The sequence below is a fragment of the Lactuca saligna genome, chromosome 2, assembly GCF_052625555.1.
Source record: "Lactuca saligna cultivar CGN05327 chromosome 2, ASM5262555v1, whole genome shotgun sequence".
Lineage (NCBI taxonomy): Eukaryota > Viridiplantae > Streptophyta > Magnoliopsida > Asterales > Asteraceae > Lactuca > Lactuca saligna.
Window position 1 is genome coordinate 12,411,012 of NC_136418.1, and position 72,089 is coordinate 12,483,100.

The window sequence follows — 72,089 nt, forward strand, 5'->3', positions numbered from 1 at the left end:
TGATATGACGGCTTCGCTAGAAAGGCGATTTCGGAGAAAGAGATGTACGTAAGGAGCTGGTATTATGAGGATCAAATTGAATCTAGTTGTATGATAATGTAAGAATCATATGGGAACTAAGATGTTAGATTTGAACATAAGGCGTTACAGGAAAAACACAACCGTGCAACCATCAACAGAGTTACAGTACCTTAGACTTACTACGAGACTATTGTTGCGAACAAGGTATACTACAAAAGACAAGTATATGCAGCATGGGGGTCCCTTAACTGACGGGATCCCGTAAAAGGTAAGGCTCGAGTCGCACTAATATAAAACGGTTTATAAGTCTGTTACAATGAAACACCTTAATTACTTTTACGTGGGTTCGGAGTAGTTTCCCCTGCGGCAGTGATCCTTAGAATTCTGCCATCTGCGCCAGAGTTCTTTGTTATAGGACAATCCTTCTTGAAGTGCCCTATCTCACCGCATTGGTAGCATGACCGGCTAGTACTAGCATTGGTGGTGGAAGTGAGATGTTTAGTTTGAGTTACGTGGACACGAGTGCCTTCCTCGTTACTATACTTCGAAAATTTCCTTTTAAAGAGTATGGATTTATCACTACTTTGTGTGTGGGGTTGGTCCCGATGACAGGGACTTGAGTGATGGGTTGTGTTGGTTCTCCATAATTATGAGTGTGGTGCCCTATTTCAAGGCAATTGCAACATTGCGTTTTATTGCAAGCCCCATTATGATGAGGGTTGCACTTTGCAAGTTTTCTTTCGTATGGTCGGGTTGGTTCTAGGAATACAGGGGCTGCTACTTGTTGTTGTTCCTCGGTAAGTCTTTGGGATCTCTTGCGCTCCTTTTGGGCTTGGCACTTTCGTTTATTCCTCTAAGTTTTTTGACTTTGTAGTTCCGTGACTGTTGTCATCTGTTGGTTTCCCGGTTTAATACTACAATCGGAATTGTCAACTCCTTTCCCAGGCTTGTTTGCGTTACCGGAGTTAATGTGTGTAAGGAAAGTTGTCGCAGCAGCTGCTACTGCAGCTTGTAACATAGCGGGGTTGATAGGGAGGATAGGGGTTTCGTTGTTCGGCTGATTGTTTCCAGATGACGACATGATTCTGTAACACGAAAGATAAGTATTTTGTGAGCGATTTTGGTTGAGCCTAGATATACTTCGATTGATCAAGTAAAGAGTAAGAGTATGTTCTCGAAAGTTTGACCTACATCCCTATGATGCAGTCCTAGAAAGAGTAGAAGTAAGTTCGTAGAATGGTTTCTAGACGTTTGTCATTCAAGCCGAGGTACTAATCGTTGGTGGATAATATTATCTAACCTTTGAAAGAGGATTGAAGATGATCCTGGAGTTAAATTACTATAGTCCAAAGACTTGACTAAAGCAAGTTTCAGATAGAATCCAAATGAAGGTATGACAAAAGTATTTGAACAAAGAGTGACACAGGAGTTAGTCGACTGTCAATATCATCGATGTTTAAGATGTAATAATTTTGTGAAAAATTGACCTGGTAGGTCTTACATCACATCTAAAGTAGAAAAGTATTTGACAGCATAAAGACCTAACTAAAGTACTTACAGTACAAGGTAGTCACATAGATAAGTGCTACATAGAACATGGATAGGAACATGGTTCTTAAAAACAAAGAAGGGAAATAAAGTATCTCCTACTAGTGATGGTCACCCCTATGGTGAACCCTTAGTTCAGCTAATTGACGTTCCATATCAAGCAGGTATCTTTCGTATACCCTCTCACGTACTCGGAGCTCTATGACTTCGGCTCGGGTTTCTGCTAGTTCTTGCAGCAGGGTTCCGTGGTCTCTCTCAGATCTCTCACGAGCATATTCAAGGTGGTTGGTGCGAAGGATATGCATCTCTCCATTGGTGTAAACTTCCGCGATACGACGTAGAGTTGTCCTGCCTTGAATTTTGTTTCGGAAAACTCTACGGATCAGGATTGGTAGAACTCTGTCTGTTGTGCTCCCTTCATTTACGTTGTAGAAGCTTCAGTCTCCATTAAACGGCATAGGTTGATCTTGACCTTCACTCCATGTTTCGAAACATTCGACCCAAGGAGGCGTCGGGCCTTGAAAAGCCACACGAGGGTCAGGATTTGGAAATGGAGCTGTCTGGGGTAGGTTCTCAACTTCGGGTTCGGAGTTAGCACCATCCGAAAGGTCTTCACCATGGTGATCATTCAAAGGGATCGGATGATCATTCTCTGGTTCTTCCCCAAACCATCCAGCAATGACCTCATTCGGAAGGTACGAGTTGTCATGGGGATGGAGTCCAACCATGTTATCTACATGAGAATTTGGGTAAGAAAATAATTATTAGACGAATTATCTAGACAATTATTTAGAAAATCTTGATTAGATACATCACTATTTGTGAAGTGCATACCAGTTATATTTAATCGAGACAGGACAGGCCTTCGAATAAGTGACCTTAACTCCAAATTCACAAAGAATAGGGGTAAAGCAAAATTTTCACAGATTCTAAGTCTATAATGTCCTAGTTACATATAACTTTAGTGTATCCACTTAGCAACTATCAACTTAGTAATGAAGATCCTTTTTAGTTATCAAGTTTAAAGTACTTATAGTAACACCAAATACCCCTATAGTATTTTAGGTTTATGTTCTATTGTTTTCTTTGTGGTATTGTTGGTAAGATTTTAGACTTGTTGCAACCTCACAACTACACTTAGGCACATGCTAGTCAACCCTTGGATAATATAGTTGATCAGGCTATATCTTCCTAGTTTTGACTATATGTCTCTAGGTCCACTTTTGTTGTCCAACAATCATAATTCTTTTGTATTGTCCTAGTGACACTGATTTTAGTATAAATGCAGGCATGTATACTTAATTAAATATTTTATTATTTAAAGTATAAATTCTTGGTTCAGAGTATTTTAATCCAATGTATTTATAGTTTGTATATCTTTTATGGGTTGATATACTCAATTCACTATAAACAATGCTCTGATACCAATCTGTCACACCCCAAAACCAGGAACGGCGGAAACGTTCTGGGGCGGAGGACATCATGTACAGTATCACAACAATGAATAGTAGTAAACAAACAACAACATCATCCATTACATTAATAATATAATTTCAATACAAGTGTTCTGGCATGTTTAATAGACACTAAAGTATGAATCAAAATGAAAGATGAGTCTTGAACGAGCTCCATCTTCTCTAAACCTTGCATCGGTACCTGTCTACTGTTGACCTGAGGATACAAGTTATTTTGAAAGAGAGTGTTAGCTTTAAAGCTGGTGTGATCATAAGTATTTTAGTTTCTGTATTTGTAATAATGTATTTGTAAGACTGTATTTGTAAGAATGTAAAACTTTTGAATAACCTAGAAAACCCTATGCTTCCTACTGAAAGTAGCCTTCTACCAAGGCATCTAGTATTTAACTGTGTCTATTGTAAGAGTGTGTATTTTCCCAAATCTAACTATCATTAAGCAAAAATATAGTATTTACATTACCGTGCATCGTGTGAATGTTCACGAAGTGAATGTAATGGTGAAATTATAAAGTACTGTAGTTTTATAATAAGTGACTATTGTTGTACTAACTACCTTAAACCAAATGAAATTTAAAGTAACATGTGATCGGCCTGTATCCTGCTACCGAATCAATAGTAAAAACGACGATGTAAGATGTCGTAAGAAATGACATTTGGCACCCGTAGACTTGCAAGTCCCACTGTAGCGAGCAGCAAGGTGTAGGATAGTCAATCAAGTATAGATCTATACGCAAACTCATACGCTCCCCAATTAAGGAGATTCTAGATACAAAAACGGTCATAGAAGGTAGTGTCATGACCCGTTTAATAGCTCACATAACTGAATGTAATGTATGCTAGCTGTATTGTATGTTCTCCCTCTATCTAGCTTGTATGTTCTCTCTGTATAGTATTGTAATGTATTGTGTGTACTAGTTGTATTGTGTGTTCTCCCTCTGTCTAGCCTGTATGTTCTCTCTGTATAGTATTGTAATGTATTGTGTGTACTAGCTGTATTGTGTGTTCTCTCTATCTAGCAAGTATTGACTCATGTATGAACCGACTCTTTGAATGATTCATTGTTCTAGTAAACTACGCCTATTGTAGCTTACTAGTAATATAACTTGTACGTATGAACATGGTGTTGGGTTTTGAGCAATCTAACACTTCCTAAGTGTGCATGCAACCCTAATAAACCTTGGATCTATGTTTGTCTAAATACATGCAAAATAATAATTTTCCAAGGTTTATAACCTATCTAACATGGCATGGGGAACATTTCAACATAAAAGAGTTAGAAGAGATTACATACCTTTTGGTGAGTTTGGTTCTAAGGAGTTTGAGGGCCAAGCACCAATAGTGTGAATGCCTCAAATGGAATCACAAACACCACAAACTCTTGGAAAACTTTGAGAGAGTATACACCTTGTATAAAATCGGCCACACACATGCACACACACACTAGTTCACTAGTTTTCTCTTAGGCTCCATTTCATGCTCCATAAGCATGCTTATATAGTGTGCATGGTTAGGGTGAAACCCTAATAACCCATGTCTTTTCCTTTTCCAAGGATCCATGGGTTAAAAGCTCCATGGATCATCCATGGACTTCCACATAAGCCTAGCCCATTAACAAATGAGTATTAGCCCACACTATATAAAACAAATAGCCCATAATTTAATTAGTATTCCTTTTAATCTCTAAATTAATTCATAATTAATTTAAGACTAAAACTAATTAAATAACGTAACTTCATATTAATATATTATAACTCATAATATATTAATAAACATATGTGTATAACTCTCATAAAATTATCCATAATAGTTTGGATGAGATGCAACCCAAATGGACCATGCGGGTCGGGTCAAGTATATACCAAATAAGTTATGGACTTAGACACCTTATCCAACAGACTCCCACTTGGATAAGTCTAATAACTATATTTGCCTATAACATCAGGAACCAACCAACAATCGTAGCTCTCGAAAACTCCCTCGAACAATGAAGACTCTGTCGAACTATGAAGCGCCATTTTAGATAAGTGATCACATAATCCTCTGTTCTCATGATATCAGCCGGACAAACACATGGAACTATGTCTTGCTTATTGTCTAGCAGTTGTTTCTCGATTTTCCGATTTGTTTGACGAAGAACTTCACTGAACACATCGGTTTAGTTCTGACCAGGCCTGGTACATGGGTCAACACAAAATCATCGAGGGGCCTAGATATCGCTTCTATTTCTAGAAGGAACAGATAAACTTCGACTGATATGCTTGTTCTACTACTTATTGAATTGTACACAAAGGCACGTTTTATAACATCAAGTTACTGATGTGTTTACGTGCAATCAATGCACAACCAACTCATAGGTAACAACTCATATCTCTAGGTTTAAAGATTTATATGATGTTATCGTCTCACGATCACTCGAGATAAATTCCATGAAGTGATACAAGTGAGCGTGGGTTTATACCAATACTCATAACTTATGAGTACTCATGAATGTTGCAGCAACCATTGCCATGTCTAAACACCTTTAAGGCATCTACAAACCCAATTCATGACAATCTTGATTCATACCTACTTCCGACGTATGATCGATTGTGGAGGTTTGAATAAATTAATTATTCTGGAAGTCAAAACATGCAAAACTGAAACAATAGTAAATAATTGACAATGATAGTAACACTTTACTCATAAATAAATCACAAATTTTATTCATCATCAAACGTCGATTACATTTTACAAGTTTCAGGAAAACTATCTAATCTGTAAAACTAATATCGTCCCTCAGCCCGATGCGTCTCGCATGCTGAAAATGCTTAACCCTCGTCAGTCCCTTCGTAAGGGGATCTGCAGGATTCTCATCCGACGATATACTCCTTGTCACAAGGAGTCCTTCTTCAATCTTGTGTCTTATGAAGTGATATTTTCTGTCAATGTGTCGGGATCTGCCATGATCTCTTGGTTCCTTGGCTAAGGTAACCGCACTATTGTTGTCACAGAAAATCTCTATAGGTTCCTTAATAGCTGGTACAACTCCAAGGTCTCCGATGAAGTTCCTTAGCCATATCGCCTCCTTCGCTGCTTCACTCGCTGCTATATACTCTGATTCACAAGTCGAATCAGCCACCGTCTCCTGCTTGGAACTCTTTCAAGAAATTGCCCCTCAATTTAAGGTAAAGATCCAGCCCGACTGAGAGCGGAAATTATCCCTATCAGTCTGAAAACCAGCATCACTATACCCTAATATTCTCAAGTCATCACTGCCACCAAGGGTAAGGATCCAATCCTTAGTCCTCCGCAGGTACTTGAGAATGTTCTTTACCGTGGTCCAATGAGCCTTGCCAGGGTTCCCCTGATACCTGTTGACCATGCTCAAAGCAAATGCCACATCAGGACGGGTACAAGTCATAGCATACATGATCAAGCAAACTGCAGAAGCATATGGTAATTGGCTCATCTCAGCTATCTCTGCCTCTGTACTCGGACTCTGAGTCTTACTCGGTTTGGTATTGCTTTGGATCGGTAAATCTCCTTTCTTGGAATTCTCCATGTTGAACCTTTTCAACACCTTATCCAAGTAGATACTCTGACTAAGTCCAATTAGTCTTCTACTCCTTTCTCTTAATATCCTTATCCCTAGGATATAGGTAGCCTCCCCTAGGTCCTTCATAGCAAAGCACTTCCCAAGCCAGGACTTAACCTCCTGCAAGGTTGGGATGTCATTTCCTATGAGTAGTATGTCATCCACATACAGTACCAAGAAGCTAACTATACTCTCACTATCTTTGACATACACGCAAGACTCATCTTCGCTTCTCAAGAAGCCAAACTCTTTTACCTTCTCATCAAAACAAAGATTCCAGCTACGAGATGCTTGTTTTAATCCATAAATGGATTTCTCAAGCTTGCATACTCTAATTAGGGTACTCTGCATTGACAAAACCCTCTGGCTGATTCATGTACACATCCTCAGCCAACTTTCCATTAAGGAAAGTGGTTTTGACATCCATTTGCCATATTTCATAATCATGAAATGCTGCAATGGCTAACATAACCCTAATAGACTTAATCTTTGCTACCGGCGAAAAGGTTTCATCATAATCAACACCTTGAGTTTGAGTAAAACCCTTCGCAACCAGTCGAGCCTTATAAGTATGCACTTTTCCTTCCATGTTTGTCTTCTTTTTGAAGATCCATTTGCACCCGACTGTTTTACGGCCTGGTACATTGTCAACCAAGTTCCAAACTTGATTGTCATACATGGACTGTATCTCGCTGTCCATAGCCTCCTTCCATTTAGCAGACTCCGGGCCTACCATGGCTTCCTTAACACTGCTAGGTTCATCCAAATTTACTAGTGTACTATCACTAATAAACGTATCACCTTCCGTAGTAATATGAAAGCCATAATAAAACGAAGGTGTGTTCCTAACCCGTGTGGAACACCTCGGAGGTACAGACTCGTCAGCTGGATCAACAGGAGTTTCCTCCTCAGGTTGATTGCTAGTGTCTGAGGTTCCTTCACCAATTGATTCTTGAATTTCTTCAAGATCAATCTGCCTCCCACTGTCTCCTTGGCTTATAAATTCTTTCTCGCGAAAGATCCCTCTTCGTGCTACAAAGACCACATTCTCACTGGGTCTGTAGAAGAGGTAACCGAAGGATTTCTGTGGGTAGCCGATGAAAATACACCTTTCACTTCGGGGTTCAAGCTTATCATGAGTTTCGCGCCTCACGAAGACTTCGCAACCCCAAATTTTGATGTGGTCCAAATTGGGAACCTTCCCAGTCCACATCTCATGAGGTGTTTTGGTAACCTTCTTTGTAGGGACTAGATTAAGGATATGGGCGGCAGTCTCTAAGGCATACCCCCAAAAAGAGATTAGTAACGAAACTCGACTCATCATAGAGCGAACCATGTCCAACAAGGTTCGATTACGCCTCTCAGCTACACTATTCAGCTGTGGTGTCCTGGGAGGAGTCAATTGTGAGACAATCCCACACTCCTTAAGGTAGTCAAGGAACTCGGTACTAAGATACTCACCACCTCGATCGGATCGAAGCATCTTAATGTTCCTGCCCAATTGATTTTCTACTTCCTGCTTGAATTCCTTAAACCTTTCAAAGGTTTCGGACTTATGTTTGATTAAGTAGACATACCCATATCTACTAAAATCATGAATAAAAGTCACATAATACCGATTAGCATCCCTTGTGGCGGTTTTGAATGGCCCACATACATCAGTATATATTAGGTCCAACAAACCTTCACCCCTCTCACAAGTTCCAGTGAAGGGTGATTTTGTCATTTTTCCAAGTAGACAAGATTCACAACTATCATCTGATTTGAGGTCAAATGATTCCAAGACTCCACTCTTTTGGAGTTGGCCTATGCGTTTCTTGTTTACATGTCCAAGACGACAATGCCACAATGATGCTTTATCTAGGCTAGTAGAAGAATCAATATACAACACATTATTTCCTAAGTTGTCTACAATCGACACAGTTTCATACACACCATCACAAGGTAATGCTTTAAAATAAAACACATTATTAAAGAAAGCATTAATACCACCACATTCATTATCAAATGAAAAGGTAAAACCTTGTTTGTACAAAGCATGAAAAGAAATAATATTCCTCGCCATTTCAGACGAGTACACACATTTATTCAAATCTAATTTTAACCCATTATTAAGAAACAAAGTATAAACTCCAATCTTGGAAACAGGTGAAGCCTTCCTATTCCCCATGATTAAGTTTATCTTCCCATGCTCCACATCCTCACTTCTTCTTAGGCCCTGCAAATCAGAACATATGTGAATACCACATCCTGTATCAAGCACCCAAGAGTTAGAATATGTTGAGTAATTAGACAATATAGTGTAAATACCTGCATAGGTGGGTTTCACTTTCCCATCCTTTAGATCCTGCAAGTACTTAGGGCAGTTTCGCTTCCAGTGTGACTTTTCATGGCAATAAAAGCATTCAGCATCCTTGGGAATGACAGAAGGAGTGACAGAACCATTCTTAGTCTTTGATGAGGAGCCTTCAAGAGACTTTCCCTTGGTACCCTTCGAAGGGTGCTTCCTCTTTTTCCCTTTGCCTTGCCCAATAGCTAAAACAGGGGTAGAAGTTGGAGTAGGAGTAGTAGAGGTAACTACCGCTTTACCCTTAAGACCGAATTCCGCGGTCTTCAAGAGTCCTTGAAGCTTGCTGAGGGTAACTTCCTCCTTGTTCATATGATATGTCATTCGAAAATGATCATAACAAGAAGGCAAGGAGTGCAAAATGATGTCAATTGCCAACTCCTCAGGGATGTTAACATTCAGCTTCAGCAAACGGTCCACATACCTTTGCATCTTTTGCATGTGGCCCGTGACGGATTCACCGTCCTTCATGCGGGTAGTTATTATGGAGGATATTATTTCATACCGCTCCTGACGAGCACTCTGATGGTACCTTTCCATCAGGTCTTGGTGCATCTCAAAAGGGTAGAAATCTTCATACGACTTTTGGAGCTCGGCTGTCATCGTGGCCATCATGATACATGCCACCTTAGTAGCATCTCTCTCATGAGTCCTGAATTCAGCAATCTCCTCAGGAGTAGCAGTAGACTCATCAAGTTCTTTTAACTCCTTATCGAGGACATATTCCTTGTCCTCGTAACGAGTAACCATCCTGATGTTCCTAATCCAATCCATGAAGTTGGAACCATCAAAGATGACCCTCCCACAAAGATTCATGAGAGAAAAAGAACCAGTTGGGTTAGAGCCTGAAGCATTAGTGTTGGAAGACATCTGAAAGAAGAAATTAAGTTTAGATTAGATATTTAGGATCCTTAATAAGACACCCAAAAGTAATATTAAGGCTAGGATCCAATCACAATATATTACATTTAGAAGAGGGATGCCATAATCTAAGTAATAATATATTTGAAAGGTAGGTGAATGACGATTCACCAATTTCCACCATGAAAATGAAATGATTTATTAGGTTTAATTGGATTTGAAATTCCTAGATTCTTTTGAGATTCATTGAACTTTTCAATGGCATGTTTCAATCTCGATTGTGCCCTTCAAGTTTTGTGACTGGGATGTCGAGGATCACAAAACAAGGTGTGAATAACCATGCTAATTCACTTGGTACTCTTAATATTATCACCTAATCAATGTGCCGGTTAACCACACACTCTCCATTGATCTATGACAAACATTAAGTCACCCTTCGTGATCCTTACTAGTCCTAGTTAGTGTGCCGGTTAACCACACACGCTCCACCAACGACTTGGTAAGGTACAAAGTGTGAATTCCATGGACTAGCACCATGTTCACATTTTTCCTAAAATAACTAAGATTGGGAATTAAAAGAGTTTAGTTATTTTATAATATTCATTATACTTTTAATGAGGATTTAAAGCCATTGTTCTACCCGTTCGGCTAACGACCCTCCACCGATCAAGCAAGCGGTGGGTGAGAGTATACACCCATTAAGTCGCCATTTTATAGGCAACAACCTTATACCCACCTTATAGACCGGCTTCGTGAATGAGGCCTACTAACAGTAAAACGACTTATTCTTATACATATACATAATAATTAACCATTAATGTTATAAATAGTATAAGGGTTGAATTTTAACTATTAAAACTCTAAGGTTTGGAATTAAAGTTTATTAAAGTGTGTGAAACTTTACAAATTCCAAAACTTGAGGGCAAGTTTTGTAACTTTGCAAAACTCTTCATTTCATAACTTATGAATTAAAGGTTCATAAAAATGAAGACTCTTCATTTTCATGTAACTTATGTGTTTTAAGTGTGTGTTAAATGAAAGTGACCTTTGGTAATCCATAACTTGAGGACAAATTATGGACTCCATTAAAACACATAAATGATAAAGAATTAATCCTAAACAATTCAGCAAATAATTCCTATCATTTTCTAAATTCATAAGAACATGAACATGATCATCAAAAATTCAAGAATTATATGAACACATAAAATCATGGAATTTTGATATATGCTATTGCAAATGTATTAGAACAACCATTACACCAACTAAAATAAGTTTTATAACACCAAAACAGTTTAGGATAATGTTTCTAGTCCATTTCCAGCAGCAAAAGTCGAGAATCTGCACTCTTTCGATTCTACTCGTCGAGTGCATGAACTTACTCGCCGAGTAGGTTGAAGTTTGCCTTGGACTTGTCGAGTCCCCCCAATGGACTCGGCGAGTCCACCATGCTGACAGCAACGATTTCGACTTTTTTTTCACTATTTTGCATCAAGTATCAAACAAGCAAGCCTAGGCTCTGATACCACTGTTGGGTTTTGAGCAATCTAACACTTCCTAAGTGTGCATGCAACCCTAATAAACCTTGGATCTATGTTTGTCTAAATACATGCAAAATAATAATTTTCCAAGGTTTATAACCTATCTAACATGGCATGGGGAACATTTCAACATAAAAGAGTTAGAAGAGATTACATACCTTTTGGTGAGTTTGGTTCTAAGGAGTTTGAGGGCCAAGCACCAATAGTGTGAATGCCTCAAATGGAATCACAAACACCACAAACTCTTGGAAAACTTTGAGAGAGTATACACCTTGTATAAAATCGGCCACACACATGCACACACACACTAGTTCACTAGTTTTCTCTTAGGCTCCATTTCATGCTCCATAAGCATGCTTATATAGTGTGCATGGTTAGGGTGAAACCCTAATAACCCATGTCTTTTCCTTTTCCAAGGATCCATGGGTTAAAAGCTCCATGGATCATCCATGGACTTCCACATAAGCCTAGCCCATTAACAAATGAGTATTAGCCCACACTATATAAAACAAATAGCCCATAATTTAATTAGTATTCCTTTTAATCTCTAAATTAATTCATAATTAATTTAAGACTAAAACTAATTAAATAACGTAACTTCATATTAATATATTATAACTCATAATATATTAATAAACATATGTGTATAACTCTCATAAAATTATCCATAATAGTTTGGATGAGATGCAGCCCAAATGGACCATGCCGGTCGGGTCAAGTATATACCAAATAAGTTATGGACTTAGACACCTTATCCAACACATGGAAGTATACCCTTGCTACCCAAGGTTATTGAATTGACTGGTTGAACCTTTATGACTATATATGTATACATGATATATAACTAATAGTTAAACGACCTTCGGACGGATACCCGATATCCTACCAGACCACATCCCAACGGGGAAAAGGAAATAAGGCGGGTTAGTCTTCCTAAGTCCTTCAAACATCACTTATATAACTATACATATCTAGGCATGAAATTGACAATATAAAAGTATAAAATAAGTTTTGTAAAAACATTTGAAGAGTTTAAGAACTAAGAAAAGGTGACTTGATGTCAATTTGTAAAACAGTTTGAAAATAGTTTATTTGATAAGAACAGTTTAAAGTATAATGAATACTTTGTTTTGGAAACACAATCGTAACAGAGTTTTGAAAAGAAACATTTAGTATGTAAGATATTTTGATAAAGAGTTGTAAACTAGTAAAAATGTTTTGGAAAGTCATTTGAAGAAATCTGTTTGGTAAAACCGCTAAAAGTGTAGTAAATCTATTTGCATGCTAGTTATCAATCACATGTGATTGATATAATAACTAACATGATTAAACTAATATCCCCCCCCCCCCCCCATAAAATAATTTAAAAACATTTAAAAGATAAATTAAGTGGTACGAACTCACCTGTAGTGAGTGGCTGGGATTGAACGGACTGTATAGGATGCTAGGTGGCAAGTGAAGACTTGCACACACTCTATGATCCTAGTTAACATATAATACCACATATATGTAACCAATTAGCCTTTAAACAACTAACTAACAAGGTTAAGACATCCTAAAACATGTTAAACACTTTATATAAGTGTTATAAGTTCTAAGGATTGCACCTAAGTGTTGTAGGACAAGGCTATTGAGTTTTAAGGTTCAAGGGAACCCTTTTTGTGAGTTTACTCTCTAAAGACCATAACTCATGGAGTTTACGGTCGTAAACTCATGGGTTTATGGCGGTAAACTCAATTCTTCTTGACCATGAGTTGTTTTGAAGTCTTGTAAGTCCCTTAAAGCATTTCTACATTGAAGTATAAGCCTATGGAAGTGTTTGTGGTATCAAAACACCTCTAAATGGAGTTTGCGGCCCATGGACCATTTCTCCATGAGTTTGATGCCGTAAACTCCTATGGAACATGGTGTTATGATGTTTTCAAGTCCCATACATATCAAGGAATAAATCAAGAATAGTTTCCTAAGCAAATGAAGGGACTAGGGCCATTTTTGACCCCTTAAGAAGGGTTTACGGCCCAAGATGTTCTTGGACCGTAAACACCTTTAATCTTGGTGTTTTCTTGTGATTTTCTTGATCTAAGGACGTATACTAAGTAGTATGATACTCTAGGATAGAAACACTTACGATATAGAAGCTTGAAATGAGCCAAAAGTCCAAGAACACTAGTGTGTGTTCTTGGTGTTTTGGAAATCTAATCAAAACACGAAATTTGATGGATTAAATGATGTATAATCACTATTTGTTATGATATAACAACAAATCAAGCTAAGAAGTACTTACGTTTTCGGGAAATCGGGTGAAAATCGATATGGTACTTGAGAGAGAATGGCTTTGTTTCTTGAATTTGGAAATGAGGAAATGAAAGAATGGAGAGTAAAGTAATGCCTAAGGCATGAGTTTTTGTCCCTAAGAGAGTTCACGGCCCAAAACTCACAGTTTGGCCGTGAACACCAAATCAAAGTATTGCTCGTTCCATTACATTCCCGATTAACTAGAAATCACTTCCTTTTATCTGTCCGATTCGTGGATAATTAATTAAAATACTCAAACGGACTTTAAAGTGGCTAAAAATTAGCAGAAATCATTTAACTTTTAATTGAAGTGTTTGACTGCACTGGATAGAAAATTTCGGGTTGTCACACGATAGGTTATAAACCTCAAGTCGTGTGCTAGTGAAGAACTTCAGGTTTTATTCATGATTTGTTCTTCACACCTTCAAGACCTTTAAGAATCCTACTGTCCTCTTGACATATAAGACTTTCTTGTAAGATATTCAAGAGATAGTGCGGATTCTAATCAAGACAAACACTTCACACAATTGGCCTTAGTTGGTCTTTGTTTTGTCGAAAACATCACAACTTACCAATTTCAAATGTACAAGAGTAGAAAACTTTTATTCTTACATTTGACAAGTGTTTTAAACCTTCTTTAAGACATGTCACACAATTTGCAATCTCGGAGTATGACTCTAAGAATTGTTTTGAATGAAATATGACTCATCTTCTTGATTTAACCACTTCAACAATTCATATCTCCTCTTCTTAGCTATCAGAATGCACTTAGAGGATGAATGGCTATAAGGTCTCTTAATCATTAAGATGATCATATGAAAAGATACTAAAGTACTCTCCCATCTTTTCAGATTTGAGAAACTTTTATCCTTCTGCCTAATTTGATTCTTCTTATTCGCTCTGCCATATATAGGAACCTTTTCCAATGTCTCAGAATTACACTTAGGCTTGTAAGTATAACCATATTTACTGAGCTATAGTAAATTATGATGAATAATCTTATCAATCTTTTGTGGTGGACTTTGGCTAGTGCACAAGAATATGTACTCGATCCCTTAGTCCTTCACTTGACTCACATATACATGTGAACAAGGAACTAGTCTTAATTTTCCAAAGATGTAAAATTCTCATTCATCATGCTATACAACTTGCATGATTCCAAGTTTCGGTCCAATTGAAACTTGGGTGATGAGGATCTTTCCTTATTTGGTAAATTTAGACATTACCACAAATGAAATAATCGATTTCATATTTCCACTCTTGCTATTAATGGAATCATATAAGTTACAATTTTTTCCTCAAATATCATTGTAAGGATATTTTAAAATAATAAAATCATCATTTTTCCTTTTATTTTAAAACTTTGTGGAAAAACTATCGTTACAATGCAAAAGAGCATGAAATCTTTGTTGTTATCTATTCCTCAACAATATATCATAACTCCTAAGAAGTATCTCAAGAATCCAATCTTCAAACTATGCGATAGAAATCCATCTACGCGATCAGATTCAGCATATTCTTTCTTTAAGTTTCTTCACTTTTCTTTGATTCTTACAAACATCAATATGTGACCCAGTCACATCATGTATCAAGAATCTTAGTATAGAAACTTAGCAGAGTTAGATAGTGGATTTTACCTGAAGTATGGTCAAACTTCTTGACTTTAACATCCTTAGGTAAAATTGGCAGCTTCGCAACTAATGCCCTTCCTTTGGAAATATAAACATATGGACCCTTTGGTAATGGTATCGGTACTATCACAGAGTTAACTTTTCTCTTTACCTTTTGGTCAACCAAGTTGACTATGGCCGATCCCTTTCCATTGGGAAGAGAAATCTTTTTCCAGTGTCTTCATAGTCAATGTCCATCAAGTTTTAGGAAGTTGATCTTAGCAAATAGATAAGATCATTAAGGGTCTTGTCATAGTCTGTTTCATAGGAGTCCCAAAGGAACTCACTATGTGACTTAGAAAGTGATTGAACCACCAACTTTCTCAAGACTTTGACACCCAACTCTCCTGGATTTTCAGTATGTGACTTCATCTCCAAGATCTGTCACACCTAGACCTTGCCTTGCCAATAGGGCTTGAGTGACCTTGAACTTGTGGGTTAGGGAGAATAATTGGAGGAGGTGGAGGAAGTGAAGTTCTAAGAGATTTGGGATGATCATAGATGTCTGAACCAGACATCTTTTTGGGGGATATGCAAGATAGTTGATTTAAAGTCGTTAATATAACACTCAATAAGAAATATTAAGACTAGGACCCAACACAACAATTTATAACTTGGAAGAGGGATGCCGTAATCCAAGCTATAGAATATTTGAAGGTAGGTGAATGACGATTCACCAATTTCGAACATGAAAAACGAAATAAATTATTAGGTTTTTAATTAGATTTGAAACTCCTAGATCTTTTGAGATTCATTGAATTGTTCAATGGCATGTTTCAATGTCGAGTGTGCCCTTCAGGTTTTGTGACTGGGATGCCGAGGATCACAAAACAAGGTGTGAAGTAACCATGAAAATTACTTGGTACCCTTAAGTGTTTACCCCTCAATCAATGTGCCGGTTAACCACACACGCTCCATCGATACTATGATAAATATTAAGTTACCCTATACCTACCTTGTTAAATACGAGTTAGTGTGCCGGTTAACCACACACGCTCCACTAACGACTTAAACAAAGTGCAAAGCGTAATTTCATGGATTAGCACCTTATTCACATTTTCCTAAGTAACTAAGATTGGGTATTATTAAGAGTTTAGTTACATAGTATTTATCATTAATACTTTTAATGAAGGCAGAATTATAGTCATTGTCCTACCCGTTCGACTAATGAACGTCCACCGGTCAAGGAAGCGGTGGGTGAGAGTGGATACCCATTAAACTGCCATTTTATAGGCAGTAACCTTATACCCCCCCCCTTATAGACCAGCTTCGTGAATGAGGCCTACTAACGGTAAGACTTACTTGCTCTTATACATATATAAATATTGTTAACTTATAATATTATAAAGTATAAGGGTTGAATTTTAACTCTTTAAAATTCTAAGGGATTAACTTGGAATTAAAGTATTCATAAGAGAAAACTTTTTCAAATTCCAAAACTTGAGGGCAAGTTTTGAAACTATTCAAAACTAATTAATTTCATAACTTATGAGTTTAAAGTAATTTTAATTTAAAAAAAAAAACTCTTCGAGTTCCATAACATGAGGACAATTTATGGAAGACTTTAAACTAATTAATAATAAAAAAATAACTTTTTTTATTGTAACTTATGGAACTAATTAAGGTTACACTTTTTTTATTTATTATTTAATGAATAGACTCTTGAACCTCCATAACTTGAGGACAAGTTATGGAGGCATAGAACCATTTAATTAGAACTAGACTCTTCATTTTGTAACCTTTGCAAACTTTTATGAGTTTTATGATTCTTAAATGTGACTTTTCATATAACTTGAGTACAAGTTACAAAAACCCACTTTGGAATCAACTCTTAGATTAAAATGGATTGAAATCAACTATTTCACATAACTTTTCTATTAATCTAAGAACAAGATAATTCAAATCATCAATCTTCAAGAAATTAGCATGAACATACAAACTAATACAAATCTTGAAATTATGACAATTATCTTAGAAATTGGATTAGCATGAACATTACCACATCAAAAACAAGTTTATAAGTCCAAGAACATCTTAGGGTAATGTTCCTAGTCCAATTCCAGCCAAAACAATCGAATATATGCTGTCAGGAGGTCCAACTCGTCAAGTGCACGAACCAAATCGACAAGTTGGATGCATTTTGCCTTGGACTCGGCGAGTCTACTGTGCAGACAACATCAAAACTCGATTTTTTCTGCTACTTTTGCAAGTATAACAAGAAAACAAGCCTAGGCTCTGATACTACTGTTGGGTTTTGAGCATTCTAACACTCCTAAGTGTACATGCAACCCTAAATACCTTGGATCTATGTTTTCTCTATTATACATGCAATTATGAAAATCCAAGGTATTATCCTAATCTAGCATACAAAATAATGAATATAACAATATAGAATACATACCTCTTTGATGTAGAATGTCTTAATGACGCTTGAGTGCCTAGTGCCTCAAGTGTGACACCTCAAATGCTTCACACAACACCAAATACACTTGGAATAACTTGAGAGAAACTTGAACACTCCTAAAATCGGCTAGCCCTTTCTTATTATTCATAGTGGTCGATTTTTCCCAAAGAATATGATCTTATATAGTTGTTACAATTAGGGTAAACCCTAATTGTCATGGCCTTCCATTTCCTTGGATCCATGGGTTCAAATACTTCATGGAGCATCCATGGACCATCCTATGGGTTTTAGCCCAACTTGATTATCCATGGAGCATTAGCCCACTATACAAGTATGAATGATTTACACAATCAACCCATATATTTAATTAGTCTTCTTTTGATCACTTAATTAATTCTAGATTAATTCTTGATCAATACTAATTAAATAATCCTATTAATATATTAGAACTTATAATATATTAATCAACCTTAAGTGTTATTTCTCTCATTATAGTCTATCCAAGTGCATGATGCCATGCAACCCAAATGGACCATGTCGGGTCGGGTCAAGTCTTACCAATTATAGTTATGGACTTAGACATTAATCCAATAGGAAGTCATGATCCCGCGCCCTGACTGTTAGCTACAGTCCTATGGGTGACAGTTTTTTATAAACGTTTCGATGCCTGAAGACCGTCGCCACGGGCATATTATGTTTAGTATGGTTATAAAACTCACCGGATAGACAATTATTATGGTATTCTGATTTTATGAACGAGTAGCTGTTAAAACTATTGTTCATCTAACAAGTGCGAACTTCTTATAGCTTTATTATATAAAACTATGCCTCAACCTTTAAGCATGTTAGTTGCTTGCCATTTTCGGTCTTAGAGACTGCCTGTTACTTTACGAAAATAAGGGATTTTCCTGTACCTAAAACAATCAACTAATAGGAAAATAAGGGATTTTCCTATTGCAACTATTTACAATTCACAACACGAACATTCATATGAATTTCATACTTTTATAAGAAAATATGGGATTTTCTTGGAAAACACACGAACTTTGGAATGGCATACATTTCACAAAACCGCTTATGAACTCACCAACTTAATTGTTGACACTTATTCTTTGAAATAATTTGTATTCTCAGGGAACCGCTAAGCAGGTTTGGAAACCAACTTTTGGGGATGCAGCTAGCTATTGCTGCAGAGTCTCATTGGTTCTCCTAGTCCTTTCCATAGCCTCTTCGAGTTGGCGAATGCGGACTATGTTAGTGCCAGAGTTGGCATCAATTTCCATGACTCGGTCAATGCTGCTCGACCTTGCTCCACATTCCAAGCAATCCTACGGACCATAATGGGCAGGACTCGGTCAGCTAAGCTACCCTCGCTTAGGTTGTAAAAGCTTTTGTCCCCATTGTAGGGTAAGGTTTGACCCTGTTCATTATTCCAACGATTCAAGTTTGTCGCCCACAAGGGTGTGGGATATTGAAATGCTGGTCAGGGGTTGAGATTTGGGACTTGAACCTCTTAGGGTAAATTGTTGACTTCTTGCTCGAAGTCAGAACCATTAGAAAAGCCTTCAGCATGGTGATCATCCAAAGGGATTAGATGATCATCTTCTGGATCGTTTTCAAGCCATCAAGCATTGCCTTCATTCGGGAAGTACGTGTCGCCAGGAGGATGGAATCCAACCATGATATCAATGCAAGAAAAGGGGTATAAGAATCTAATATAAGTAGACGTACTACTTAAGATAATTATAAGACGATCCTTACCAGTTACTTCAATACTTGCATAATGCATACCAATTATATGAAATCAAAACAGGATAGGCCTACCAATAAGTAACTCTAACTCCAAATCCACAACCAAACAAGGAACAATAGGTAAAGCAAAGACCACAAATTCTAAGTCTATGCCACCTTAATCCCATATAACCTTAGTGTATCTACTTAGCAATTATTGACCTACTAATAAAGACCTTTTTAGTTTTCAGATAAGAAATTAAAGTAACACAAAATACTCCTATAGTATTTTAGGTTCATGCTTTGTTATAATGTTATCATTGTAGTAGTGTTGGTAAGCTTTTAGACTTGTTGCCATATCACAACCATTCTCAGGCATATGCTAATCACTTCTCGGACCAACATAGTTGATATGGCTATGTCACTCCCAGAACTGACCATACATCCCCAAGCCTACTTGTGACATTCAACAATCGTAATACTTTTATTCTCTCCTAGTGACACTGATTTTAGTATGAATGCAGATATGTATACTTAGTTAAGTATTTTATTATTTAAAAGTATAAACTCTTGGTCAAAGTATTTTAATCCCGTTGTGTTTATAGTTTGTATATGTTTTATGGATTGATGTACTCAATTCACTATAAACAATGCTCTGATACCAATCTGTCACACCCCAAAACCGGAATGGTGGAAATCGTTCTGGGGCGGAGGACGTCATGTACAGTATCACAACATAAAATAATAGTAAACAAGTAAACAACATCATCCAGTGCATTAATAATATATTTTAATACACGTGTTTTGTATAGTTTATAGGGCACCAAAAATATGAATGAAAATAATAGATGAGTCTTGAATGTGCTCCATCTTCTCAAAAGATGGCATCGGTACCTGTCTACTGATGACATGAGAATACAACTTATTTTGAAAGACTTTATCATCTTTAAAGTTGGTGAGTTCATAAGCATTTTAGTGTCATTATTTGTACCCAAATGTTTGTAACAGTGTTTGTAGTAAGAGCTTGTAAGTGTTTGTAGTAAATGTTTGTGAATGTTTGTAAATATTTGTGATTGTTTGTATCTCTTAGAAAATCCTATATTTTCTACTAAAAGTAGCCTTCTACCAAGGCATGACTGTTTTGTATGTTCGTTTCTTTTAAAAGTGTGTAATTTTCTCAAGTGTGACTATCATTAGCAAAATATAGTTTATACATTACTATTTATGTGATAAGATCACAATGTGAATGCAATAGGAAAATAATATAGTACTATAGTGTTGTATTATATTAACTAATGATGGGATTGAGTGGATGTTGCGGTGTAATGTAGGTTTTACAGAGAACATATGTATAAGGGTAGTTAGACACTACATATATGGGAAGGACATGGGATACGAGAGATAAGTGCCGAAATTTGGGAAGCTTTTGGAATTCAAATCATAAGTCGTTACTAAATTGGCGAAATACCGGTTTCTATCAAAATTTGTTTTTGGATTCCATATAAAGTGTCTTCAAAGTGTATTTAGTGTTGACCGGTTGAATATAACAAGGGTGACCGATTCCAAATTTGACCGATTCATTTAGTTTATCACTGACTTTTTTTACCGGATAAGATTTATATTTTCTACATGCATAAAATGATTGTAAACACTACATTAGGGCATGTACGACTTAATTTTCAGCGTTTGACCAAAAATGCTTTATAAGGTTATATATATATATATATATATATATATATATATATATATATATATATATATATATATATATATATATATATATATATGCATTTACAAACTTGTTTATACATTAGGAAGTGTCTTTATATATTTTTAACGTATAAAGTTTTCAAATAAAAATATTTTTTTATACATCTAAAATGTATGTATAAATTTATATAATAATAATAATAATAATAATAATAATAATAATAATAATAATAACGATAATCATAATGAATCTAATGGAGGCTGAGACGCGGTTGTGTATATATATTTGATGATTTAAGAAATCAGTTTTATATGTATAAAAAACATTTTTATACCTAAAAATAACAGTTTTATACATTTTCAAATGTATGAAAAAATTTATGTGATTTTAAAATGAATAAATACATATACTCACGTTTTTATACCTCTACAAACCTATTTATACATTAGAAAGCACCTTTATACAATTTTAAAGATATTAATAAGTAATTAAAATTATAAAGATGTATCTTATACATATAAAATTATATGTCTAAATGCATATAATAATAATAATAACAACTAGATACGTTGCCCATGCTCCGTATGCGTCGTGAGCGGCCAATTTGAGTATCGTTTTTGTTAAAAGATGCACGTGGAATAATTCGACCCCTAATTTTCACAGATGGAGACAGATAGATAGAGGCTGGAAAAACATAAATAAATAAATATGTGAACCAATATATAAAAAATATACCAAAAGAAGAAAAATGACAGACAACAGAAAGTGCAAGGAACAAGAAAAAATAATATATATATATATATATATATATATATATATATATATATATATATATATATATATATATATATATATGAGCATCAACCTGGACTTTGCCCCAAGCGGTATTTTTTGTTTTTTATGAAAAATATAAAAGTTTAGATTGTAAAGACAAAAAGTGTCAAAATGACTAAAGAATTAAAGGGTTTGAAATTAACAAGTTTTTAGAAAAGTAACCAAAGTTGTCAATTCTTTAAAGTTTTGTGTCCAAACTTTGAATATTAAAAGGTTCATAAAAAATGTAAAAGTTTTGATTACAATGACCAAATGTGTCAAAATGACTAAATAATAGAGGTAAAATTGACATAAAGCATGCATGTTCACTATTCCTAACTTTAAACTTTTTTAATAATAACTAGGTGGGAAACCCCACTCCACGGGTTCGTTTTTTACCATAGTTTTTGTCTTTTAATAATTGAATCAGTCAAGCTATCTTCAAAATCAAAAGACGAAAACTATCCTTACAACCGATTTTGAGAGAACTTTTTTCACAATATTAGATTTCAACTCTACAAAACAAAGCACAAAATAAGAACCTAGTTTATTCAATCCATGAAATCTAGAAGTGAAAACTAAGTGTATTTATCAATCATGAGATTATAAAAAAGGGCAAAATATACAACACATATAACATAAAGTATAAATGTTTATAGCAAACCTACAAAACCTGGAGTAAGGTTCAATATTGGTATCACTCCTCATTTCATGATCTTTCTCTACCATCTTCCTTAATTATTAACCATACCCTTGTACCAAAATTACGAAATTGGCCCTTCCCATCAGCGACCTATTTTTGAATACACATTCCAAATGGGTGACATATATAACCATGAAAGTAATCAAATGTCAGACATATAAACCTTTATATCTTACAAAACTATGTATATTGTCTGCCTATAGTGAGGTAATTCAACTTTTTAGCTAGAGAAAAAAAAAGTTACAGATCAACATGTGAAAGAGTTCTTGCCTCCTTGTTAAAGCACTGAAATGAAGCCAATATCAATATGAATCTGGTAGCCTCTTCGATCGATTTAACTAGTCTACTCTTAAACATTTATTGGTGCAATCATAGAATTATATGGTATTGATAGATTGGTTGATTTTTAGCTGTAATAACAATTAACAAACAAACAAATAAACAAACCAATCAATTCAACTTATAACGAATCTACTTCCATCTAAGAAATAAAGGCTCAAAGGCGTTACCTTTTTACCCTTTAACCCTTTATTGGTCAGGCGGAATGTAAGGACTTTCTTGTAATTAAACCTATTACTGGAAGATACAAAAAATTCTAAATTGTAGTTGTGAGCTGGCTATTGGCGGAACTTGTAACGAAGATATCTACGAAAAAAAAACAGAGAAAAAAATTAGGGCTAATGTAAGCCGAAAATTGAACTTTTAGCCACCCATTTTTTATCATCATTTTTTTACTTTCATCGCAACCCATACTTTTGATCATGCCTTATTCAACCTTTTAATATGGCAACATATTTTGGTCTTCGTTTAACATCTCTTATTCATAACCATAGTAAAATATTAACAAAATATACAATCATGAAAAAATTAGAATCATTTCCATAAAGTACAATAGCATAACATATAAAAAGTTGAAATTTAGATGCTATTATTGAGTAGATTGATTTAAGTACATATTATAATTTTAGACTATGAAAACAGATACATTATCTCTAGGTTTGCATAAAAGGTAAGAACATACATCACATATTCATGTGTTGGGACGGTCTGGATTGGAAATCATTTGTTAATGACAATAAAGCCAATAGAAGTTGTCAAAATTTGAAACAAAAAAGAAACTTAAAAACTCAGAGGATTCATGAATACCAGCATTCCTCAAAACAAATTTGCCATCAATTCTTGGTAAAACAGGTAGATTTCTAATTTCTTATGGGAGTTCGGGTTAACTATCAATTCCATGCCTTATTCGAGCTTTTGATAAATTTGGACGATTTTATCGTTTTCTTGATTTTTTATCCTAGCTTTACATATGATTTACAATTCAAAGTTCACAATAGAGCTGCATAAACATCCAGAGATAAAATATGAAAAAAAATCATACAGGGTGTAGTTTAGCAGTGGAGTCTACACAATTAAACAAAAGATGACTAAATAAAAGGAATAACTGTTGGAATAGTGTCTAAGGCTGCAACTATATTAGGCAAGTATTTGACCCGATTTTGCATGGTCCTTTTGGGTTGCCTTCACCATAGCAACTTGGTAGGATGATTTATTATGAGAGAATGGATATTATTAATATATTATGAGAATAATATAAGGAATAATAATATAGTTATTTGATTAATATAAGTCATAGATTAATTAGTATTAATTTGGTGACTTAAGGAGATTAATTAAATAAGAGGGTATAAACTGTCAATTGTTTGATAGTTAAACTTTAGACTGTAAATCCTTATTGGATAAAGGGTTGGACGAATTCTAGGCTAGGATAAGTCCTAAATTCGTCCAAGGCATTATCTTGGAAGGATTTGGATTGCTTTGAGTAATCGTTATCAAACTAGGGTTTAAGCTGTAACCCTTAAGGAGTCTACAAGTATAAATAGACCCTATGGCTGAAGGAATTCGACACATCTTCTAATGTAAGGATACTCTGGTTGAATTTCATCCCCTCTCCTCTCTCTCAAATCATCCTCTTTGCTAGTTGGTGTTTGTAAGCCATTAGAGGAGTGACAATTGTGACTCTAAAGCTCCAAGACAACAAGATCAAACAAGAGAATCAAAGGTATGTTTCTAGATCTGATTTTGTGTTGTTCTTACACCTAACAAGTCATTAGAAGCCTTGGATTGAAAGCATGTTTAATAGAGAAACCTAGATCCAAGCATTAGGGTTTGTATGCGCACTTAGGAATGTTCTTATGTACAAAACCCATCAGTGGTATTAGAGCCTTGATTGGTTTCTATTAAATTGATGCTTGAATGTTTGAATCTTAACTGAAAAATTCGATTTTTATGTTTCTGAGTCATGGACTCGGCGAGTCCAGTGTGGGTACTCGGCGAGTCCGAGCGTCAGGATTAGCCAAAAACGGGATTTTTTCATATTTATCTTATGGAAACTTACCTTAATCATATTAGATAAACCCTAATCCGATTTGTGATATATATGACTATATTTTTGATCTAATTGAAGATAATTATCAATTAATAAAATATTTGATTTCCTTATATGATAATTATTAATCAAATATGGATAATTATGTGATTTAGATTATTTGTTATTTGATCCTTTATGTTTTAAATGTTTAAAACTAGTCCTCAAGTGTTGAAATTTATGTTTTGTGATTAAAAGTTTAATTTAGACAATTTAAATTTCAAACCCTAGAATTTTACAAGTTTAAAATACAACCCTATACTAATATAATATTACAAGATTAATATATATATATATATATACACACACACACACATATATATATATACATATATATATATATACATATATATATATATATATATATATATATATATATATATATATATATATATATATGTATGTATAACTTAAATGCTAGTCTTACCGTTAGTAGGCCTCATTCACGAAGCCGGTCTATAAGGTGGGTATAAGGTTGCGGCCTATAAAATGGCGCTTAATGGGTGTACACTCAGACCCACCGCTCGCTTGATTGGTGGAGGGTCGTTAGCCGAACGGGTAGGATAGGGCAACCTCATCCTCTCATTAAAAGTATAATAAGAAATACAAAGTAACTACATGTTTTATTAAAATTTCACAATCTTAGTTACTTTAGGAAAAGTGAATTGATGCAATCCCATGAAATTACACTTTGCACCTTGCTAAGAAGTTAGTGGAGTGTGTGTGGTTTACCGGCACACTAATTGGTTCTAAGCGAAGGTGGCAAAGGGTGATTCATTGTTTATCATAGTTCGATGGAGCGTGTGTGGTTTACCGGCACATCGAATAGGTGATCATTACAATGAAGGCACCATGTGAATTTGCATGGTAATTCACACCCACTTTGTGATCCTCGGTATCCCAATCACAAAAAAGAGGGGCATATCGAGATTTAAACATGCCATTGAAAAGTTTCAATGAATCTCAACCGAACCTAGGAATTCTCAATACATTTAGGACTTAAAGTTATGTTTTTCATGGTGGAGAATTTGTGAATCGTCATTCACTTGCCTTCAAATTGTTTGCATGTTAGATTACGATATCCCTTTTCTAATGTGTAAATATTGTTGTTGGATCCTAGCCCTAATTTCTTATTGGGTGAATATTAGGGATTCATATTCTAATCTATATTTTTCCTTTATGTAGATGTCAAACGCTAACAATGCTGCTACGAGTTCTTTCACTTTGATGAGCCTTTGTCAAAAGGTCCACTTTGATGGAACGAACTTTAGCAAATGGATAAGATACATTCGCACGATTGCTCGCTATGAGGATAAGGAGTATGTCCTCGATGAGAAGCTCGCGAAAATCAACCCCAAAATCGCTACTCCCGCCGAAATCACCGCTTTCGAAACTCACGAGCGTGATGCAACGAAAGTGCATTGTATCATGATCGTGACTATGAACTCCGAATTCCAAAAGTCCTACGAGGACATGTATCCGTACGAAATGCACCAAGACTTATTGGAGAGATACCATCAAAACGCGAGACAAGAGCGTTATGAGATTTTCACGAACATGATTTCCGCTAAGATGGGTCATGGAGAATCTCTTACCGTGCACTTGCAAAAGATGCAAAGGTATGTCGACCGCCTTCGCAAGTTAAATGTTGACTTTGGGGAAGACTTGGCGATCGACATGGTGCTTCATTCTTTGCCTCCGAGCTACAATCAATTTAGGATGACCTATCACATGAACAAAGAAGAGGTCACCCTAAGCAAACTCCAAGGTCTCTTGAGGGTCGCTGAGAGCAACTTCAAGGACAAGTCTGTTGCACCAACTCCCAATCCGCCCGCTGCTCCTGTCTTGGAAATTGGACAAGGAAAGGGAAAGAAGAGGAAGGCTTCGTCAAAGAACCATCGCAAGGTGAAAGCCCGAGATGGTGCCTCTTCTAGTGGGACCAAAGTTGATCCCGCTAAGCCCTGCTCCAACCCGAAGGAGGCAGAGTGCCACCACTACCACAAGATAGGACATTGGAAGACAAGCTGCCCGGAATACCTGCAAGCCATCAAGGAAGGAAAGATCAAGCCATCTTTCGTAGGTATATATACAATTAAATCTAATGATTCCCACAATACTTCTTGGGTTCTTGATACCGGTTGTGGTTACCACATTTGTTCTAATGTGCAGGGACTAAGAAGAAGTAGAGATGTGGAGCATGGAAGAATAAATCTAATCATGGGAAACAGAAGATTGTCGCCTGTAACCAAGATTGGAGTGTATTCTTTAGTGCGTAGGAATAGTTTATCTTTAGATTTGAACAATTGTTGCTATTCGCCAGAAATGGCTAGAAACATCATTTCTTTTCATGGTTTGTTTAGACAAGGTTTTAGATTTTCTTTTAATAATGAGAATGGTTTTATTTAGCTTATCTAAATGGTGTCTTTTACTTTGAAGATATACCATGTAATGGAATTTATGAAATTGTTATGATTGTTGATAACTTAGGAAATGATGTTTTGTACTTGGATTCTTCCAATAGTATGGATAAGGCATCCTTATGGCATTGTCGTCTTGGACATGTCAACAAGAAACGCATAGCCCAACTCCAAAAGGATGGAGTGTTGGAGTCATTCGACATTAGGGAAGATGACACATGCGATTCTTGTTTACATGGAAAGATGACTAAGTCACCCTTCGCTGGTACGCGCGAAATGGGTGAGGGTCTATTGGACCTCATACATACCGATGTGTGTGGACCGTTTAGATCTACCACGAAGGATGGTAACCACTTCTACGTGACTTTTACCGATGACTATAGTAGATATGGGTATATCTACTTAATTAAGCAAAAGTCAAAAACTTTTGAAAAGTTCAAAGAGTTTAAGAACGAAGTGGAGAATCAATTGGGCAGGAAGATCATGATGCTTCAATCCGATCGAGGAGGAGAGTACCTATGTCTTGAATTCCACGATTATCTCAAGGAGTGTGGAATAATTTCACAATTGACGCCACCTAGGACACCACAATTGAATGGTGTGGCAGAAAGGCGTAATCGAACCTTGTTGGACATGGTTCGCTCTATGATGAGTCGTGCTTCGCTATCTATCTCTTTTTGGGGGTATGCCTTAGAGACTGCCGTCCATGTCCTTAACCGAGTCCCTACTAAGAAGGTTTCCAAAACACCTCATGAGATGTGGACGGGGAAAGCTCCTTCGTTAGCACATATCAAGGTTTGGGGTTGCGAGGCTTTCGTAAGACGAGATACTCACGACAAGCTCGAACCTCGTAGTGAGCGATGTATTTTCATCGGCTACCCGCAGAAATCCTTTGGATATCTCTTCTATAGACCGAAGGACAATGTTGTCTTTGTTGCGAGGAGAGGAGTTTTCAGAGAGCGAGAAATCATAAGCCATGGAGACAGTGGGAGGCAAATCGATCTTGAAGAGATTCAAGAGTCGATAGATGAAGGAACCTCAACCGTTGGCGCTCAACCCGAGGAGGAAACTCCGATTGAACCGATTGACATATCATTACCTCTTAGACGTTCCGAAAGAGTTAGGTTTCAACCCCAGTTATATGGTTTTCATATTACTAACAAAGGGTACACGTATATTAGTGATAGTACACTAATAAATCTTGATGAACCTAATAGCTATAAGGAAGCCATGGTACGCTCGGAGTCTGCAAAATGGAAAGAGGCAATGTATAGCGAGATCTAATCCATGTATGATAACCAAGTTTGGAATTTGGTTGATAATGTGCCCGGACGTAAGACCGTTGGGTGCAAATGGATCTTCAAGAAGAAGACCGACGTGGATGGAAAGGTACACATGTATAAAGCGCGATTAGTTGTGAAGGGCTTTACTCAAACTCCCGGAGTTGACTATGAAGAGACCTTCTCACCAGTTGCGAAGATAAAATCTATTAGAGTGACGCTAGTTATTACCGCATTTCATGATTATGAGATTTGGCAAATGGATGTCAAGACCGCTTTCCTTAACAGAAAGTTGGCTGAGGATGTTTACATGGCTCAGCCAGAGGGGTTTGTGATGGGTTTTATACAAACAATCCTATGTGTGCATGCAACCCTAGTATTGGATCTATGTTTTCACTATTAGTTATACAGCTTTATGAACACCAAAAGAAACCTGGCATGCTACTATAATTTTCGAAATTCATATATAAAGCTAGAATACATACCTTTTGTTGTTATATAGCAATAACAACTAGTTCCTTGAATTTCCTTAGCTCTTGAAAGCAAGTACCACAAGTGTAGTACCTCTAATGGAGTCACAAACACCATATGCAACTTGGATGAAGAGGAGAAGTAAGGAGGCTACCCAAAACGACTAGAAACCCTAGAGAATCCGTTTTTTTTCACGTTTTTGGGGCCTAAGGGGTCCTTTATATGCTTGTGTGGGCTGCTAGGGTTTCAGTCAAAACCCTAATGGACAGCTTAAACTCTAAGCAGCCCATGGAACCTTCTGGACAAGGCTATGGACGAAAATATGATGGGCTTCCATCATAATTTCGTTCACCCCTTATTCCTTTAGCATTCCTTAGCCCAATAACTCAATTATCCAATAATTGCAGTCCAGTTCCCTATATTTAATTAATCTCTTTTAGTCACAAAATTAATTCTTAATTAATTCTTGACCAATATTAATTAAACAATATGATTTCTCCTTTAATATATTATTCTCATAATATATTAATAAATCATATTTAAACCTTTCTCTTCTTAAATCATCCTACATATTGCTATAGTGAAGGCAACCCAAAAGGACCATGCTCATAATCGGGTCAAGTACATACCAAAACAGTTATGGACTTAGACACTAATCCAACAGTTTGTGAAGCATCCGAATAGAGTGTGTAAGCTTGAGAAGTCCATTTATGGACTAAAGTAAGCGTCTCGCAGATGGAATCTTTGCTTCGATGAGAAAGTCAAAGAGTTTGGATTTGTACGAAGCGAAGATGAATCGTGTGTATATGTCAAAGCCAGTGGGAGTGTAGTAAGCTTTCTCATTCTATATGTCGATGACATATTACTCATAGGAAACGACGTCCCGACTCTGCAGGAAGTTAAGTCCTGGCTCGGGAAGTGTTTCGCTATGAAGGACCTCGGAGAGGCTTCCTATATTTTGGGAATAAAGATAGTAAGAGAAAGAAGTAAGAGACTAATAGGACTTAGTCAGAACACTTACTTAAAGAAGGTACTAAAACGTTTTAGTATGGAAAACTCGAAGAATGGAGAATTACCGATACAAAGCAATGCCAAGTTGAGTAAGACTCAAAGTCCGAGTACCGAAGCCGAGATAGCTGAAATGAGCCGAGTTCCATACGCTTCCGCAATAGGATCAATCATGTACTCTATGACTTGTACTCGCCCTGATGTAGCCTTTGCTTTGAGCATGGTTAGTAGATATCAAGGGAATCCAGGCAGAGCCCATTGGGTTGCGGTGAAGAATATCCTTAACTACCTTCAGAGGATGAAGGAATGGTTCTTAGTCCTTGAAGGGAGTGATGACTTGAAGGTGCGAGGGTATAGTGATGCCAGTTTTTAAACTGACAGAGACAACTACCGTTCGCAGTCGGGCTGGATCTTTACCCTGAATGGAAGAGCAGTAACTTGGAAGAGTTCCAACCAGGAAACCGTAGCTGATTCAATGTGCGAATCAGAGTACATCGCAGCGAGCGAAGCGTCGAAGGAGGCAATATGGCTAAAGAACTTCATTGGTGATCTTGGAGTTGTACCTGCCATAAAGGAGCCCATGGAGATTTTCTGTGATAATGAGGGAGCGGTTGCCTTGACCAAGGAACCGAGAGATCATGGTAGATCACGACATATCGACAGAAAATATCACTTTATTAGACATCGTGTAGAAGAAGGACAACTCGTAGTGAAGAGAATATCATCGGAAGATAACCCAACAGATCCGCTTACGAAGGGACTGAGTAGGGTTAAGCATTTGCAGCATGCTAGGAGTATTGGGCTGAAGGATGATATTAGCATAGATTAGATAGTATTAGAAACGTGTAATAGATAAATGTAATTAACATTTGATGATTAAATAAAGGAGTCTTATTTATAAGTAATGTTACTATCTTATGTTAATTGTTTAACTATTGTTTCACTTTGCATGTTTTGACTTCCAGAATAATTGAGTTTATTAAGAATAATCGAATTGTTCAAATAGTCCACAATCGTTAATATGTCAGAAGTAGATATGAATGAAGATTGTCATGAATAGGTATGTAGAGTGTCTAAAATGGTGTTAGACATAGCAAAAGATTGCTGCAATGTTCATGAGTGCTTATGAACTAGATTTGAGCATTGGAACAAACCCGCGCTTGCTGGAATCACCTTATGGAATGTGATAGTAAAAGGTGATCGCAAGATGATAATATCATATAGTCTTAAAACCTAGATATATGGTTTGTTATTGGTTAATTGATTGTACAATGATAATGCGAAAACGCATTGGTAACTCGATGTTATAAAACACATTGTTGTGTGTAGTTGGTTAATGAATAAGTAAATGCATATAAGTCGAAGTTTATTTGTAACTGTTATCCTTTGAAGGAAAAAGTGATATCTCGGCCGCTCGATGATTTGATTTGACTTATGTGCTGGGCCCGGTCAGAACTGAATTGATGTGTTCGATTAAGTTCTATGTCAAATAAATCGGAAATCAAGAAACCAAATGCTATACTAACTATTCCATAGTATTGTTAGCATGATATCTAACAGAGGAGTGTACGATACCTTATCTAAAGGACAAGATTGATTAGATCAAAGTTTGACAGCGTCTTTGAGAGCTACGATTGCAAATCGGAGTGTACCTACGCATATAGTTACTAGACTTATCCAAGTGGGAGACTGTTGGAATAGTGTCTAAGGCTGCAACTATATTAGGCAAGTATTTGACCCGATTGTGCATGGTCCTTTTGGGTTGCCTTCACCATAGCAACTTGGTAGGATGATTTACTATGAGATAATAGATATTATTAATATATTATGAGAATAATATAAGGAATAATAATATAGTTATTTGATTAATATAAGTCATAGATTAATTAGTATTAATTTGGTGACTTAAGGAGATTAATTAAATAAGAGGGTATAAACTATCAATTGTTTGATAGTTAAACTTTAGATTGTAATCCTTATTGGATAAAGGGTTGGACGAATTCTAGGCTAGGATAAGTCCTAAATTCGTCCAAGGCATTATCTTGGAAGAATTTGGATTGCTTTGAGTAATCGTTATCCAACTAGGGTTTAAGCTGTAACCCTTAAGGAGTCTATAAGTATAAATAGACCCTATGGCTGAAGGAATTCGACACATCTTCTAAAGTAAGGATACTCTGGTCGAATTCCATCCCCTCTCCTCTCTCTCAAATCATCCTCTTTGCTAGTTGGTGTTTGTAAGCCATTAGAGGAGTGACAATTGTGACTCTAAAGCTCCAAGACAACAAGATCAAACAAGAGAATCAAAGGTATGTTTCTAGATCTGATTTTGTGTTGTTCTTACACCTAATAAGTCATTAGAAGCCTTGGATTGAAAACATGTTTAATAGAGAAACCTAGATCCAAGCATTAGGGTTTGTATGCGCACTTAGGAATGTACTTATGTACAAAACCCATCAATAACATCAAAATAAAAAAGAAAAATATCAAAAATAACATATATCTAACCCAAAGAATGAAACATTAATACTCAAGGAATCAGACATTAATACTCAAGGTTACTATAAAAATAAAAATTAAAGAAAAATATACAGAAACAAAAATAGACACATTCATCATCTTATCTTTAAAATAAAAAATTTCATAAAAACCTTAAGCTTCAAAACATAATCTACGTTTTATTCACAAAAAAAACTTCAAATCAAAAAAATGAAAACTTCATTATACCAGGCATGATGTATCATAAAAGCAGAAAAACACATAATTTGATCTCCATCCATTCATCTTTAGAAAAACACATACCTTTGAATCGAAATAGAAAAAAATGAACATCACAAACGAAGGTAATAGAAGAAAAAAAACATATAAAGGCAAAAATAAACATACACGCGGACCTGAACATCGGGAATCACTGAGCCTCAACATACATCGTCGGTCCCTAGTGCAACATGGAATGGAGCCAAAGTCAAGGCATTTTTCTGTAAATGAATCAAAGAAACGACTAATAAATTTGAACTTAAAAGTCAAAAAGCCCATTTTCCTTCAAATTTCTCAAGTATACAAAGGAATTTATTAAACTTACCTTAAATTTTGTCAATTTTGTCAAATAGCCTAAGCATTTCCATCATTTTAGTGACATCGACCATTGTAAAATGGTTTTTTGTTGACCCCTTTTTACCATTCATCTGCAGTGAAACATTTGTTAATTTAAACGTTTCTAAATTTCTCTAGTATGCACATGTCAGGATTTTGCTATTGATCTGCTGTGAAAAAGATTTTAATCTATTCTTAGACTTGCATGAATGTAACCTTGCAAAAATTATTCAAGTCAAAGAAGCAGGTTACATTCTATTGCATATCAGTCTAGCAATTGAGCCACAACGTTAATCTTTTCCACCTAATTAGTTCAAGCATAGCTTATATCAGTCTCTAGAAGGAGTAAATCAATTTTAGCATCAACACAATTAAAACTCATATTGCATAGGTAAAAAATGTTTTGAGCGAAAGTTTTGTTTGAGTTCATGGTTATAATCATATGTTTAAATGTTAGATGTAAAAGAATAAAAAACAATTACCACTTATATCATCAACATCCACCAAGGTTTATCTAGCAAGTAAGTCCACATATCATTCGGTGACGCTGAAAATTCTAAGAAATAAGTTAAGATTGAAAACCTGTGATTTCAATATTTGAAGAAGAAAAGAACATAAGTTAACAATAGTTTGTCATGTACATGCTAAATCTCATTTCAATATTCAAATATACACTTATATTATGTAAGACCTTGAATAGACACTTGGGCATGCTAGAACGGTAACATGATGTTTTGATGCGTTGAAACTTTAAGTTAATAAAATCAACATAATCACTTTGACCAGGCATGTGTTTAATCTCACAAAATTTAATTTGATCTTTACGATTTTTTATACTTAATTTGAAATTATATTCTAGTTTAATTTGGTTCTAGGGAAGGGTAAAAATAATACCGTAAATCCACTTAATTCCCCTTTGATCAATCAAGCTGAAAATGCTAAATGTGGGTAAATATGTCCTCATCTCATCATAACCATTAACAATGCCGAAAAGACTCAAATAATTTCGTAAAGTCTTCATTCTTTGAGAAGCCTTTTTTAAGTATAAGTATTTATAAATAGTTTAAAAGATTGTTGTTACAAAGGTAATCAAGATTAGATGGCTCACCCAAGCAAAGGATCAAACACTTGGTGTGCAGCTGAAGGTTCAATGAATTTTCAAGTCGACTTTCCTCTTCTCATTTTCACAATTAGAGGCGCTGCAGGCACACAAAGTGCATCAAAAACACCACATATATCAAGTAAAACATAATGTCAGCTAAGTAGAGCCTTAGAGAAATGAGTATCAGGATTAGAGTAATAGAAAAACGGCAAAGAAGAAACATACGAAATCTGAATTTTTTTGCTCCACATGACATGAAGCTCGAACTTAGAGTAGCTTCTCCTCATAAAGCGACTGATGAAAATCTAATTTGCGTTCTCTTTGTTGAAAATGCCTACAATATGTAACAGTTAACCCACGACGACTACGGCTGAAAAACGAACCATCACATTACCAACTTGATGGTGAGTCGTTTTGAGGTGTTATAAACCCAAATGAAATCCCTTCCTGTTGTAGGACGGGATGACTTTAACTGGAATCATTAAGGCTAAAAAATGTGTTTCTGGAGCAATAAAAACCGTAATCAACTTTGATGCTAAAAAATTTGGAAGTCGGGAACAATCATTAAGTCAGTTACATACCTAGATGGTTGCGGAGCAATAAGAAGCCAAAGTCGAAAGTTGATGTAGATGCAACGCAGGAGGCGACGACTTTTAACCGGAGGTGAGTCAGGTATGATCGAGGGTCAATAGGGTCAGTAAGCAGGAGGAAACCTGAGAGGAGAAGAAGAGACGAAAGGAAGAAAACAGAAATGAAGACGGAAGATAACCAACAAAGACGGATAAACATGAAATACAGTATCAAACCATGGACGATCGACGACACATGTACAAATAATATCAATCTTTACATAAAATACCCCCAAAAGAAAAGCACGCCTACATTGCAACATGCCCTAAAATCCGAGGACCAATTGTGGCAACCCCTTATGCAGTTTACTGTTCCTAAGGGTGCACAACTTTAATAATAATAATAATAATAATAAATGTTATCTAATTATCCCAACATAATACATATTATATTAATAAGTTAGGGTGAAATAATGAAGTATCAATTTAGGGGGTGTTTGGATAGGAAAAAAAAAGAATGTTTATTACTTATTACTTATTTCCATCACAATAAATTAAGTTTAAGTGTTTGGAAAAAAAAATCTTTAAAAATCAGCTTATTGTGTTAGAAATAAGCTAAATAAACTAATTTTAATAAGCATGTCCCTCTTTGTTTATTGATTATTGTTTATTCCCACCACAAATAAGCTAATAAGCAATAAGCTAATAAGCTAATCTAAACATCCCATTAATTTTAATAAGCAGTGGAAGGTTGTAGGTTCGAAACCTCCCTTCCTTCTTTTTCTTTGATTAAAATTTTCTGAAAAATTAACAAGGCTGATGTGGTAGCTCTAAGTAAGCATGTATGTCAACATCTTTCTCCGATTCAACGCACAGTTAGCCCCACATACGGGGGTTCCGGGTTGGAAAAGGTAAAATTCCAGTGGGGGCCAAAATGAACAAATATTCATAAGTATAAGGCATTAAAGCACCAAAAATCATTGCACGGACAAAAGTGACGTTAAAAAAAAAAAAAAAAAAAAAAAAACCTTAAGGAATTTTACGTTAAAAGGCCAAGAAATGATTATGTTTTATGTTTTTAAGACTTCCGCTAAACTTTCTATTAAGTTTCATGATGTTTAAAATGAATATAAGACCATGATCTTTTTTTTTTTGAGAAAGGTTTTTAAATTGTTCTATTTATGTTTAAAAAATAAAAAATTTGATTTGGAATTTGGAACGTTAGATAAACGCTATACAACAAAGGTTGTCTAGTCTATCAAGTCGAGTTCTATTTAATTTTATCCAATTCAGTTCATCTAAAAAACACTACCTCAGTGTCTCTCCTCACATGGGTCTATACTTATAAAGCTAGTATTTTTTCTTGAATCTCATGCATTCGAAACCCGTTTTTTTAACTTTCTTAAACCACATTCATTTGAAACCCCCTTTTTTAACTAATGCAACTCAAAAGTTTTCTTAATTATGATTTAACACTCAAAAGTTTTATAACTTATATTATGTTTAATTAGCATTTAGTGAAAAGTTTACTATCAAAAGGCCAATCTTTTGTGTCTTTTGTATTATATAAAATCTTACATGTAAGAAGGAATTGAAGATATTGTGATTCAAAATTTTCATATAGTTGAAGCATTCACGATCCAAATATGATGATTTGAAGAAATTAGTTATGTCGCATCGATGCTAATTGTAATATAATTTTTTCTTTCAACCAAAACAAATGAATCTTTTCTATTCTTTCTTTATATTCAGTTTCTTATTTAATCTTTATATGCGATTTGTGTGTATTGTTAAATCTTGAATGTGACTCTCCAAACATCAATGTTTTGCTTGGAATATCTTTATGCTTCTTCTTTTTCAAGAAAAATATTTTGATTGCAAGTTAGTGAAGAATTGTTATCAAGTTTCTATGGTTGAATGGTGTTAAATGAAGAAAGAAGATCTATAAAATGGATATAGGTTTTTTTGTTTGAGCAAAATTAACGAATGTTAATTTTTTCTTTTGATTTTTAAATGTATGTTTATGAAACATCTTTATTTATATATTCAAGCATCCAATGCTCTTATTTAATTGATTATAGCTTTTCTATTTTGATTATGTTTATTTTCTATTATTTTTTTGTTGGGTTATCCTACACAACATATTTAAAAGATAACATAATTTTAAACATTTGATATGTAATTATGATAGACTTTTCATGATATGTTCATCATATGAACGTAATTTATCTATATTACTACGACAAGAATTACATATAATATTTACACACACACACACACACACACACACACATATATATATATATATATATATATATATATTATATGTGATTTGTTTAACATGTATATGCCCCTATGTATGTTATAAATTTATAATTAAATATATTTATGTTTAATAATTGAAGGGATTAAAATGACGCATCAAAACTAATTATTTAGATGAATATAATAATAATAATAATAATAATAATAATAATAATAATAATAATAATAATAAATATACATTTCCAAGTACCGCATTCATTTGAAACTCACACTACAACTCAAGAGTTTTCTAATTTATTTATTTATTAGTTACAACTCAAGAGTTTTTAACTTATGATTATTATTTAGTAATAACTAATAAATTTTTTTTATAAGGTTGTAAAGTTTTGCTCATTAAAAACATTAATGTATTTGAAGAGATTTGTGATTTAAATATGAAGAGTTAATATAAATTTTATAATAGATGTTTTTGTGTTTTTATATTATTAAAAGTTATACTGTTATTTTTCATATTTTTTATTATCCGTTGTATATATATCTTTTTTAATATAAATGTTATAATAGATGTTTTTTCTATTTTTATGTTACTAAAAGTTGTAGTTCATATTTTTGTTCATATGTTTTGTTACCCGTTATATTATCATTCATTTGATATATAATTTACACAATTTTAAACGGTTTATAAAATTATCAAATAATTGTATATATTACAATGACTTAAAAATTAAACTATAATGTTTAATAAAACTAATATGTTAACTATATGTTTGCTTTACTACTAGTATTTTGTTTCAAAGTAGAAATATTAAATAATAATTTGATAAAAATTATTATTTTAATTATATAATTCTATTCTCACGCAACGCGTGGGGATTTGCCTAGTAGGTCTATAAACCTAACCGGTATATATATATATATATATATATATATATATATATATATATATATATATATATATATATAAATGTATTTATATATAAATATGTAAATGTACTTATATAAATGTACTTACGTATTACACACATTATGCAAAATATATTAAAACAACATTTAAAAGTTACACCCACGTCACCTTTCACACATAAAGAAGCATGTTTGTTGACCAACGTTTAATACATATATAGAGAAACTTTTATAGGATAAACATTTCTTAATCTCTATACGAACTCAAAAAAAATCGTTAATATATTTTGGTAGTAATTGATTTACGAGGATGTTGTATCCTTTGTCTGTAGGATGAAAACTGTCCCAGAAAAAGTATTTTGAATCGTCATGACATGTTGGGATCAAGTGGTTACATAAAATGGAAACCTCTATGTATCCTGTGCCACAACAACCTCTATCGACAACTTGTAGTCCTGATGCAAGAGAATATGAACTTATTAGACTACAAAAATAAATACAAATGTAACAAGTATGAGTACATGTATCAATGTTAAGAGAACCAAGTACCATATTGGAGTGGATTTTTAATAATAGAAAGAATGGAGTTATATATGTCGAAATAAACAATCCTGGATTGCACATTAGCCTGTTTGAGGTCCTCAAGTTCTTGTTGCAACTTGATGTTATATAATTTTGATGCATTGTTATACTCTTCTCTACACACTCGAATCCCATCATCATTAAAAGTTCTTTGTGATGGTAAACATCCTATTGGAGGTACACCGAAGACCCCTATTCTTCTTGCTCCGAGTTGGTAAATATCCTTCAATGTAATTAAAATGTTTTAATAAAGAATCTACATGTCAGTGTTACTTCTAACTGGAACGTTACCCGACTATAAAAATGATGTATGTTCTATGTGCAAAACACATATGCGTAATATCATTAAAAGAACTAAATAACTAACTATACCTGTATGAAGTCAGAAGCAGATGATACAATTAAGTTTGTGTAAGAGAGGATATCATATTGTAATCTCCTTATGCCGATAGTGTAGTAAGTATTAGCAATATCATCGGTGCCCGCAACCACCAAAAATAAACTATTTGCTAATATGCTTTGTGTTCTTCTTTCACCAACCAGTCGCTTCACTTTCTCTATATATTCTTTGAATTGTTGTAGCTGATCCGTTAATGACAAAACCGACTGATATACATAATATTCTAATTAGTCTATAAAAAGTTCAAATTATGAGCATTAACAAAAGAAGGTATTTTTTAGAATAAAAAATAGTTGAAGCAAGGATAATCTTAATTTAATAATTCAAATTCTATTATATATTGAATGGACTACGGGTGTGTCAACCAGATTCAGTCCCACAATTACCCCTCAATTTAGTCACATTCAGTAATTTTTGGTTGGGAAAATGACTTATGAGCCCAACGAAGTTTTCAAACCGTTTAAAAAACCCCAATCATGTTTTGTCTGTTCAAAAAAACCCAACAAACTTAACATTTTTTCTAAAAACCCCAACTAAGTTAAACTTTCCTGAAAGTCAAATAACAGAAACATATGACGTGGCATATTACCGTGTCGGAAAAATGACTTGTTAGACCAACGAAGTTTTCAAAACGTTTAAAAGACTCCAATCATGTTTTGACTGTTCCGAACTTAAACAAAACAAAATTAGGATTTTTTGAACGGTTTGGAACTTTGTTGGACTTTTTAGACAAAATGTTAAGTTCATTGGGTTTTTTTGAACAGATAAAACATGATTGAGTTTTTTTAAATGGTTTGGAAACTTCGTTGGGCTTTTAAGTCATTTTCCCTTTTTGGTTTGTGAAAATTTTGATAAAAGCTAGAAAAGATTATGTATGGATAAAATTTTCATATTACCACTATTTTGGAAGTTTGGGGATCATATCCGCACCCACCAGAAGCAAAGCTTACACCAGTTAGAAGTTCTTCATCATCTAGGGATGGATCAAGATATGCTGGCAAAAGTTCCTTTATTCCTAGTTGTTCGACTGAAAATCAATGAAAGTAGGCTTATTTTTATTTTCTACGAATAAAAAATTATACATAATATAATAATATGAACTAAAATTTTCTTGGAGACGTATAGATATAGAAAAATCTAAAAAAAATAAAGTACAGACAACGATTGAGTGTTATTTAATAAAATTAAAAACATATGTATTAATAAATAAATGATATTCGACTATCAGATAAGATTCTAAGAGGTCTAAGAAAAATTTGCATTTGTGAATGATTATAAATTTATTGTTAATGGCTTAGCTTATTTTGTTGTATGTGAAACCAAATTAATCTTCATTACATGTTTTTAGTTCGAACTATATGTGACGTAATTTCTTTTTATCTATGAGAAGTTTGGAGGCTTGGATACATCCTCGCAAAGCTTCAGATGTTCTAGAGCTCCTGATAGGTGGTTTTCCCACCTATCATCACCACAGAAGTCCCATAAGAATTTTATAGATATAAGTGATGATCAAACGATTGATTGTCTCCCTAGACAATATAGTAATGTCATCATATCGGGGGAAAATATGTTTGGGTTTAGTAAAACACATATAATTTTTTGGTAATAGTTTGATATGTGCTTAATATTTTTAATTACGGATGGATTTTTCTAGAGTCGTAATTTATCCGGTTTTCTTAAAGGTCATAACGAAATTTCAGTTGAAATGTTAGAATATTTTTGGACATTGAACCAAGTTGATTATAACAAGAATGTTCTTTTTGCTATCTTCTGGATTTCCCAAATCTAAGATAAGATGTGACATGTTAGAATTGTTTATTTTAATTTAGTGATTGAATCAGGCTCGAACTCATTTAATAAATGAATCAAAATTCATCTTGAGTTCAGCTCCGACTCTTCTAACACGATCTCAACTTGATATTTTAGCAAGATAATCGTATATAGTTCATGATTAGCTTTTACGAATTTTGATTTTCCAAAACGAGAGGGGAGTTCATGTGGTTGCATGGGCGGTTGGATGTCATCAAACATGTTCCTTGGTATAGTTCATCTGGAAGAGAAACGGAACGGGAAGACTATAAAAAACATATATTATATTAATAAAATCTTTAACACATAAAATAAGTGATTATAAAATACTATTTTGAGATATGTTTTAGAAAGTGGGCACAAAACACATTATTTATATTTTTTTATTTTGATTTGATATTGTTATTTTTGGTTGTATACCAAATATTACTTTTTTTTTTCGAATTTGGACTATATAAGGGTGTACGGTATCATAGCGGGAAAAATGAAAAGGAAGTTTTCCTCACACTGCAACATTATCCCTTGGGTGAAGGAACCAACCCACATAAAAGAGGTGGGGGGAGAGGGTGTCACTCTCTCTTTTCATGTAATTGGGTAGTTTTTTTAAATCTTTTTTAATATTTATAAAATTATATAACAACTAAAAAAATAGAAAAAAATATATCACAATTCATGGTTTTTAATTCCCTACAAAATGAGTATAATATATATATGAAATATAATTTTTTTTAAAAATAAAAATATAGTGAGGGGAGCTTCCCACACATTCCTTGGGTTTTAGGTAAGTGAAAAAAAAGTGAAGGAAATGGTGGTGTAGCCCACAAAAAGTGAGTGAAACATCTCTCTCATACCCTCCAGTCCAACCGAGACCCTCACGTGTGTATAACTAGAATATATGATGTCAAAAATACCAAAATAACTAAAAATGAAAGCATAGAGGTTTTAAAAGAAAAGTTGGAAAATACAACCTCAAAATCGGAAAAATAAAAACATAGTGACTTTTGTACCATTGTGTAACACCCCGAGATTCAGGTATACTTCTTTCATCCTTGTTCTTTGTGGATTGGTCATGTTTAGTCCTTGAGTGAATTTTCTTTAGCAAGTGAGTACGTTGGGTGTACCAGAGGGGTACGTTGCGCGTACTCATGCACTTAAAATGGACGCGGTGTCGCCAAGGTACGCTAGGCGTACCAAGAGTTACGCCGGGCGTACCCGACCCAGGTGCAAAACCCTAATTCCATTTTGTGCACTATTTAAAGGGTGCTAAGGCTCATTTCTCAGCCTCCATATCAGTGAGTGAAACCCTAAAAGAGAGCCCCCATCGTCCTTAGTGTGTGAGAGTGTTGATTGGAGCTTTTTGTGCCTTGGTGACTTAGTGAAGAAGAAGGAAAGGAGTTCTTGGAAGCTAAAGCTTTGAGGTGCCATTTTGGATCTGAGATCTACAGAGCAAGGGACTACACTTAGAGGTATAAAGTTCAAAACTTTCCTCTTCTTTTGATTTGTTGTTGCATGTGCTTTTGCTATGGCTAAAAACCCTAAAGGTGGAGACTTTATGAGTCTAAAGTGCTCCATGGTCTGAGATCTGTCCCCATTCAGTACTATTAGTGATTTAGAGCCATAAAACTTCCATCTTTAGTGATTAGTTTGAGGTCATGCTTGAGTATAAGCCTTCTAGAGTTAAAGGATGGAACATTGTGAGAGTTGGTGACTTATCCAGCCATGCAAAGGCATAAAGTCACCAACTTTATTGATTAAGAGGCTTAGATGTGGTCGGATCTAAAATTTGGATGTGAGTCTTAACTGTTTAAGATGTAAAGAGTTAAAGTGCTGAAGCTGGGAGTACCCGGGTGTAATCCCAGTACGCGCCGCGTATTGGGTGGCGTTCCCCAATCCTGAGAGGCAGCCGGGTACACCCAGCGTACACATCTGATACGCGCAGCGTAACCCGGAAAGATGACTTTTGAGTTGACTTTTAGGGTATGATCAATTGTGGGGCTTTTGAGTTGTGAGAGGGGTAAAATGGTCTTTTACCCTTCTAAGAGTATCATAAGAGGACAAAGTCTAGCCTTTGAGAGTTATAATAATTAGGGTATTTATTTTATATGATTAGGCGGAGGTTAGACCAGCGTTGTCGAGTCAGAGATTACCGAGATACCGAGGTGAGTCTTCTTAGTACTTTACCTAGTGTGGTAACAGAGTTATGTGATAGTGTATTTTAGAGTTATATGCCAGTGTAATTGCATGTTATTTATGTGCTATGATTTATTGTGATATGTGCTATGTATGATTCAGAGTTACAGAGTTAGGACCTTCCGGTCCACAGAGTTAGGGCCAGAGGGTCCATAGAGAGTTGGGGCTGGAGGGCCCCACTAAGGCACATAGACCTGAGGGTCAACAGAGTTACAACCTCGAGTGGCTATTATGTGTTAGAGTGGTATTTTGGGGAACTCACTGAGCATTTATGCTTACAGTGTTATGTGTTATGTGTTTCAGGTACCAGCGATGATCGCGGGAAGGCGCCGACATGATTCGTACACACGCATACCAGAGTTTATGTATTTTGATCTTGGGTTTTGTACTGATACAATGATGACACAATGTTTTTATTTATGATTACAAATGATATTTTATGGTTTCCAAAAGTGAAAAATTGTTCAAATTTTTACGGTGTTACACATTGAACAAAAATAAAAATGTCAATATTGAATAAAAAAATAAGATTTTCGATTTAAAACAAAATATAAAACAATGTCAAAAATAAAAAGAAAGTGATTCGTACACAACATTTTTTTACAATACACAATAATTTATGCATTATAAAGTTATACAATACAACATTTTGAATCATCAATTGTTGTGCATGGAGAAAAATTACTCTGTACAAATCGTCTCCCAAAATAAAATCGAAAAAAAAGTATAATCTTTTTGTGTCATTTCTCCGTGGTCTTAAATAAAAGACATTTATTTCACAAATTGAAAGCTTAAGACTAAATTTTTCTACACAATATGTTAAAACTAATATATATATATATATATATATATATATATATATATATATATATATATATATATATATATATATATATATATATATATATATATAAAGAGAAATCAAATATCCTTTTTTTCTCGTATCGTCTTCATACACACTTAAAATTATGACATTTGTCATATTTAAACTGTAACATTTTTAGGTTTAGAACAGAGTAGGAGTCGGCATTGGTCGGAAAATCCAAGGTCGACTCGGCAAAAACCTTGTCGTCACCTCGGTGAAGTCAATTCGGTTTCGACATTCGGAGAGTAGCCACCAAGTTTGAATGTCACACACCCACCAATGAGCAAAAGCCGCTTTTTAAAAATAATTTTATTTTTATTTTATATATTTTTTTAGATAATTATATATACCTTTATTCAACATTCATTCATTCACATACCACTTCAAAACTTTCTTCAACATTCACTCTAAAAATGTCATCTTCCTCTTCTTTATTGTCAGGTTTTATGTGTGTCATTTGAATCGACAATAGAAGTCATTCAAGAGATTAAATAGAAGATAGAAGAACTATGTCAACAAAATACTCATCATGTTCATTGGAAAAAAATAATGGTTGATACGAATGGGGTAATTGCCCTAATGCACATTAAGGCAAATACCTGGAATGTTAGGAATCATACATTGCCTCCACTAGGAATGGGGTAATTGCCCTAATGCACATTAAGGCAAATACACCTAAGGTGACCATAGGTATCCAACTATCATACTTGAAGCGGCAACCTCACAAGATTTATGGATATGGATACATTCTTTGCTTATGTTGGTTCTCTCAATGACATAAATGATCTTTACATGTCTCCATTATTCGAAAACATGTATAATGGGACTACACTAGATTCTTCATTTGATGATCATAGAATATCATATAAGTATAGGTATTATCTTGTGGACGGGATCTATCAGGAGTGTACTTGTTTTGTGAAATCATTGTCATGTCCTAATGATCGGAAAAGGTTAAAGTTTACTAGACTCAAGAGAAAGCGGGGGAAGGATTTTGAACCAGCGTTTAACGCTCTTAAAAAAAAATTGGCATACACTTAAATGCCCTACACTTTTTGTTGATGAGAGAAAATGAGTGAGGTGATGTATACGTGTATCATATTTCACAATATGATTCTCAAAGATTAAGGAAATACAATATCTAGATATAATGAAAACGAGATCATTCCACCTACACCATCTTTTGAGGTTGGAAGCGAGAAGTACATTGCGAGAAAAGTAATAATTCATGATGTTGAGACCGATTATGTTCTTCATAGAGACTTGACGGAATATCTTCAGAAAAGTCTTTAAACTTTAACTTTATTAATGATAATTTATTCATGAAAATTTACAGAAGACTAACCAGCTGAGCACAATCAAGTTAGAAATACACTCTCGAAGTTTAGTTTATTAATTATGCTAGGAACATAATGTACATGTAATATAAAACAATGTTTGTTTGGAAAAATGTATGTTTTAATTTAGTTTATCTAAAATAGATGTCTCAGTTAACTTTTGAATGATTGACTTAAATCGTTTTTCATAACGATCACCTTCATATTTAAAAAGGATTAGAATTCTTTTTATGAGACTATATCTCTTAAAAAGGAATTATAAATTAAATGTCAATGCTTTATAAATAACAAGTTCTATATGAAAAATACTTTTGACTTAAACTTGTTTTAAATCAAAATCATCTTTGACCATGTTATATTTATTATATAAATGACATTCACATATTCTAACTTCAACAAAGGGATATTTGAAGGCAAATAATGTTGTTTATTTTACATATGTAAATCTTATTTATATATAAAAGATTCCTAATGATATTTTCACTAAGTAGTAGAGAAAATAAATTATTAAGGAACCACACACTGTGATACATGACCTCCTTTCTACTGAATGTCTAAGACAAGTTACCAACTCAACTTTATTAAGATCTATATAATTATAAATCATATTTTACATGCTAAAACATAATTGTGAAATCTTTGTTGAAGCTTTCAAATATAAATTTGAGATACAAACCGGTAAGAACCATTTAATGCCTTAATGATATAAAGGATTAATTTAATATTACTTGGAATGAATGTCTTTCTAATCTGTAGAAATTTCATCATTTTATTTCCTTGGGATAACACCTACAACACTATCAATTATACCTTGAATGCAAAAACCAACTAACTAGTAGATATAACATTTTCTTCATAAGATTCTATATGGAGAGGCTCCATCCTTATCTTACTTAAATGTTTTATTGATTTAAAGCCTATGTTGGACTAAATCTTTTAAACCCAAAATCTACTAAATGCATATTTGTATAATGCTCTAACTGTGCCTTAGATTATTGTGTGTAAACCCATCAAGAATAAGTTCTATTATTCCTCTGATAGCTGAGTTAGCAGAAAGCAAGCTTTTAATGACAAAGCGAGTGGGAGGTACATGGAAGTTGAAGTAACTCAAGAACCATAACCTGATGTAGTTATTTTTGGCACTAGATTTAACAACGATTGTTAAACTTGAATAATAGCTATTCACAAACATAAATTGTTCGCATTAGTGGTAGAAATCATCTATGACTTGAGAAATGTGGAATCTCTTTTTAATGAGTTTTGATTGATGGTATCTTGCAAATCCATCAAATACTAAGTTGTTATGTCAGATCTTGTATCTGATTAATGACATAAAGTCATGAACATGAGATGTAATGATAATCCAGTGTGGTATTAATTGAACTTTCTATCTATAGAAAGGCTAAAAGGAGTAGGTGATTGTTCTAGAAAAAACACATTTAAAGCAAGACTTATAATAAAAAAAATTTATCATACTCATGACATTGACGATGACCAAACCTTTTTCACAAGTAGCTTTGATTAGATCAATAAGGATAATGTTTACTATAAATTCATATTCTCAATAAGAACTATAGCAAATAGATTTTCAAGAAAGACTGGTTTTCTTAAGAGACATCTACTAGAAGATATCTATATAGATTAGGTTGGGGGTTTTCTTAATCCATGTTATCCTAACAGAATGTGTAGAGCTTGAGATATACTTGTGGAAATAAAGTAAACATCTCAATGTTGTAATCATCATTTTAATATGAAACCACAAGGTATGTTTTTATATCAAGATGAATAGAACATATGTGTTTACAAAAAAAAACTAGTGGGAGTATAGTGACATTCCTAATCTTGTATGAATGAGACATACATAATCATAAGAAATTACATTCTGACCATGCTAGGTCTTTTCACCTTGACTCGGAATGTGTTTCTAAAATGAAAGACTTAGGAAGGACAAGATACATTCTTGGAATGTAAAATCTATAAAGATAGATAAAATGACTGTTAAAAGTTTTAAATCCTTTTTGAATATATTGACAATATCTTGAAATAGATAAAGCATATATATATATATATATATATATATATATATATATATATATATATATATATATATATATATATATATATATAGAGAGAGAGAGAGAGAGAGAGTCAAGGTCAAATAAGAAGGAAATTTTTGGTAGGAAGGTAAGAAGTTTTTTTTCTACATATATAATTTGATTGACTTTATTGTGGGATAAAGAGTAAGTTTAGTTGGAATGAGGTCGAAACAAAACAAAATGACGTAATCTACTACAAAATATGAATACACTACTGTATAAGTTGAAATCTAATATGATTAGATGAACAAGTTAATTGAAAAACTATATTGATTTATGCTATTCAAGGATCACATAGAAATCTTTATGACTTTGTGACTATACTTAATCGAGCTAAGAGACTCTATGTCACGAAAGAGAACCAATCATTTACTCCAAGATATTTTACTATACCTAGAGTAAGGTCAAATATAGAGATAACATTGTTCATAGAATTAACACAAATTAAGTTTATTCGAACCCGTTAATAAAGTCCTTCTTTTAAGATAAGTATGAATAGTCAGACTTCACCCATAATACTTTATTATTCTAGAAATGGGATTTTGATTCGAATTTAGTATTCGGATATTGGAATATTCTAACAACAACTATTATTTGATGTTTTGATATACCGGGATATGATCATAGCATCAATACTTGTTGTGTTCTATATTAACATGTTTAATCCATGAATAATCTTATTATTCTATAGGTTCATAGTCAGTTACAATTATGGGAGCAATTACGAAATTAGACGAATGTGAATTGGATTGGTTGACTTTCAACGGATGAAAGTAGGCAATGGGTTGTAACTAAGTTTCATAGGTACTTGTAAGAGAGCTAGTAGTGACTTGACCAACATCAACATCATCTCATGGATCACTATTATAAATGATACTCGATTAAAAGGTAATGTATTTGTATCCTTAACACCTTAGATACATAGTGAGACTTAAGTGTATAGAGTGTTGTGCTTAGATATGGTCAAACACTGGTCCTTTACCGAACATTTATAAAATCCATTTTCAGGTATGGTATGAACTATACAAGAGGCTTATGTAGTCAACATGGGATTTGTTCCTCTTATGTGTTGAGAGTTAGACATCTAAGAACGCCTTACAAAAAGTTGAACACCATATGAGATTGATTGTGATCTGTATTTCATGTTTAACACGATGTATGTAACAAAAGGATAACTGATAAATTTAACATATACACGAATTATAGCTTGGAACTTTTTGGGAATTAGGCGTTGATAGAATGACATAGAGTCATATGTTGATGGGGGTAGTGAAATGTTGCTAAACGTTCACCATTGTCTATATCGGTCTAATATGAATCGTGCGCAAGTGGGAGATGAAAGATTTAGTATGCTTAAGCATTATATTAATTTGATATTCTTAATTAACAAGTGATACAAATGGTTCATACTAACAACAACTTGATATAATTGATTATTTATTCGAATTTGATTTTAATAACTATTAAAATCTTATAATTAAATTTAAAATTATTAATTTCATGGAAATAATAACTTTTATTAACAAATAACATTACTTAATTCATATGGTATGAATTATTAAATCATGCATAATATTTTGAATTAGACAAATGATTTTATCTTTTACCAAAAAGTTAAAGTTTATACTTTATAAACTAGGTTTATAAAATATAAAGTTTTTTCATTCTTCATTTTACTATTTTACAAAATAATAGTAAAAAAGGAAGAATAAGAATTTTTTATTATTTAAATAAGAGTTTGACGTTTTGATTATTAAAATAAGAGTATGACTTTTGGTTATTTAAATAAAAATATGTCTTTTTAATTATTTAAATAAGAGTATGATTTGTCTTAAGAAGTATGGGTTTTTCACTTAGTTAAAGAAAAATAATAAGAATCATGAGTATTGTGCATGTTTATATATATATATATATATATATATATATATATATATATATATATATATATATATATATATATATATATATGCGTGTGTGTATGTGTGAGAAAAGCTTTCACTTAGGTGTTCTTCTTTTCTCCCCTCAAAACCATAACATGCATGATACAAAGGTTTCTCTTTCACTTTTGATCATCTTATGAAGATATTAGTTGCTTTTATACTTTCTTGAAGTTCATACCTTTGTTATGAACTTTAAGCTTAAAAGTTAAGAGTTTTAGACTAGCATCTACATCAAGTTGACTAGCTATTGTCGTCTCAAAGGTTCCATATTTTCCATCAACTTTCAAACATTCCCTTGTGGATTCAAAATCTACAAAGGTTGTTAAACACTTCTTCCTCTTTGGTGCTTGTTTTCTTTCCAAACTTTGCAAGTTGATCATTTGTGGGTATAAACTTCGTTTATGTTTATTCTAATTTTAAAGTCTTCCGTTGCTAAATCTTATGTTTTTGAAACTAGTTTAATAAATAAAAACCCAACAAATGTGTGTTGGGATGTCCTTATAAACGCAACTCGAACAAGAGGCTTCCGGTGCGATATTTCAACACTCCCAATGGATGGTTAGTCACGAAGGGAATATGACTCACATTGACATGAAAGATGACTTGTGATAATGCTTCCTAGAGCTAATTAAGTCTTTGGAGTGTATTTTGGTAGTTATGTTTCATTCAATAATCTCATCTTCAAAGTAACACGTCATGAGATTATCAACTGCATTCCAATATAAAGAATTTATCTCATTCTTTATCATTAATGATTATAGTTTTTCTACGGGTAAATGTCACGAGAGTTACTATGTTCTTATTTTTTTTCAATTTTGAAACTCCATTAATTATAATTTTTACAAAAGTCACTATAGTTTACTCCTTTTTCTAATTTTAACACCTAGAGTGTTATTTGATAAGACAGATCATCATGCAATATCGGTATCACATCAACATATCACGTCAGCCGATAACCGGGTGATTGGAAAAATTGTCAAAATTGAAAAAAATAAAAAGCCCAATGTTCAAATTTGAATAAAAAATGTGTTAAAATCGTAAAAATAAACTGAAAACTTAGTGTTTTTTATGACATTTATATGTACTTATTTTATTTTATCAATAAATAACTATCGCATTGTAAGGGTGGATGGTGTCGAGGTAAAATTGAGATTACAATTGGTACCTCCAAGCTCACGGTTCTGCCTTCTTGTGGGTTAAGAATGGTAGTGGTGATCGGCTTCAGTAAACCACTTGACCCTTTATCTCTCAAGTTTTAGGTAGTTGTACTTCATGCATAAATATTTCTACCAAAATAATTTTATGTGGTTTTAATTAGTTTGTTAATTAGTTTTGTTTTTAAAATTTTGTTAATTAGTTTTGTATGATTTTATATAGTTTGTATTTATTTTAAAATAAAAAGTTGAGTGTATTAGAAAAAAATAAAAATGAAGAGTTTTTATTTATTGTGGTATGGGAAAGGTAAAAGTGTGATAAATCACAAAATGATGTTTATTTTTAAAACGGCAAACTACATAAACTATTTCTAAATACCATCTATATCAGCTAAAAGACACGAACTCATGATCTATCATTATTATAGGTTAAAGGTCCTTTTGGTAAAAATGTTATAACAAATGGGTTGAAGGAGTGAGAGAATTGACTCCCTTCACATGTAACTACACAAAATGGATTAAATTTGTAATCTATGAATCTATAATTATCTATTCCTCATGAACATTTATTATGGATTATTCCAGATAGTTTGGTCGGAATCAAAATTAAAGAGCCACAATGTGTTAGAAGTCACAACTTCAACGCGTTAACTTTATGATTTAGTTTTGAAATTCATACTTGTAATATGTATTTTTTTTTTCTAATGATCAATTTATTGATCGTAATACCTAAACTATGTTCGATGATGCACGAAAGAGATTTTGTTCACTTAAACCACTGAACTATGTCAAAAAAGCTACATGAAATATAAAGATCGAAGTATAATTAATCAATATAAATCATCTTCTAAACTAATTCACGAATACGTAAACATAGGATTTAAAGATTCCTTTCGCAAAAAATTAACTGGGATACTCATTAATGTGTAGGTGATATAAAGATATATGTTCGTTTATGTGCGACATGAAAAACTTGATATCACGTCTAAAGCAGTTATCAGTTTCTAAAATTTACAAACATGATATTCAAAAAAACAAAAGCAGAAGTTGGAGTCTATATAGACTGACATGGCGAAAAAGTTGGGTTTATCACAAAAACAAGGTTTCACCAAAACTACAACAAGTATATTCAATAGAGAAATGCATCAAAATAATATTGAGTCATAAAAAAAAAAACAAGGCTTTACCAAACATATCGGCCGGTGTCCTATTATTAGAAAATCTTCCGGTTGATTTTCCGGCGACAAAATCCTTTCCGTAAGGAGAAAAATTGGCTTTAGTCAAAGTGTTTAAGTTATTGTTATTTCCTTGATCTATAATTGAGTCCCCAAACACTATAACTGCAGGTATAGTAGCATTTTCCGGCAATGTCACCCGTGCTCTACCATTATCACCGAAACAAAGAATAGTGAACAAGAAAGTAATGAGTGACGTTGAAAAGTATGACAGTTTGATCAAAGTAAGAGGCTTCATCATGTATCTCAAGTACATGTGAAGGAAATGACCTCTATAAACGAAAAAGAAATATGGAGAAGCAAAGCAGTGAGTGTGGATATATATATATATATATATATATATATATATATATATATATATATATATATATATATATATATATATATATATGGAAAAGTGAATATACCTTTAAAGTATATAAGTTTAAGTACCCAAACTCACAATACTACGTTATTTTGTATCATATATACATTGTAATTGTCTAATGTTCTTATAATTCAACTTTTAACTTGATTTCATTCAAAGATTTTTATAAATTTCACATTTATTTTCCTCTTACATAATTTTCATTTTCAACTACAATATATATAGGTTAATTGATGTTCGTCAAAAAGATGTGATGTAAGAGGAAGATAATAATGAAAATTTGAAAATCTTGAAAGTAAATCAAGTTAAGGATTAAAGTTGAAGAACATTATAATAAATATATCAAACAAAATGACGTATTATGGTGATTTTGGGTACCTAAACTTATATAGCCTTAAGGATATATATTCACTTTTTCCATATATATATATATATATATATATATATATATATATATATATATATATATATATATATATATATATATATATATATATATATATATATATATATATATAAACAGCAACGGATGCAGGATTTTTCAGTAGGGGGTGCACGGGAAAATTAGGTGTTACACGATAGTAATAAAAATAAAAATTTTAAAAATTTTCGAAAAATTTTCCACTATGCCGGGAAAAGTTAGGGGTTGCTGGTGTCACCGGTGACCCCCTCTAAATCTGCCCTTGTATATAGAGTTAGGTTAATGTGAGACGATATAATTTTGTAAGACTGTGAGACGCATTTTTTTAATTTTTTAATTTTTATTTTAGTTTTTTAGTTATTTCAAGTTCCGAAAATAATATTTAAAATGTTTTTTTTTTTTTGGATTTTTTCATTTATTTTGCATTTTAAAATTAGTTTTTAGAATATGTACAGTCTAATATTTTATTAGAATATTTCACGTATTTTAGAAAAAAAAAAAAACAAGATTTTTTTTTTATTTTTTTTAGTTAATTCAAGTTCCGAAAATAATATTTAAAAAAAAAGAATTTTTAGTTAATTCAAGTTCCAATGAGAAGTGTTTGGGAGCATAAAGGGGGAATGGAGGTTGCATAAGGTTGTTTAAATAGGGTGCAAACCCATGGATTAGGGTTTTAGTCCAGACGGTAGCTACTCGCCGAGTCCGGGACCCTACTTGACGAGTCCATGACTTAAACTCCGCACCTCATCCCGCTTCTACTCGGCTAGTTGGTCCTTCAACTCGCCGAGTCCAAGACCAAAAATGAAATATAATTAAAGATTTAATAACATAATATGTACCAAGAACCAGGTGCTACAAATGACCTTCCGTTCCTACAGCTCGTTGGACCCTTAGGTCTGGTCTAGCTCGTTGGACCCTCTGGTCCGGTCTCGTTGAGCCTTCCGGTCTCATAAATCATTGGACCTTCCGGTCCGTTCTAAATAACTCATAGCATAATATCACATAGACAAGATGCATAACTCAAGTAAGAACATAAGACCTTTCAATCACACATAAATACCACTCTAAGTAAGGTATAGTGAGAAGACTCACCTAGGTTCGCATGTAACCGACAAGCACTCGGAAATCTTGGACTAGCCTCCGCCTAACACATAAGACAAGCATCTCAATCATTATCCGAATTACTACTCTTTATAACTTAAGTCCTTTTTTCCTCTTTTGATCCTCAGGATGGGTAAAAGACCATTTTACCCCTCCTTTACCCCACCTGCCCCCTTAATGGTGCACTCATGAAGTCTACAGAAGTCAACGTGGGTTGACATTCCATGTTTACCTGACTCACCGAGTGCACACCTATGACTCACCATGTCCCCTCGAATTCTCCATGATATTCCTAGGGTTCGCTCGGCTCATTGAGTTGACTGCCAACTCAATGAATTAACACTGGCCATGACTACTGGGTCACACCCGCTACAACTCGTCGAGTCATCCCATGGACTCGTCTAGTTGGCTCTATTGGATTACTCATTCAACCACCTGAGGTCAGATCTGTAGCTCTAACTTATAGATCTAACTTCCTACTACCCAAACATCGCGTAAAGTTCCAATCTTGATGTCCATGCATGGTGTATTTTGCATTAAAAACAATAAAAACTCCATTAATGGTTCCTAGCTTCAAAGCCCAATGGTTGCTCCACCATGGCTTCCCACTTTCGGACTCTCTGGACCCTCCAAGGTCCAGATCTATGCTCCCAGCTCATAAGAGGGGTTTGATGCATTCAAAACCCCACTAAGAAAGTAATACAAGCCCTAATCCACAAAAGAAATATCTACTCAATTAGGGAAGAATGGGGTCTGAATTGATACCTCCAACTGATGCTCCTTGATTGCAAATCGCGGATCTACAACCTTCTTTGGCCCCTTTGGCTTGAAACCTTCCTCTTCATTGCAAGATACCCACCAAGAAGCTCAACAGGGCTCTCTCTCTCTCTCTCTCTCTCTCTCTCTCTCTCTCTTGCCGAAAGCACTCAGGACTCATTTAGGGTTCTCTCCTCTGAAGGGTAGCTGGAAAAGGAGACCTTAAGTGCCTTTAAATGGGCCCAGGCTCGAAAGAATTAGGGTTTCTGCCAACAACGCTGACTCGACGAGTCATCTCCCGGATTCGTGGAGTCCATTCATTATCCTCATCACCAAGTCACGACCATACTCGACGAGTGGAGGTACCAACTCATCGAATCCCTCTAAAATCCTTAAATTAAATAATTAAAACAATATAACTGGTAAACCGGATGCTACACAAAAATTATATATTCATAGCCATATTATCAAATTAAAAATTACATTTATACGTTTAATACACAAAGATTAAAATTCACATCTTAATACACAAAATTCAAAATTTAATACAATACATTCATAGCTAATTTACATGTATAATCTCATATATCGGTATATTTGGACACAATGGCGGAACACATATAATAAAAGTGAGGGGCTGAAATCAAACTTCATAATAAAACCTTCCATTTTGGTTCAAAGTCACGATAAACCAAATGTTGAGACACGAGTCCATAATAAATATTTCTTTTAAAGTTACGTTTTTTAAAGTTAGTTTATAGTGATAACGCAATTACTTAACACTAAAAATAAAAAACAAATAAGCAATTAAAAAATATACTTTAAGAAACAAATAATCATTATAGTGAAAAATATATCATGAATTAAATGTTGATAAATATGTGAATCTAAAAGTTTATAAGCCAATAAAATAAATATGATTATGAAATAAAATAAACATAGCCATATATATATATATATATATATATATATATATATATATATATATATATATATATATATATATATATATATATATATATATATATATATATATATATATTATACAATCAATTTGTAACGCCTGTGTTTCTGGGCTAACCATTTTTAGCAATGTGATAGTCTAGGTTAACCTTTGTAACCCGTTTTGAAATAATAAGATTGTATTATTTGAGTATTATGTGTTTTGTGCTTAATTGCTTAATTATGTGGTTTGATTAATTAAGAATAAAAATAAGTGTCAAAATTTAAGTATATAATAAACTTGATATCTTTAGATAATGTTGTAGTAGTTGAAACAAGGTTTCCGAAGATATAAAGAATGCCGAAATCCGAGTTATAACGAGTAAGTTATGACCTGTCGAAGTTTCGCGACAGAACCGACACTGCTGAATGACGTAAAAAGTGAAATTTATGTTAGAGCGATATTTAGCCTTAGTGATCTAAACGAGAATTGAAGACCTCGTTGTTAGTATCAAAGTGATAAAAAGTTAGGCGAGAACGGACGTCCAACGAAAAAGTTATGAATTTATAACGAAAATTTCTGTCCCAGCCTATTAAAAATAAATAATAAAAATAAATTCAAAATTAGCTGACGGAGTCTAAACGAAAGTTGTAGAGCGTGGTCTCACCTTCGCGTGGATATAAAGAACGTCGAAAACGGAGCTCGTGTGCAAAAGTTACGCAAGTTTAAAGTTTGCTTAATAGCGTACGCCCCGCGTAATTTGGGGTACGCCCAGCGTACCCGTGAACCGCCTCAGCTACGCATGCAATGACGTCACTCGAACACATACGCATGCAATGACGTTGCGTACGCCCCGCGTACATTAATTACGCCCCGCGTAACTCGGGCTTCCAGCCTCTATAAAAAGGATCCGAAGGCAGCCGAGTCTTTTGCCAATTTCTTCTCTTCTCTCTCCCGTTTTGCATCGTTTTGCGTGCCAGAAATACCCCGAAGCCCCGGTAATATTCCCGAGTCCCGAAGCGAGTCCCGAGATCCCGAAGATCCCGAGAAGTGCGGTTTCCGAGCCGAAGCTCTGCCCGCGAGAAGTTCGATTTTTGTGGAGATCTTCCAGATCTGCTGTGGATTACGACTTCTGCAAGTCGTAGTGCTGTCCGATCATCTTCTGATCAAGTGAGTGTATACTACCTTTCATAAACGCAATAATAATACAATTATGGTTCGAGTGTATTAAGTTTATTGTCGTTTATACGTGTGAATGCGTTGTTACTTTCTCATAACGTATAACTATGAAGTATTTTATACGAGATACGTGTTATGTGTATATTTTGTTGTTATGTGTATGAATGTATATTCACTTTCTTCTATCTTACAGATCTGATTATTTCTATACGAAATACGTGTTATGTGTGTGTGTACCTTATCTGTTATATGGAAAATGTATTGATCAAGCATGCTATACAGGTTTTGAAAATATGTATAAAAATGTATGTTTTTATCTACTAATATGTTGGGTAGAACATGGGTAGATAGTCGGTGTGTAATAAACAGATGAGAGGCCTCGTTGTTGTTTTGATCCAGTCATCTAGCGGAATTTAGATGACGACCACATACTTTTCTAGACAATCCAGTGGAACGCTAGCAGGCTCATAACATGTAGGTGTTAATGAACTTGGGTGTTCATTCGCTGTATTCCATCCCCCTCATGGTTGCCTTATTTGACTTATATTGCTGAGGAACCCCCGCAGCATGTGTTGTCACCCCGATGAAAATATTCTTAGATTAGGTCCCTTGTGTTAGTTATTTTAGGGACGTAAAGTGAGAATAACGGGAATGGGTAACTGGGTTACTGTTGGTTGATAATAATTAATTTAATTATTTATTGTGGGTTGAAAACCTTATATGCTCACCAGGCTCCCAAGCATGACCCACTCAGTTTTATTTGTATTACAGGAAGTGGCGCAAGGGCGTAAGATGGATGAACCATCAAGTTGTTTTGTTTACAAGTCTGTATATGTATATATTTGTTGAATGACTTGTAATATTATCGTTTATGCTTATTGGTCTATATCGGAACATGACACCCCGAGTTTTGATTATATAATGAAAAATACATTTCTTTTATGAAATGCTTTGATAAACATTGTTTTATCATGTTTTGTTTTTGGGAACAAATTCCGCAATTTTTTCAAATCAAATGGATTTACTCTGAAATTATTTTAAAAGCATAAATGAAAATCGGTTTTTTCTGGCCGAGATTTTGGGGATGTCACACAATTTACTTTGATTTTTTATATAATTAAACATTATGAATGATACCAACTATAATACAAACAATCTACAAACTATTGTTTACAATACCTTTAGTTAAAAAAAATGAATAAGACAAATAATATCATGTGCATCTGACATCTAGAGACAAGCAAAAGGTAATCAAATACTAACACGTTAGTATTGACATCAACATAGCATCTGGGTATCATTTCTAGGCCAAGAAATTCTTCTTGATATTGATGACACTTGAATTAAGTTTATATTATAATATTGTGTTTATTTTCGTTATCATAGAGAGAAAACAGAGAGCCAATATAAGAAAAAGAAAAGGGAAAGAACAGTGGTGAGGCGGCCGTCGACAATGGTGGATGTGGTGGTGTTCATCGGAGATGGTTGAAGGAGGTGAGAGGATATTTATTTTGTTTAGGGAGAATAATGAAGAAATAATATCAGATATAACATATGTAATATGAGTGGTTCTTAGGTTTTTAACCTTTAGTGGTTCTCATTTGAACCTTTATATATATATATATATATATATATATATATATATATATATATATATATATATATATATATATATATATATATATATATATATATATATATTATTTTATTGACAAGCAAATGTCTGTCATATATAGTAATCAGCTTTTTGCAAATTTGGAAAAAGACTTGATGACTTTCACGATAACAAAGTATTAGACTTATACAAAAAATATCATTGAACTTTTTTTTGTACACATATCACCAATCAACTATAGCTTTTGTACACATATGACCATTAAACTTAACCTTTGTTCAAAAAATACCATTATATTACCGATAATAATAGGTCATTAGCCACGTGGCATGCCATGTGGCTGCTGACGTGGATTTTAGTGTTTATTATATACATACTATACCATTAAACTATTTTTTGTACACATTATACCATTAAATTTTTTTTTTGTACACATTTTACCATTAAACCCTTTGTTTTGTACATATTTTACTATTAATGTTATATAATTTATTGAAAAAAATATCATTTCAAAAAATACATATCATTACATAAAAGTAGGTTTCCCATCACCAGATGTGGATTTTACTGGTTTTCTAAATTTTAATAAACTTATCATTATAAGTCATTATACTATCGGTAAACAACGACATAACTTCAATGCACTTTTTTAATCATCAACCATAATCAAGAAGAGGGGGAATTATAATAAGGTAACATGTACAAAATGTTTCATGAGTTTATATGTGTGTCTCAAACGTAGTTTCCTATAAATATTGACTTATAAGAAAATTAACTAAAATAATGAAAATTTGAGAATTTCATCGCCGCTCCAGATAAAAGTCTCAAGTTCAAACCTTGTGGTTTCAATTGATGTATGACCAACATAAATTCACAATGTAGTTGTAAAAGAAAGTCTTTAGTATCATTGTAAAAAACAAACCGTTTCCCCCAAACCTTACAAAATCAGGGAGTCACAATAGGTGATGGAAAACCCATTTTATATAAAAATATGTATTTTTTGAAATGATATTTTTTGAATAAATTATATAAGATTAATGGTAAAATGTGTACAAAAAGTTTAATGGTAAAACGTACACAAAAAAAGTTTAATGGTATAATGTGTACAAAAAAATAGTTTAATGGTATAATATATACATAATATACAATAAAATCCACGTCAGCAGCCACATGGCATGCCACGTGGCATCTTACGTGGCTGGTGACCTACTATTACCGGTAACATAATGGTATTTTTTGAACAAAGGTGAAGTTTAATGGTCATATGTGTACAAAAGCTATAGTTGATTGGTGATACGTGTACAAAAAAAAGTTCAATGGTATTTTTTGTACAAATCTAATATTTCGTTACCCTTACAAGTAATTTTCTAGCAAATGTCTGTCATATATAGTAATCAGCTTTTTACAAATTTGGAAAAAGACTTGATGACTTTCACGATATTACGCTTGGTTCTTACTACTACATAAAGTGTTGATTGTATAACATAGAGTTGATGGACAACGAAGACGTAGACATAAAGGAATGATATCATGATGGTGATAGATAAATAAAAGCTTATTTTAATACATTTGTTAATGTGGCGGTACCGTAAGCATGTGCTCACTCAATATGCCCACAAGTCCTTTGCATTAAATCTAGCAAATATATAGCAAAAAAATTGCCATTAGATAATGATACGTGCTCTAGTTATTTTTGAAAGGAAATTAAAAATTGATAATTGGAGGAAGAATTTTAACAAATTGATAATAATACTAGCGTTATCTTTGAATGACATTATTTCATAGGAAAAGTTATCATAAAATTGATTTCTACTTTTTAAAAACTGATTGGCTAAAATAAATAGGATAAGTTTAATAAAATTTTCAAACTTTTGTGAAAAATTTCAATAAAATCTTAAAAAAAAAAATTTCAAAAGAAATTATCAATTATTTAATAATTTGTCTAAATTAACGAAAAAACATTTTTATATTTGAACAGTAAATGATAGATTATATGATTTTTTTCAAATTAATAAAACTTTTATGTTAAAAAAAGAAAGTTGATGACTTTTTTATAAAATTTACGATTTTTCTATAGTAGTGGGCTTTTGACAAACTTGGGCAAGAACTTAACAGGTTCCACTTTAACACTTTGGTTTGTACTATTTCATAGAGTGTTGATATCACATAACATAGAGTTGATGTAGGACCATGGCTAGACATAATAGTAATGACAGTGCTATACAAATAAATTGAAAAACATATTTTTAATACATGTCATAGTATTGCGTCAATAGCATGTGGTAACTCAATAATACCCGAGTTGTGATAAAAATGGATAATTACTTAAAAAGGTAATATATTTTTTGATTTGTACATATTTAGTCATTGATTTTCTTTCATCAACATTTACCCATTAATCTTGTTAAATTGTACTGTAACGTCTGTTCCATGTATTATTTAAATTGATTAGTTTTTAGCATTTTGTGCATGAACTCGGCGAGTTGGAGAGCTCCAACTCGTCGAGTAGACACTATTAGGTAACATGGGATTTAAACCCTACTCGACGAGTCGGAAGGCCCCGACTCGACGAGTAGGCTCTGTAGAGAGAAACCCTAATTTTCAGGAGTTTGTACCATATTTAAAGGATTTATGGCTCATTTGTAGCCTCCATCATTGTCTTCACAGCCCAGAAAGAAACCCTAGCTGAATATTTGAGCTTCCTTGAGTGTGTGTGAGTCTTAGAGAGTAAAACTTGTGCTTTTGAGAAAAAAAAAAACTTGAAGGTTGAGGAGCTTGAAGAGAGGATAAGGCATGAGAAATGCAACATTTACTGGTTGTAAGCATCTATTTAGAGGTAAAAAGTTACCACCTTGATCACTATTTGCTTAGATCTCATTTCATGTAAGGATACGGTCACTTTTGGGTATAATATAGAGTCATATTCGGATCTGGTCTTATCATAAGGATATGGTTCTAGATCTGGACCTATCTAGGTCCCCAATGCCATAAAGTTGCTCACTTTATCCAGCTTAGGCTCTTTCCATGCACTAAAACCTTGTAGGAAGCTTAATTTTGATGTCATGACCTTTAAGGACCTTGCATGTTCGTAAAGTTTGGAACTTTATGTGGTATCTGGACTCGAGAAGGTTGGATCTGAAGTTTGGGACCTTAGGTCCCACTGAAAATGACTGAACATAAAAGTCTACTGAAGGAAATCGTCGAGTCCCTTAGTTAACTTCGACAAGTCGGGGTAGGGTTTGCTCGTTTTTGAGTTTATGATTGAGTTTCTGAATGGACTTTAGGTTTTCTGGACATTTAATGAACTTGACGAATCATTAAGATGACTCGGCGAATTGACTCGGGAGTCAATGGTATGAACTCGGGAGGAACTCGACGAGTTACTAGATGCACTCGACGAGTTGAGGTCAACATTGACTGTTGACCTTGATTGTTGATCTTGACTTTGAGCAGGGTTGACTCTGAGGGTATTTATAGGATTGTGACAAGTTAATCACATGTTGATTATATGTAGTTGTGGATCTAGTCAAAAGTCCTTAAAACCGAGATTTGCATCAAGTTATATGATACTAGCATAAATTATATTACTACATACATATCATTTTTAGAAAAATAACCAAGTGGTTTGATATTAACTTCTTTGGGCTAAAAACTCATTTTTGGGCTTAAAATATTAAAAATATAAAGTTAAAGGGCCCAAAATGACAAGATACAAATTCTGATGTTTGAAATATGTCAAAAAAGTTTCAATAAGGTATTTTCTGGAAATATATTCTTTTGAAGGATTAAAATGTAAAATATTAAGCATAATGGGCCAAAAATGGAATTTTCAGCCCAATAAAGCCCAATATGCGAGATTTTCAAATTTGAAGGGCTGAAACTGTATTTTTCTGTAAAACAGGCGACTACTAGTGCTCCAAGTCCATTTCAAGGGTTAAAAACACTTTTCATATTTAAAAAGGACCAAAGATGCAAAAATTTTCTATTTTGGGACAAAAGTGTAAAAGTTGCGAAAAATGAGGATTCAACCGAGAAAACATCATTTTGAGGGACTAAAACTGTTTTCAAATAAATATGAGCTGAAAAATACCATTTTCAACAAGTTTTGATATTAAAATGTCAAGAAAAATGGTCTAAGGACTAAATTGGAAATTCTTTTATTCAAAGGGTTAAAAGTGTAAACTCATAAAAGAAAAGGGATGCAAACAGAAAAACTCCAAATTTTAAACAATAAGTCCGTTGAGATAAAATACTGGTACCGCGACTACCGACAAAACCTAATACACCATCAACACCAAAAATCGTTACTAAATAAATTGATTCGGTCTCGAATCAATAACGAATCTGAAACTACTAACACGACAATATTCAATACACACGCGGACATTTCGGGAGTTCAATACATACGTGGGAATACACAGACATCGATACACCATCTTTGGGGCCAAAAGTGTCAAATCTTGCTTATTGGGCCTAGCTAGCCAAATGACTTGATCTTTAGGCCCGAAGACAACTTACTTACATGGTTGTTGGGTCTTACATGACCTAACTCCGTGTAAAAGGACTTTCAATGGCATTTAGGCTATTGGGCCCCAAGGGTCCTTTGGTATGGCTAGTAAAGTCGAGAATTCACAAAAATGCGGGTCGGGCCAAGGGCCTTTCGCATTCACTATAGCCTTGAACGACTTATGGAATTATTGAGGCCTTCGTGCCCTCTTTTCTCCTTGGTTGTGGGGCTACGAGAAGTCAGAGTGGTTGGATTAAGTTAATATTACGGACGACGCCTAAGGGATCGTTAGTATGGTTGTAAATTAGTCGTTTCTATTAACGCGTGTTTATAACAATTCACAATTCACATTTAATTCAATGTCACCTGGAATCATTGACTTCACATGTCGCAACGATACAACACCACACAAAAAGCGTAATTCAAAGTATTAGGAAAACATCGTGTTTTCCTAGGGTTTTTCAATACATACAACTATGAGATGCATAACAAGTACAACAAATTCTTTGTTTTTTTTTTTTTACATTTATAGAAACAAACAATTATACTTACGGATCTTCACACTTTTTATACGATACTCTTTTCAGAAAATATCGGATTTTCCTGGTGGTTTTTAAAACAATACAAAACATTTTATTTCAAACATTACTTATGAACTCACCAACATTTCATATGTTGACGTTTTTCAAAATGCTTGTATTCTCAGGTAACAGGTAAATTGAAGGGAAAAATGTATTTAGTGACGTTATGTTGTTTGTTTAACTATTATCGAACAATTTACTTTTGGGGATGTAATGTTTAAAACAATGTACTAAGTGTAAACTCTACCAATTGTACTATCTCAATGCATGGTGATGAATGATGTTATGTTTCATGTATATTCAATGTAATGGTATTCAATTGAGTCACAACAGCCCTCGGACGTTTCCGCCATCTGGTTCGGGGGTGTGACAGTTTTCAAATCGAAGAGTTACATATAAAAGGGGATTCAAGGGTTCATTATCAGTTTATGCTTTCATCTTACTAAAGTTTCTCTAATAATCATCTGCTTTCAAACCCTAAAAATGGCGACTGCAATTCCTGTTGCTACTCTTTCTCACACAACTGATGATGTTACTTCTCTGCCAATCATGAAGATTCAGGGTACTAATTACCAGGTTGAATCCAATGTTTCTTTGTATCCTGAAGAATTGAAAATGTTGGTGGTTGCTCTACAAAACTCGGTATTATCAAAGGACCTGTTCAACTCATTCTCTGTTCCTCTTTCTTGGTTATCTCAAGCCAGTTCAATTGCACCTTATTCAAAAGCTTTGGATGTTGTTACATTCAACCTCATCAACGATAAAAAGGTTAGATTATCAAAGAAGCTTTTCTGCCAAATCCTTGCCATACCTAATTCACCACCATATGTTACTTTTACCTTTCCGCAAATCGTACATATGTTCAATGAAATGGGTCATTAACCCCAATTGACAAAGATTAGTGACTTCAAGAAGTTAGAGTTACCAAGTGTATGTAATTTTCTGTTTGGGATTTTTCTTCGGTGCTTAACTGGCAGAACGGTTGCGCTAGATAAGGGAAGAATGGAGATGTACGCCATGGTTGCAGGTTTGTACTATGATCTTCAAGTAGATTACTCCACACAGCTATGGAAGGAGTTTCAAAAGAGTATCAAAAACATGAATGCTATTCATGGCATATCGTGTGCTCGATATTGGAGTTTGATTATGCAATATTTCTATGAAAAGGAAGGAATTTTAGTTCCAGCAGAAGAAGAAAAAGTTGTGTTTCATACTTATGGATGTCTGAAGGATGCTACAGTTGACTTGGATGTATTCCCTTTTGCTGTTCGTATCCCTGATGCTATGCTAAAAAGGGTAGATTCTACAAATCTTGTATTGATTACTTATTTGAAATCAATAGATTCTTCTGTGGAAACGGGTGTTCTTTTATCACAAACCATTGAGAAGAAGTCAAAGAAGTCGAAGAAAACTGATGATAGGTCTTTGGGTACCAAGGTGAAGCCAACCAGTTCTTCTAAAAGTCTGAATCAAGTTCCTATTATTGAAGCCGAGCCAATCCAACCGGAGCCTATTATTGCTGATACCCAGTTAACTGAAAAGGAAGTTATTCCTTTGAAGACTGGTGTATTTATATGATTCAAAATAAATTCGAAGTCAAAGCATAAGGGACGATCTTCTCTTTCGAATATTGTTCGCAAACCTCAAGTATCACATCAAGGGGTAATTTTTCGTGAAGTACCTACTCCTGCTTCACCATCTTAGAAAAAACGAATAGCTACTGACATGGCAAAACAAATCTCAAAGAAGAAGAAGCGTAGGGTGATTCTTTCCTCGGAATTTACTGCAGATGAGGGTGAAACTATTCCTGAAACACCTGAGGCAGATTTGATTAAAGATTCTTCTCAACTGGATACTTCTGTTAGTACACCACCTGAAGTTTCGATTGCTAAAACAGTTACTGTGGAGGCACGAACTTCAGACATCCCTGTAAACATATCTGATATGGATACAAATGTCATCATGGGTGAAGACGATTCAAATAAAGCAACAAAAGGTAACCCTTCGAGTGTTGTTTCAGATTCTTTCATTTCTTTACCTCCACAGATTACTCCCATTGTTCCTTTAACATCCACCATTGTTTTTTAACAACCTTTCCCAACTATTTTTTCTTCACAATCCACTAATCCACTAGCCACTACTTCTCCGATAAAAGATTCATTCATGGGTATGGAAAATGATTCTGAAGGTTTTGGGGTACTTTTGAGAATATGGAATTTGATGAAGAGGAAACAGACTTCCCAAATCATATGTTCATGATGATGAAACAATTCAAAATCTTGAATACGAAGCTCAATTCGATTATTCAATCTCAAGCTGATCTTGGGGGAGGTCATTCTATTTCAAGTCTTGAATTTGATGGCATGTTGTCTTTACTTGAAGCAAGATTAACCACAAAAGTCTTTGGCATGTTGAAAGATTCAGAGTCTCGTTTATTGGAGAAGATTGATCTTTGTGATCAAAATAATGAATTACGAGTGAATTCTCAGAAGTCTTGATTTGCATCTGACTTGAAAGATTTGAAGATGGTAGCAGAAGAGAGGCATGCGATGTTTGTTCAGGATGTAAAGAAGGTGAGAGAAGATGTAAATTTCAAACTCCAGGAACTATGCGAAGACATGGAGAAAGAAATATCAGTTGTTCGTACTGAGTTTGATTCAATCAACAAAAACGTGGATATTATTTGTGATGCAGTTATGAAATTTGCAAGGTTATACGAAAGTTTGAGCCCTCAGATAACTCATCTTTCAACTAATGATAACAAGAATTTTATGGAGGTGTTCGAACTCTTGAACGAGCTTAAAAGTTTATCTTCAAAGCCTACTATGTCTTTGCTATCATCGGAAGAGTTGATCCAGAAATTTTCTAAATTTCAAGAATTACTTGTCCAACACCTAGCCCTTTTGTCACGCATCTCGAGTCTTCTTCCAACTACTTATGCCCCACCTGCTAGCACAGGGGTGCAAGGGGGAGAAAAAATATTCGCATGTTCGAAGATTGGAGGAGAAGATTCGAAAATAGTAGGGAAGGTATTTTCTTCGAAAATCCCAACAACAAAACTAATAATGGCAACAGCTGGTCAGATCACTTCAACAGTTGTAACAACTGTGCCAATCATGAAACCAAAAGGAATTGTGATTGGTAAAACTGGAGACATTGGTGGAAGTGCCTCAAAGCCTAGAGATAATGTTGTTGAGTCTAGTTCAAAGTCAAAAGTTAAAGAGATTTTGATAGAAAAATACAAAGAGGAAAAGAAAGCAGAGGTAGAGGCTAAGGTTGAAAAGATGAGAATGATACAAAGTATAATGACTCAAAGGGCCAGTGACCCTCCGGGCTTGAATAAGGGTGATCCTTCGAAGCATTACAATTACGAAATGATTGAAGCCAAAGTTGCATTCAATCACATGTATGCATTTGAGAAAAAGCCCAAGCAGAGTTACCTTGTCACAAATACAGATGCAGGCCAGCTGGATTTTCCTATAAATGAGATGATGTTTATCATGCCTCAATTTAAAGCTGAAAGCAAATTTAAGGAAAAAGATGAAGGAACACACATGAAGATCAGATTTCATGTTGTTCTTGCAAAATCTGCTGAGGAAGTGTGGTCTTTGACAAAGATCAAGAAAGTGATAAGTATAAAGAAGGGTGTGGTCTTCGAAGATACAGTCCAAAATTTAAAGTACGTGGTGGTAAGGGCGAATGGAAAAGTGTGTGAATTTACAGTTGATGACTTTCCATTGATGAACTTGTATGATCTTATACAAGTTGCATTAATTAGGAAGGAAATGTCATTTTCTTATCTACAAAACACTGAGCCATAAGAGTTTAAGCTGGGAGTTACTCACGTCAAAATCTTCATTGAAAATTATTACGAATGTCTGGAAATGACAGATTTGGAGTTAGCTATAGTGAAGGGTCTTGAAATCTCTGCTCCAATGAATCCTTCAAAGACACAAGCAGAACTTAAGAAATATGTTGATGGGGAAATCTGCTTGAAACCTTTTGGTTTAGTCTTTTCTGGGAAGGACAAATCTGGAAGATCTAAGAAGTTTTTATGTCAAGCAAGTGAAGTTGAAAGGTATTCAACTTCACAATATACAAACTTAATTGTTCGTATGAATCATTGCAAGAAGAATAATGAGGGAGACATGAAGGCGCTGAAAAAGATAATCAACTGGTACACAGAAATACGAAGAGTTATGTTGTATTCAATTCAACTTCTTACAAATTGAAGTCTTCAACTCTGTTTACAAAGGGGGATATTGTAAGGGTATTTTGTGTTGTAATGAGTCGAATTCTTTTGTACTCTTCGTATGGTTTATAATGTATTTTACTAACGCAGTTTTATTTGAAGCTTAAAGTGTTTAGTCCTTAGTATATTTTTTGTACGCTTTCCTCTCCTATAAATATGAGTGTTTACTAGAGTCATGGTAACAAGTCTTTAGTCTTTTACAGAATAGTCATTTTGTTCTCTGTAAAACTTGAAAGCGTAATAAACCTGAAGTGAAAAATCTTATTTACATATGTGTTCTAATCTTGCAATCTTACTTTGATCATTATACTCTGATTCATTTTGTACTTGATTCTTTGGTTCACCAATATTCTTAGCTGCTCTAAGGGTTGATTTTAAAGTAGTTTCCATTTTGAACATTAGGCCAAAGTCTGTGGGCAGTCCGTTTGCGAACCTATCTATCTTGGAGAGTTTAGTAGGCCCCAAGTAAGGAAATAGCTTCATCTTCTCAGTGAATGCGGTGGCATACACATCAACACTCATCTTCCCTTTCTTCAGGTTCTGAAACTCGTTGTTTAGGTTTACAAAATCTATCTTTGGGCAGTACTACATTTTTAACTGCTCCGTGAAGGCTTCTCAAGACATTCATATGGCTTCTCCTCGTGGCATGGTATCTACCAGTAACTTCCACCAACTTAACACTCCGGTATTTAGTTGTCTAACTGCAAAGATTGTCTTTTGCTTATCGCTGCAGTCATAGCTCTCAAATACCATCTCTATCTCGGAGATCCAGTCCATAATTTCCACTGGTTTTGGGCTTCCAGAGAGACTTGGTGGTTTTTCACCCAAGAAATTCTTATACATCCGCCTAGCCTTGTCATTTCCTTTCTCAGGACCATTCCTCCTTGCCCCTTGGGTTTCAACTTGACTCATAGTGCGGATATAATTTCCTTTCTCCGATTGTTCAGTGATCAACTCAGGTTGCACAATGGGCATGTAGGTTCATCCCTATTTTCGTGCAACATCTGCCTCATCTCTTCTGTTTGATTAGCCAGCGTAGCCCGAATCATGGCTTGTACTCCATCCATTGTGATTGGCTTAGGAGTGGATACTACAACAGGTATTTGCTCAATCACTGCTGGTTGAGGTGGATGATTTCTATTTCCATTTGCATTTCCACTTCGGGTTGTTCCCATTTCGTTCTATACACCAAATCAGACATTCGGTGCGAAACGACGAGAATTAAGATGGGAAGATTTTATTTACGATCGACGTGTAAATCTCCCTATTACTCCGAAAAGTTACATGCCAGTTCTAATACTATCATTAAACGTTTAGAAGTCTGAACACATAAAGTTTCCGGATCCGTTCAGCAACAAACCGTAGATCCGATCATATAATACACATCATAAATCATTTAGCACATAAAAGCATGTTAGGCATTTTCCTAAACAAGCTAGTGCTTTTGTCTATTCAGGTGTATTACCTAAATTTATTGGACACACTTATCACGGTCATCAATTAACATTCTAAGTTTAAGTCTAGAAATAAATCCATATTCCTAGTTCGCTTAAACTAATGCTCTGATACCAACTGTGACATCCCAATTTTCACGGCCAGAAAAGACCGATATTGTTTATGCTTTATAAAAATCAGATTACCTCTTTTAATAAAATGTTGCGGAATTTGTTCCCAGTAAAACATGATAAATATGTTATCAAAGCATTTCCGAATAAAAGTATTTTTATTCATTTTAAAACATTTGGGATGTCATCGTCAATACAGACACATAATTATAATAAGAACTTACATTCATTATCACTAGTGATATATATCTCCTTAATCTCTCAGTGTAATGTGACTTTATATCAACACCTGGGATCTAAATAAACTGAGTGGGTCAGGTTGGGAAACCTCGTGAGTACATAGGGTTTTCAACCCACAATAATATAATTATTATGTTTAAACATCAAACAATCAACCCAATTACCCATCCCCATTATCTTTTTTACTTCTAAGGATCTGCCCTAAGAATTAGCTATTTCTCGTTCATTCATTCCTAAGGATCATCCTAAGGAATCGACATGAAATCAATCGTTGCCAGGATTTACTCGACGGGCACTAAGTCGCATAGTCGCCAGGATTTAGGCACTAAGTCTCATAGTCGCCAGGGTTTATACAACAGACACTAAGTCACATAGTCGCCAGGGATTAGAGTACACTGGGTGAACACATCGTTCACAACACCTACAGTTTTGCGAGCCTACTAGTGTTCCACTGGACTGTCTAGAATAGTCCATGGTTGTTATCCATACTCTGCTAGATGACGAGGCCATCGCTTGGGTCATCGCTTGGCTCATTTCTTAGGGCATCGCTTAGGTCATTGCTTCTCACCATAATTTACCACTCATATATCATTGCTCATCGATCATCCCATCTTTCATCGCTCATCATTTATCTCATCTCTAATCTACCCATGTTTTACCCAACATATTTTGTAGATATAAAATACATATACAATTTAAATCATTTAAAACATGTATAAAATTGTTCATCCAGCATAAACAACAAGTATTCAAGTAATATGCACACATAGCACGTAGTTTATATAAAATACCTCATATCTATGTGTAATATGAAAGGGACCATGCACTTACTTGAGAAGGTAGTGACTCGGCACTTGAACAACACTTCGTTACTCTCAACACAATTTTCCTCGGACAAAACCTAGTATCATTACCACTAAAGTTTAGTCTAATATTCACCAAGACTAATTAATAGTCTAGTTATTATTACTATTATATAAGCACTAACCAATACTTATATAACCCATAATAATATCCAAAGTACTTATAATAAGTTCTTAATAGCGTTACTATAATTAAATAAAAGTTATACTAAAAATAGTGTAGCCGTCGCTCACTTACAACGGGTTTTATAGAAAATCGGGCTTCGTTTGGAGCAGCTTTTCCGAACCGAAAGACCCTTTTTCTCGGGACAACGGGAGCCTCAGGGCTTCCTTCGGATGCTAGGAGGTTTACCTAGGCTTAGGAGGGGTTAGGGGTAATGAGAGAAAGTAACGAGAGAAAGTTATGGTGGAATAAGTGAAGAAGTCGGCTGCCTTCACAAGGTATTTATAGGAGTTGATCTTCGGTCTACGCTGGGCGTAGCCCTCTGTTACACTGGGCGTAACTCGGATAAGAACGACAGGTGTCTTCGTTTCGGTGGGGCTACAAGGTTGTCTCTCGGACCGCACAAGAAAGCTAGAAAGCACAGCGTAGGCTCTTCGTACGCGAGGGGTACTCGGATGCGAGGCGTCGGAAGCGAACACTAGGCATATGTGAGGCCAGGTGTCCTTATCGGATGCGAGATCGTGGGGAGCAAGGGAAAGTTGTGATGTGGCCACGTCATCAATTTCGCATCAGCTTCACAATTTCATACTTCGCCTTAAAAAATTTGTAACTTTCAGATACAAACTCTATTTTCGACGTTCTTTATATCAACGCGTAGGCGGGAACATACTCTACAACTTTCGTTTAGACTCCATCGGCTAATTTTGACTTTATTTTAAATTTATTTTTTTAACATGCTGGTACATGATTAGTCTATTAAAAATTCATAACTTCTTCATCCGACGTCCGTTTTCGTCCATCTTTTTACCCTTACACTACTATTAACGAGGTATTCGATTCTCGTTTAGGTTGTGTGGGCTAGAAACCGCTCGATCTAATATTCGAACTCCGGGTTGTACACTATTAAGCCAAAACTTTGAAAATCATAACTTCTTCATACGAAGTCAGATTTGTGCGTTCTTTTAATGGACGAACTTGGTTTAATGTATTCTACGACTTTTGTTTAAATCGCTAAGGCTAAAAATCGCTCTACCGTAAATTCACTATTTACGCTCTTCGGTGTCGTGTCAGTTCCGTCGCGAAACTTCGAAGGTTCATAACTTCTTCGTTATAACTTGGATTTTGGCGTTCTTTATATATACAGAACCCTTTAGACATATTCTACAACTTGGTTAAGATTATTTATTCAAAATAATCTTTTGTCGAAATATCGTTTTCGACCCCTATTATTTCTAAATTGACTAGCTCGAATCTACGGGGATTAGAAACATATTATATCTAAAAATAATATTTTAAAACATATTAAGCACCTTTTCTTCTAATAATATCACAACATATCCTGAAATAATAAGATAATGTTGGAAATATATGCATAAAATAGGCGTTATCACTCCATCATTATTTAGAATGCGACACCATGATTCCAAATTCCCCTGTCTTGATCCCAAATTCTCAAATAACATTTAACATCTATGATTAAGTGCTTTTAGTCAAACATAATAAGCTATTTCTCTCCTTCCCATTTCATTTAATCAAAAACATTCTAGACAGAATACTATGAAATGGGGAATTTCATAAAACTAAAGATCCACAAAAAAGGATTGCAAGCGTTTAAGAAGAAAAGAAGCTAATGAATTCATCAATAGACTTTAAAAAACTTTTATTACTCCTTGATTTCTCTATTTTACAGCCTAAGGTTTG

At 34.2% G+C, this 72,089-nt stretch overlaps 1 protein-coding gene across 1 annotated transcript; it reads right to left on the minus strand.

The window, feature by feature from the left end:
- Positions 1-38,339: 38,339 nt before the first annotated feature.
- On the minus strand, positions 38,340-52,141 carry LOC145030704 (GDSL esterase/lipase EXL1-like). Its single transcript, XM_078979101.1, has 5 exons — positions 51,788-52,141; positions 40,106-40,236; positions 39,182-39,415; positions 38,777-39,032; positions 38,340-38,682 (listed from the first exon to the last, which is right to left on the minus strand). Exons 1-5 carry the CDS (start codon positions 52,089-52,091, stop codon positions 38,492-38,494), a joined length of 1,116 nt encoding a protein of 371 aa, XP_078835227.1. The 5' UTR covers positions 52,092-52,141; the 3' UTR covers positions 38,340-38,491.
- Between the last annotated feature and the right edge of the window lie 19,948 nt (positions 52,142-72,089).

What these genes read in the sequence shown, in the direction of transcription:
- LOC145030704 (XM_078979101.1), bottom strand. Translation starts at nt 52,091, where the DNA reads ATGTACTTGAGATACATGATGAAGCCTCTTACTTTGATCAAACTGTCA. An exon ending in CTGCTTCTGACTTCATACAG is followed by an intron (nt 39,033 to 39,181) that starts GTATAGTTAGTT and finishes ATTACATTGAAG; the next exon opens with GATATTTACCAACTCGGAGC. An exon ending in TAAAAATCCACTCCAATATG is followed by an intron (nt 38,683 to 38,776) that starts GTACTTGGTTCT and finishes CTCTTGCATCAG; the next exon opens with GACTACAAGTTGTCGATAGA.